This window comes from Hydra vulgaris, chromosome 06 (genome assembly GCF_038396675.1).
Source record: "Hydra vulgaris chromosome 06, alternate assembly HydraT2T_AEP".
In the NCBI taxonomy this organism is placed as follows: domain Eukaryota; kingdom Metazoa; phylum Cnidaria; class Hydrozoa; order Anthoathecata; family Hydridae; genus Hydra; species Hydra vulgaris.
Window position 1 is genome coordinate 31000071 of NC_088925.1, and position 72089 is coordinate 31072159.

General features: G+C 26.7%; 3 protein-coding genes across 3 annotated transcripts in view; 1 reads left to right on the top strand and 2 right to left on the bottom strand.

Moving 5' to 3' along the window:
• Positions 1–204: 204 nt before the first annotated feature.
• On the bottom strand, positions 205–44363 carry LOC100206669 (dnaJ homolog subfamily C member 10). The gene is made up of 21 exons (XM_065799850.1): positions 44058–44363; positions 35555–35615; positions 34488–34643; positions 34101–34186; positions 33875–34000; positions 29650–29740; positions 26573–26638; positions 26250–26293; positions 26007–26129; positions 22727–22816; positions 22284–22403; positions 22105–22213; positions 19695–19828; positions 19488–19607; positions 16381–16482; positions 11628–11783; positions 11423–11556; positions 6958–7153; positions 5193–5330; positions 4905–5060; positions 205–466 (listed from the first exon to the last, which is right to left on the bottom strand). Exons 1-21 carry the CDS (start codon positions 44220–44222, stop codon positions 443–445), a joined length of 2397 nt encoding a protein of 798 aa, XP_065655922.1. The 5' UTR covers positions 44223–44363; the 3' UTR covers positions 205–442.
• An 8667-nt stretch (positions 44364–53030) lies between these two features.
• LOC136081326 (uncharacterized) lies at positions 53031–54883 on the bottom strand. Its single transcript, XM_065798636.1, has 2 exons — positions 54709–54883; positions 53031–54589 (listed from the first exon to the last, which is right to left on the bottom strand). The coding sequence occupies exons 1-2, from the start codon at positions 54881–54883 to the stop codon at positions 53031–53033; spliced, it is 1734 nt and encodes a 577-aa protein (XP_065654708.1).
• Positions 54884–70827: 15944 nt separating this feature from the next.
• The window catches only part of LOC100205784 (segment polarity protein dishevelled homolog DVL-3-like), a gene marked incomplete at its 3' end in the record, with an annotated part of 44560 nt that continues 43298 nt past the window's right edge, over positions 70828–72089 (top strand). The window contains 1 exon segment of the mRNA NM_001287794.1: positions 70828–71045. Coding sequence (NP_001274723.1) covers positions 70876–71045 — 170 coding nt within the window. The 5' untranslated portion in view covers positions 70828–70875.

Consider the following 72089-nt stretch of genomic DNA (forward strand, 5'->3'; position numbering starts at 1 on the left):
TTGATAACAATATCCTTTGGTGAAGATGTTTAACATTTATTGACAATATGGTTTGGGGAAGATGATTAAAGCCAATATTTGTTAGTAGAGGTGTAATAGAAATGTTTTTTAATCCAGATATAAAATCAAAATGTCTAGATTAAAAAACTTATATTATTAGATAAAAAGGTATTAAGAGATAAAAAAAAGAAAAGAAAACAACCATTTATATATTTAGTTATTTGTTTAAATATACTTAGTATAACTATATACAAAATTCACTTTAATTTAATTTATTTTGTCGCATAACGTAACGATAAAACTATAAAGAAAATATCCTAATAAAATATTCCAAATAAAATAAATAAATAAAAGAATACATAAATAAATAAGTGAAAAAATCGGGCATTTAAATTTCCCAGTTGTTACAAATATCGTTAAAAATTGAAAATGCGAATAATAGCTAAAACTCATCGTGTACGAATAACTAAAAAAACAATAACTTCATATTAAACATATAAATATAGTTTCAAATTATTAAAAACTTTTTAAAAGTATTTATCAAGTAGTTATTGATAACGATAAAAATATAGTTCGACTAAATATACTCAGAAAAATGAAGCAAATGATAATTATACTTTACACATATTTAAAAAAAATTTAATGACTTAATTTTCTTATGATGTCTATTTCTAAACTTTGTATAAAATATTGCTTTCGCAGCCGTTCTTAAACATGTCACAGGGTTATTCAAAAAATACTACCAAGATGTATATTCTATAAAACTACATTCTTTTCATACTATCTATCTATATATATATATATATATATATATATATATATATATATATATATATATATATATATATATATATATATATATATATATATATATATATATATATATATATATATATATATATATATATATATATATATATATATATATATATATATATATATATATATATATATATATATATATACACACACACACCTAGTCAGCGTTTGCGAGGATGTTTTTTTTGTTCCCGTGTATTTTTTTTAACTCTTTCTATACTATTTTTATTATAAATATAATTATTAACTTTTATTACATTTTTATTTTTATTTATACATATTTAAATTTACTTTCTTATTATAAAAATATGTTTTTTATATTTATTTTTGTTATTTTTATTTATTTATCATATATTATATTTCATTTTTATGTCATCTATTTACAAAAACGAGTAATTACAATAGAATAACCATATTTAAACTTTGTCGTAATCCTAACCCTAAGCCTGACCTTAATACTGAGCCAAACTAAACCCTCAGCCGACGTAGCAGCACTCCGTTGCGAGTCAGGCTATTTGATAGTCGATGTATGTACTTTTCGTTCTCTATAAAAGTTGCTTACAAGGACATTTTTTTTACAAATAAACCATGCTTACAGGGACAAAAAATTAACGGGTACACTAAAATGTCTCCGATAATGCTAATGCCCCCGTAAGTGTTTGTTTTTTTGTAAAATCTTTAAAATAAAAATCCTTATATAAAAAAAAAATGTCAGCTATCATCCAGTTTAGAACCTTACAGTGATTGCTCCTACTTGCCCTGAATAAACATGGTATCTTATAAAAAATATTTGCATTATTAAAAAATTTTTTTTTGTTATTTATTAGTTTCTAAACCACTATCAGAGACTCGATTCAGCAGATCAGCAGGGTATTTATAATGTAAAAGTGTATTCCTAATATGCCTTGTAGGTGTATTTGAAAATACTTTGTTTTTGAAGTCTCTGAATAATTATTTGTTAAATTTTCAGCATCATTGGTTATTTTTATCAAATCCCTCGTTTATATTTTTTTCTATAACTGTATGAAAAAATCTTAAAAAAAGGTCATTTGTCAGATAATTCGTCATGTTGATTCTTTTGTCAGCACTGTTGTAAAAAAATGAAATATTGCTTGATGTCATGACCTAGAAAAATCCTTTGGGGGTATGATTGTACTATCATTGGTGGTTACTAGGTTATAAGTCCCAAAATCTGGTTACACCGTCCGTGGAAAAAAATCCATTCTCAAATTTGCATAAAATTGCATAAAAAATACAACAAAATATTCAACTCTAGAGCAATAAAACTTAATTTTTTATAACTTTTACTTTCATCCACTTTATAAATTTTGACAGATTGTGTTAACTAAGTTGTTTTGGGAAGAAAAAAAAATTGGAGCTTTTTTTAATTTAAAAAAGAATATACAAGTTATTTGTACCAAAATAATTTAAGAAAAAAATCGAACTTGCTTTTTTATAAATTATTATGATTAAATTCTCAGAAAAAGCTTGAGCATTAGTTATTCAATTCAATTTTATTCATAGATTTAGTATCTGAATTAACAAAAAAATGCCAAATCGAGCAAAAACCCACAAAGAGAACAAAAAGACTGTTTGCTTCTTGTGTCTTGGCAAGGCTAGTCGCTTTTTAACCAGCTTCATGACAGAAAAAATGCAACAAATTCTGAAGCAGCCAACTGACTTTAATGATCCAAAAGTCCCAACTGGCATTTGTGAGCATTGCCGTTCCAACCTTAGGAGACTTGAGGAAGGGAAGCTTCAAACCCAACTACACCTGTTTGACTTCTCCAATATCAAAGTCCGTCGAGTTACAAGAGATTCAGTTTGTGATTGTTTGATTTGCTCAGTTAGCAAAGCAAAGCACAATTCCCCACATCCAGTGATGGCAACCCAAAAACCTAAAGCAAACCAGAGCTCAGTTGAAAGAAGATGTTCTCAATGCTTTTCAATAGTTGACAAGGGTCTTCCACACAGTTGCTCAAAGTCCACTTTGCGAAAGAATTTAGTAGAAGTTGTGTCAAAGGACTCTGATGCAGCTGAAAGAGTTGCAGCATCAGTCATTGCCAAAAAGGAAGCTTCACCCCATGGAACAGTTCTTCTTAGCAGACCAGAGGGAATAGGAGGCCACTCTATTCCAGTTCATCCAGGTAACATTGTATTAGATATTTAAAGTTTTAGCTTCATATTTCAAGTCTATGTAATGCATAATAATGTAAAATCTTTCTTAACTATTTCAAAGGTTCATCTTTAAGAGCAAGAAGACTTTTCAATAAAGAACCAAAACTGACAGCAAAAGATCTTGTTTATATGCAACACAACACAGGGCTGTCCAATTCTGGTGTGAAAAAGCTGGTGTCAACACTAAATTAAGTTGTTTCAAGTCGGATTGTAGAAAAGAACTTCCTCTCTAAGTTTGACCAGTTGAGCAAAAAACTTGAAAATCATTTTACCAAAACTTGGATCAAAGTTGCAACTGACAAGGGCACAAATCAGGTAGATAAACTTGTCATTCACTGCAAAGACTTAAAAGCTCTTTGTCAGCAAGTTCTTAAAACTAGAAACCTCTCTGATGACTACATTATTAAGCTGGGAGTGGATGGTGGTGATGGTTTTCTAAAAGTAAACTTTGGAATCATGGAAAAAGTTTCAGTTTTAAAATCTCCGCCACCAAAACGACTTCTCACCAATTCTCTGGCCAAAGATTCTGGTGTTAAGCATCAGTTAACTGATTGCCATTTCTGAAGATCTCCAGGAAAACTATAACAATGTCAAGCAAGTTTTTGATCTGCTGAATATTGAAAAACTTCCCTTTATTTTGTCCTGTGATATGAAGCTGGCAAACATCATTTGTGGTCTACAAGCACATTCCAGTGCACACCCATGCTCTTGGTGTGACATTTCATCAAAAGATCTTGCTAAGTGTATATCTCTGAGAACTTTTGGATCAATCAGAAGAGATTATCAGGCATTCATTGCGACTGATGCTAACATCAAGAAAGCAAGTTTATTCAGAAACTCAGTTCATGAACCCATCATCAATGCCTCAGATACATCTTTTGTTATTGATGTTCTTCCACCCATGGAGCTTCATCTGTTGCTTGGTGTCGTAAATCATCTTCTACAGTCTCTCTAAAAAATTTGGACACATGCTCCTGAATGGCTGGCGTTACTTCATATTCAACAGCAACCATTTCATGGTGGACAACTGGCTGGAAATGAGTGCAGGAAGCTTTTGAAGAATGTGGATGTTTTAGAGAGATTAGCCCAGAAGCACTCTTTCTTTCCAGCTGTTCCCTTTATTGAAACACTAAGAAAATTCAATGGTGTTGTCCATGCTTGTTTTGGCAATACTCTTGATTACAGCTATGCTGAAAGAATTGAGCCATTCAGAGTCTCCTATTTACAACCTCAGGGCACCACCATCACTCCCAAGGTTCATGCTGTCATTCACCATGTTCCACAATTCATCCAACGCCACAATAGCTCTTTGGGAATTTATTCAGAGCAAGCAACTGAAGCACTACATCATCTTTTCAGAAACAATTGGCAAAGGTACAAGAGACCAAGCAACCACCCAGAATATGAAGACAGACTGCAAAGATGCATCACAGACTTCAACAGCAAAAAAATGGATTAGGAATATTACGAGTTTTGATGTTTTTCGAAAAAATAACTAGAATTGAAACTTTGCTTTGTAAGAATTGAAGAATTGTTATTTACCAGTGAATTTACTGCATAAATATTTTTGTTATGTTTTTGGGATGAATAAAAATTCTTAAAACTAACTTTGTTAGTTACTTACCAGCTATGTATTTAATGGGATTTTATGCAAAATTTGAAAATGGATTTTCTTCCACGGACGGTGTAACCAGATTTAGGGACTTATAACCTAGTAACTACCAATGATAGTACAATCATACCCCCAAAGGATTTTTCTGGGTCATGACATCAAGCAATATTTCATTTTTTTACAACAGTGTCAGATAATTCAATACGTTTGTCCTTTTGGACCAGCTTGACACAAAATAAAATCTTCAAAGAAAAGGTAAAAAAAACAAAAAAAACTTTAAAATATTCAGACATACCATTTCATCAGGGACTTCAGTTTTTTTATTAAAATCACCACCCTTGGAACTACTAGATCCTAGATTTAATGATGCAATGTGATATTCCAATAATTGGGAGCACATATCAAATAAATAATTTGTATCTTGAGATTCTAGTGCTGCTCCAGTGATAGGCTACCAAAAAGATTAAAGTAAAACAAGTTATTGAAAATTGAAAAGTTAAAGTATTTTAAGTATAAAAAAATATTCAAATCAAAATCTTTTGGACCAGAACGCATATTAGTGTCACTATAAGAATTGTCTTACCTGACTTGTTCCTTCTTGAGTTCGACCTTCATAGAAGCGAAGTGAAGGGTAGCTGCGAATTCCAACATCACGACACAAAGAGTAGTGTTCTTGACAATTAATTTTCGCAGTTTGAATAGCTTTTTCATTAAGAAGCCGCTAATTAAAGATTACACACAAATAATACAAATTACATTTTTATTGAATCAACTGACGTCACAATATTACAATAATTAATACTAATAGATTTACAATAAAATACATTTTTTCTAGAATAAAAAATAAATTAACTACTAGCCAATTACAATATGACATTCTTAAGATACAAACTCACCCTAAGAAATTTTAGTATTATATTCAAAACTATTGATTAACAATAACTTATTATGATATTTACTCAATAAAAATTTTTATAATAAACTTTAGCAGACTACTTGATAAATTTTGTTTAAAACTTTATTAATGTTTATAATTAGGGGTAAGCAGAAAAGCTCTATTACCCAGTCTTGCACTATTTCCTCATCTAATAAGTTGGCATAGATGTAAAATTTGTGTTACATGGTTTCTTGCCTATGATGATGTATTTTGGATCTTCTTGACTCTACTCATGGGTTGTTACTTGCATCTCCTTAGTAGTGGCTTTAAACTCTTTGTGTAATCACCGTATGAAGGGATGAGGGTACAGCTCTAAATTCAGTTTAATGCTTCTGAGGCCAGCTGGCAGTAAGGTTACCTAAACTCTGAGGTAGCTCTAAGAGAGATTGATTGCATTAACAGCTGTATAATATCAGAGTATTAACAGTGCCATGTTTTGCATTTGTGTTGATGCTTTAAATGTACATTGTCAAGGCTACAGGAATTAGCAGGAATGAGCCAAACGCACAACTTATCGCTTAGAGTGTTATGCACTATTTGTCAAGTTCTTATGTATAAAGTACCTCAAAATACTAATAGTTAAAAGAACACATCATTACCACTAAATTGTTTTAATCTATCCTTATTTTACCACCAAATTTTTAAATCTATACAAGAATTCGTGGTGTTTGAAGTAACTTTTTATTCATTGAATTATATTTTTTTCAGATAACAATCTTAGAAAAGCATTCTCTGGAACTTTTTTTTTTAAACAGTGAGACAAATGCTATTATTTTTTTTTAATTTACCTTCCAAGGCCGAGAAGAATACTACAGATGAGGAGGCTTATTTAATTGTGGTTATAACCCTCTCTCAACTCTATAACTCCTAAGTGCAAACCTTGACAAACAAGGCCACTGTGAAGAGAAACAAGTTGAGCGTGGTACTACCAGGGACGTGGTAGGGATCAACCTCAGAACCTCTTGCTTATGAAGCCAGTGCTTTACCACTACACCACTACCACCTTGATACTGATTGCTCTTGATATACCAAAGACTTTAGATAAAGTCTGGCATTCTGGTCTTTTTCATAAGCTTGCTTCATATGGTGCATTTGGGAAAGTTTAAACAAACAAAAAACTTTATTTACTATTGATATTTACTGTTAATAATTATCACAATAATGAATGCCAACTTGTTGGTATTTCTATATTGATAAACACCAACCTGTTGGGAGTGAATTTTTTAAATTCAATTTCATTTTATTCAGTATAATTTGTAAATATCTTGAAAAAATTTTTTTATTAATGATTTAAAAAAATTAAATTTGATTTAAAAAATTCAACTTGATTTAATCACAAGTTTTTTAATAAATCAAAAACTATAATCTTAAACTAAATGTACATTCCCAAGTTGTATTTTACACTACATACCTTCCCAAGTTGTTTGAAATGTGGTGCAAATGTTGTACAATGGGAGCACCAAGGGGTATAAAAATCTACCAACCAAGGTTCATCACTGTTTAATATTGTGTAAAAGTCTATTTCACTAAACTCTTTTACAACTGTAGGAAAGTACTCAACTGCCCAAATGTACAACGAGTTAAAATCTCTCCAACCATTGTAATGACTGAAAGAAAAGAAACTTTTTTACAAAAAATTACTAAAGAATTACCTTAGAATGTTTTTGAACACTAATTTTTTGTAATTGTTATTCAAATATTTAAATATAACACATGAAAAATATAATTTTCATAAATAACCCAAACATTCTAAACCAACACAAATTTTTTAATCCTAGTGTTTCAAATTTTATATTATTGGTTTGAAGTTTTTTAAAAAAATTTATTTTAGAAAAACTAATTATTATCTGAAAGTCCATGCAAAAAACCCTGATCACTTATTTATTAGAGGTGTATGGATATACTAAGGAGTTTAATTTTTAGCTTTAAATTCTTCTTTAACCCAATAAAACTATTTAGGCACATTACCCATCTAATTAATACCCAGACCCACATTATATTTAATTAGGAGCATGGAACAGTAAATGACTGAGGCCCTTATTAAATATGAATCTTGTTACAACCCTGATTCTAGCTAAAATATAATGTATAATACACAATGTGTTAAACCCTTGCTACTTATTTACATACTGTATAAGTATATAAATTTTAATTGAAACTCAAGTAAAATATTATTAATATAAACACATAGAGTGTGTATATAAATAATATACATAGATAAAATGAATAACATTTTCTACCAACAAAGAGAAAAATGACAAACCATTGTTTGTTCATTGGGATGGCAAACTACTAAATGACATTGTTGGAAATGAGGTTGTAGATTGGTTGTCAGTTCTAACCTCTGGCAGTGGAGACAATCATGTGTTTGGAATGTCAAAATTAGATCATGACACAGGAAAGAAGACTGTAAATGCATCAAACTTACATAAAACACAAGTCGTAAAAAATAAGTTTTTTATGACGTGTTTTATGCAAGAACCATTTTATACCAGAAGAAACCATTTTATACCAGAACAAAATATGGAGAAAGGTTTTTTATGGCGTCCTTATTTAAATCATATCCTTGAAATCATGTTGCAGTGGTATCCATGGCTTTGCCAGTTTGATCAGGCCCTGACATTCACTTATTCAAAAGATTTAAACAAAACTAGAACTATATTGATTAAATCTCATTGAATAAATTAGAAAATTATCCACAACAAGAAAAAGAAAAAAAAGTTTGCAAAAAAACTCGATCAAGATCAACCTCACAATGATTACAAAGAATTGAAACTAGTACTCATCTTGCATAGTGGTAGTCCAAAGACTACCACTAAGCAAGATGAGTTTGTTGAAGACAATCCAAGTTTTGAAAAGAATGTTGAAGACAATCCAAGTTTTTCACTTGGATTGTCTTCAACATTCTTGAGAAAACCAGTAAAAGGTCTCTCAATGAGATTTATTTGAAAGCATACGAATGTGAAATACATATGCTTATCATTAACTACAATATTTAGTAATATCATTAACAACAAAGTTGTTAATGTTATTGCTAAAAGAGGAGTGAATTTGATTGAAGTTTATAAAAATTAATTACCAATTACAACAGAAGCAATACCTATTACAAGTTGAATCAAACTATCAGAGGTAACTATATATATATATATATATATATATATATATATATATATATATATATATATATATATATATATATATATATATATGCATATCTTTTGAAAGTATCTATTGTATTTAATATACTTTGTTTTTCAGTAAATGGAAGACAGGAGAGTGGTTATGATAGACCTACTCAGAACTTTCACTAATTAAAAAAAAAATGAAAACGTGATGCTACTCTACCTCCTTAGTATTAAGGGAATTAGCCCAATCTCCCAAAACATATATATATTTAAATGAAGAAAAAATAAGTTTGTATACATAGTAGCAAACAAAGAACAAAAGATTAGCTAATCATAAAAGTGTTGTATGGATTGCTATGTTTCACAACTTTCCACTTAAGGGTGTAAACTTTTTGTTTTTTGGGTGATTAGTATACCAAGATTTATATGGAGTTTTACATAAGCCAAAATATACTTTTCTTTGTAATCCAGTTTATTTGACAACAATGTGACTTGACAGATGATGTTCTTCATCAAGCACTGATTGTTCATAGAGCAGATGGATTTATTAACAGCAGACTTTTTGAGGTTTTTTTTATTGTTGCAATATCCAACATTTAGATTAAAGACTATAAAGCTTATTGAAAACGAATGATAAAGTTGCTCACCATCAAAGGTGGATAAATAAATAATTAAAAAAAATCAATGTTTTGTAATTTTATAGAACGAATTTTTTTAGATCTCATTCATTTAGTTGATACCAAGTGATTAAGACTTTGGTATAACTCAAACAGAGGTAAACAAAATTTTACTCAGAGGTAAAAGAAGATTTACTTCTTCAAACAGAGGTAAAAGAAGATTTACTTCTTCAAACAGAGGTAAAAGAAGATTCACTTCTTCAAACAGAGGTAGAAGAAGATTTACTTCTTCAAACAGAGGTAGAAGAAGATTTACTTCTTCAAACAGAGGTAAAAGATGATTTACTTCTTCAAACAGAGGTAGAAGAAGATTTACTTCTTCAAACAGAGGTAAAAGAAGATTTACTTCTTCAAACAGAGGTAAAAGAAGATTTACTTCTTCAAACAGAGGTAGAAGAAGATTTACTTCTTCAAACAGAGGTAAAAGAAGATTTACTTCTTCAAACAGAGGTAGAAGAAGATTTACTTCTTCAAACAGAGGTAAAAGAAGTTGAACAAATAGTTAGTAAAGTATTTTTTTTTAGTATAAATAACAAATACAAATAATAATAACAAATATGAAATAAATAAGTTATCAAATAAAAAATTTAGAATACATTTTAAGCAACTTGAATCTTACAAAAAACTTAAAATATTGTTACATTTTAATTTTTGAGTTAGATTGTGCTAAATTGATTTTAAGTTATTTTAAGTTATTTTAAGGTAAAAGACAATTATTCAAGTTTTCTAAATATTGCAGAAAATAAGCTATTTCAGTAGCTATATTATTTAACTCGAGGAACAAAACTGGAGGGTTTCAGAATAAATTTTAAATAAGCAAAAAAAAAATTTGTTGAATCTTATGACTAACAACAAATGTTGTTTTACCTTATGATTTAGTCATCAAATTTTAGCTTAACCATGCTACCAGTTAAATCACACTCAGAAAATACTGAAGATCAATTATTATATTGCAATTTGATTTACCAATTAAAAAGTTACCAATTAACTTGCTAACTTGGCAAAAATTTATGTTCACCTCCAAGCTACAAGCTACAAAACTACAAAAGAACGAAAGTTTAAAGCTTGAAAATTAATACAAAAAGAACATATTCAACTTCTACAAAGAATGTGGAAACACTTCTTTTTTTTTTAAATTTAAGAGTTTTTTATACTACATCTTGATGAGGAGCTCATGAAGACTTTCACCAAACTCAAATTCAAACTATTATGATATCCTGAAGACTTTATACCACCTATATTTTATATGATATTCTCAAGACTTTATACCACCCAAATTAAACAATTATAATATCTGGGATTGACATTTTATTCACATAATCTTTTATCCCTTTTTTTCCTAAAATCTCAAAACAAGACAGGGTAGTCTAAAATCTCAAAACAGATAAGCAAATATATAATCAAATTTAAATAAATACTAATCAAATCTAAATTCAAGAATAACTTATTCTAAAAACTAAAAAAAGGAACAGAGTTCATTTTATTATAACTATATGTTTAATAAACTTAAATTAAACTTTCATTCAAATCAAATATTTATTTGCTTTGTTGTGTAAATATGTAGTAAAGCATTTAAGTGATCATAAGCCTCCTGTTCATTTTTCCTATTCATTTTTTATTATTTTACATTATTTTTTTTGTATTCTAATTTTTGTAATAGAATAAGCTATTGTATCAAAATTTTCTGTCAACAAATTCACAATTTAAAAAATTTTCTTAAGAAAACAAAAAAGTACAACAAAAGTAACAATAAGTTATAAACAAATATTTTGACATATTCAAGTGATTTTCTTGTTATTTGTGTCTTTTGAAAAGCTGCTTTTGTCGTTGGTATATCTTTTAGAAAACTCTTTATTCTAATTGTTTTATTTTTTATTTTGCAAGATTAAAGTTGTATATATAGAAAAAAAATGGTACAATTCCTAATCTACCTTTTAACAATTTTAATTTTTTTAAAAGATTTAAAGTAACAATAGTAATACAACATTTTTTTCAAAAATAAGCTCTGGCTTTATCTTCAATCTCATAACATGAAAGATATATAACTAAAACAACTTCCAATTTAAAAACTTACACAAAACTCTCATGACCTTCTGTATAATGTGGAAACAGCCTTATTGTTGGATAACTTGTGATTCCAACTGATTGACAAAAAAAGCGATGTTCATCACAGTTTATTTCTCCAACTAATGCTTCTCCTTTTAGTTTCTAAATGATTTATGCAGTGATTTGAATAAAGTTGAATCTATGTTTATTATTAAAAAACTAACAAATCTTACTTTTGCTAGTTTCGAATAGGCTGGTGCCATTTCATTACAAGGATGACACCATGGAGCATAAAATTTTAATATCCACGTTTTTCCAATTGGTTTGACTTTAATTTCTGCATTGAAAAATTCTGGTGTTATATGTATAACAGGTGGACTTTTTATGTCCTAAGAGTAAAAATGACAAACAATTAATAAAAAAAATTAACTAAAAACCGTCCAAAATGATTTTATATGTTTTTATAGTTTTTATACAAGAAAAAAAAGGTTTTTTTTGAAAAGGTTTTTTTATATAACTTGAATAACCTCTTTTTGTTTATTAATTTGTTATTATTAATTTGTTATTATTATTTTAATTATAAAATAATACTGAGAAACAGAAGCATTAAAAAGAGAAGACATGATGATAAGGTCTCTATGTAAAAATAATCAAGTTTTTATAAACTGATTCTGAAACCAAATATCTACCATAATAAAATTAAAACATTATGTATCCTTACTAGATGCAAGCTCTACCATCAGCTTAGTTAAATTTTTTTTAAGGAAAACCTACTGAATAATGGTGGTGCCATGAAAAGTGCCTTTTATGAGATTAAAAACCTGAGTTTCGATTATTAAGATAAAACAGACAGGACAGTTTTTTGTGTTTTGAGAAAGTTCCAGTAGTAACTTCAGAATAAAAGGCTTGTAATACTTTTAATTTCAAGTATTTTTTTTTTCTTCCTTCAACAGACAGTAACAATTTATAACCTAAATAAGTATATTTTTTTGCAATAACATTTGCAACAATGTAACTATAAAATGTATAAATATAATAATAACTATGATGTAAACATATTTTATAAAATATAGGGTGTGGCAAATTTTGATTGTCGCAAATTTGATTGTCAAAAATGTTAAAAAGGAATAGTGTCGCAAATTGTCGCATGATTGATTGTTGAATAACAGAATAAGGAATAATGTTGCAAATGAATTTAAGAAATAGTGTCAAAAACAAAAAAAACGGAATAGTGTCACAAATGAATCTAAGGAATAGTGTTGAAAACAAAAAAACAAATCAAAGTTACTTTTTTTGGAAACAATAGGTATAATAAAAATAAAATTAAAATAAATATATATTTGTTTTCAATAATATATATATATATATATATATATATATATATATATATATATATATATATATATATATATATATATATATATATATATATATATATATATCAAACAAAAATGTTAACAATATTTTGACAACATCATGACAAAACGTTTATTGCAGCAAACACGTCGAATGGAACTTTTACACTTTTAAAAGTGATTTTTCAATTAATTGCTTATAAGTCATAGTTCTTATATAAATATTGATCAAGATAAAGTTTTTTATCCGACCGTATAAAGTTTGTAAGATTTTAGAGGTGTCAAAATGGACCCTTTTTTTGCCCCTAAAATTGCCCCAAAAGGGATACTGTAGCGCAAATCAATTGGGTTTTTTTTTACACCCACCCAAAGACTGTGCACTTTCTCTCTGCCAAATTTCTGCATTATACTATTTTTGTCTGGGTTTGACCCTATTTTTCGCTAATTTTCTTCGACTGCAGTTCCATTTTTACTATTTACGACACTATTCTGTTTTTACTATTTGCGACACTATTCTGTTTTTACTATTTGCAACACTATTCCGTTTTTACTATTTGCCACACTATTCTGTTTTCAGTATTTGCGACACAATTTCTTTTTTATGTTGCTTCCTCCTTGATCTGGTGGATAGGATGCACAAATACATGGGGAAGTAACTTTTAGAGACCTTCATTATTGTTTAAATGTGATACTTTAAACATAATTTACACAATTAAGAATTATATCTCAAAGTTAAAAACAATTTATATCTTCCAAAATAATGCTGAACTAAGTCCAAGTTCTGACTGCTAGTTAGCAGTATTGATTCACAAGTTCTGTCTTAAAGAGAGGATGATGTGTCTTGTTTTTGCTGACTAACAAAGAAAGAAAAAAAATTCTCATTTAATGACATTTCCTAACTGTTGTCTTAAAGTTCAAACTTGCTGACTGCAGGTCCAAATTTGGCAGCTAATTTTTGAATAACGTTTTGGGGTCTCTACACCACCCTACACCACTCCTCTAAAGACGGCCCTGTTAATACTAAATTTTTCAATAATTTCAGACAAATTTAAAATCTCTATTCAAACTTAGTAAGGTTTTTTAAGCAAATTTTTTAAATTTTAGAATATCAACTTAACAAAAACCTGAAAAATCAAACTTATAAAAAATAAAAATAGAGCAGTAGAGAGGTTTATTTTTTCTTTCTACTGTAGCTTAGATGAAGAGGACGCTGTAATGGTAAAAAAAAAATGGTCTTAAATTGTTAAAAGCAAAATTTGATGCAGATTTTAACCTTATGGTCAACGAGTTAGTAGGCATAGATTACAATTTTTGGATTGCCAACAAATTATCAGATGAGGACATCATTACATATGTTTCTGAACATGGTACTATTGAAACAGAAGAACTATTTCTGACAATGCTACAAAGTCAAATTTGAACAAAGCAATGCATGCTATCACTGTATGCGAAAATTACAGTCTTTATTCTAACTGTGATAGTGAGATAACTTGACAAATGCTCTTAAAGACAACTGTGTCATTGACATGAACTTACAAGCTCAAAAAAGACATTCTATAATTACTGACGTTTTTTTAAAAATGCAAAAGTTTAAAACAAATAATATGTATTGCATTTAGGCATAAGAAACACTATTTGTTTTTTTGTTTCATTTTTATTTTTTATTTTGACAAGAATATTTAAAAAAAAGTCAACTTACTATAATTGAAAATCACTTTAATTTGAACTTTTATTTTTCCCCATAAAATTAGAATTAGAGATATTGTACTGAAGTTCATTATCCTACCTTATTATAATAAGATCAGACTTTGAATTTGAGAGAGGGAATGTTAAACTTATCTTTGTAGATCACAAACAATGAGTGATTTGATATATAAATATTTCCACATATGGTTATTAATCGATTTGCCTATTTCTTGTTGATGACAATTATCTACTGATAAATTTTTTTTGAATCAGAATATAATCAATGCTAAGATTTAAAAATGAAACAGTCATATTTAAATTAGTCTTAAATATAAAATAAGATTCAATTTATGAGATTCAATGAATAAAAAATAAGATTCAATGGATAAAAACTTTGAAAACCATTAATATTTGTAAAATTAAACCAGATTAAAACAACTTGGTTATTTTTTTATGCTTATCATAAGCATGATAAGTATAAGCTTGTTTGGATACAAGCAATGACTCTGCTAAATTAAATAAGAGCTTTAAAATAAGAACACTTATTTTAAAGCACTTATTTACAAAATCGTTCACAGTATGAGTATGCTATTTTATTTACAAAATTGTTCACAGTATGAGTATGCTATTTTATTTACAAAATTGTTCACAGTATGAGTATACTATTTTATTTACAAAATTGTTCACAGTATGAGTATGTTAATTTATTTACAAAATTTATAGTTTAATAATAAGTAGAATAAATATTAAAAAAAATTTAACATAAATTTACCCATGTCACTGATTCCCTGATAGTGTAATGCTAATGTAACGCTTACATATTAATCATGCATATTATTACATATTAATCATGCATATTATTACATATTAATCACGCATATTATTACATATTAATCACATATTTTATTTTAAAGCGCATTAATTACTTAAAAATTATCATGCTTCAAAACAAATTCATTTTATTATTAACTTTGTAACTTATTAAGTTACAATATTGTGCGGTGCAGTGATTAATCAAATTCTTTGGATTCCTTTTTCTTTTTTATATTCTTTATTAACTAATTGTTGTTAATATATTAATAATAATAAATATTAATATAATAAAAGACACTGCGCTTAATAAATAGTTAAGTAATTCAGTTAATAAATAAAATTAAATGCGCGTAATACTTTTTAAGTGCATTTAATTTTATTAACTGAATTATTTAGGAATAAGCAAAGTAAGTGACTTATTCAAAAAGTCATAAGTAAACACATACCGACTTATTCGATAGGCGCAGTAGAGTGAACATATACTGACTAAGATGTTTAGCCATAGAGGCAGCACATACATCAATTGATTTATTTAGCCATTGGCGCAGTGAACATTCATCACCTTCGGGTTTTGGTTAGAGAGTTAGGGTACTCGTTTAATGAGTTTTTAACTACTTTTTTTACAAGTTTAGTCAACTTTATTATATTTTTTAGCAATATTTTATTACTTTATGTTCCTAACAGTGTTGGCTATGGCTTTAATTAAATAAAATTATTTAATTAACAAAAATAAATTATTTTCTGCGCTTAAATTAGTTAATCAATTAGTTTCATCATACGGTGAAACATTTTAATATCAATCTAATAATGTTTTGCTTTAAAAGAAAGGTGTTATTGTTATGCTCTTAATATAGTTTATAAAGTAATTCTTTTATGAAATTTTTTAACTTAAAATTTTTTTTTTAACATTTGTTTTCAGTCATTTAAATTGTTAATTTTAATTCTTTTTCACTTATAAACACTCATTAAGTATGCATAATAATATATAAGATTTATTTGCTTTCACCGGCTTCACTTCACTTCTAAAAATAAATATCATTTACAAGTGTAAAAGGTTGCTAAAAACGGGCGCCCATGAACTTTTTAGTATTAAAAAAATAAAACATTAATTAATTAAAATATTAAAAACTACCTCTGCATATTCAATTATTTCCTCTGCTGTATGATAACCACTGAAAATATGAGCTTTACTCAAGTTATAGAATATTGATGTTGGATAAGAGTGAATGCTTAACTAAGAATAAACAAAAATAATAATTTTTTAATTTCATTTTTACAGAACTATAGAAAAATTTTTATTTTATTTAATGTGGGAATGACACAATGGATATTTGCTAAACTGAAAAAGTAAAAAAGTTAAACAAATACATATATAAGTTATTATTATTAAGAAGTAATTTAAATATTTTAATCATGTGATGCAAACTTTTTAAAAAAATATGACTACTTTAAACCAGTTCCATTTGATCTGGTTTTAAAACAAAAAAAGCATGACTAAACCTTTTACTAGTATGTAGAATAAAGTTCTTTCGTTTGTTGCTTTTTGATCCAGCTCACAATTAATAATATAAGTATAATCATTTTTTCATTTAAAGGGTTTTTAAGTTAATTCAATTTTTCATTTAAATTGTTTTGCAAAAAAAAATAAAAAAAATAAAAATAAAGTGACAGAAAAAAACTTTAATAAGTTGAATGATTTTTTGATAAGTCTTTGTACATTCTCAAATTTATTTTTTGAAAAAAAAAATATATTTTGTATATTCTTAAATTTATTTTTTGAAAAAAAAATATTTTGAACAGAATTAGAATAATTTTTTTTTTAATTTAAATTTTTTATAATTCAGTTTTTATTTCACTTGATTAACATTTACAAAAAAATGTTTCTTCTTTTTAACATTTACAATAAAATGTTTCTACTTTTTAAACTATTTTCAAGAAAAGAAAAAAAATAACACCTTCATAAAAATATACAACTATTAAAAATTTTTTTAGCTTAAATAAAATTTTCTCCCTCACTTGCACTATCTTCTAAATCTGATGTTACTGCAGTTAGATCTAAGTTTATTTTGATTTAAATTTATTAATTTACAATTATTGTAACCAAGCATTAAAAACTCACTATCTTTTTTCAAAATTTCAAATTCAAGATTATTTAAGAAAATTTTAGGGAAATAAAATTCTCTTAAATAAATAGATTTTTAAAAAACAACTTGCGTATTTATACAAAGAAAACAACTTGTGTATTTATACAAAGAAAACAGTGTGCATATTTATACAATGAAAACAACTTGTGTATTTATACAAAGAAAACAACTTGTGTATTTATACAAAAAAACAACTTGTGTATTTATACAAAGAAAACAACTTGCGTATTTAGGATTTAAGGTGAAATTAGACACAAAAACATTCTGTATTTTTTAGAAAGGCCAAAAAAAGGAGGTAAATTATGAAAGATGAAAAAAAAAAAGTAAAAATAAAAAAATCGTTTAAAAATTGCAAAGGTGTAAAAAATTGCAAAGGTGTAAAAAGCAATTGCGATTTGCTCAATTTGAATGCTACAAATTGCAAAATTTTAAAATTATCATGCTAATGTAAATTTCCAATTTTTATGCAACTATTTTGTACTACTGTTGTCATGGTAATAATAAATTTTATTATACTTATCATGGTAGTAATATAAACATAAGAGAATTTTTATCAGATGTTAGTTATTTTTAACATTTAAAAAAATAAGACAAGAAAAATGAGAAATTAAAATAAAAATGAGAAAGTTAAACTATTTTTATGACACAAAAATCAACAACTATATATAGTGCTAACAGTGTTAATTGTAGTATATCAATAATGGAAACCTTAGCATTTTGACTAAAGCTGTTAAGCATTTATTATAGTATTAGGATTTTATAGAAACCATGGTACTGTTTCATTTTCAAAAACTCATTTTCATATTTTTTGATTGGTCATTTTAATTTTGTACCTTTAAAGCTATATCATTAAAGGTTGCTTTGCTTTTCACCATAGCTCCTTTTTATCCCTGAATCTATGCTTTTTCTGTTATGTTTTCTTGTTCTGTTTTTTTCTGTTGCTTATTTTGGCTTCATCTTTTTTCTTACATTTCTAGATTTTTTCATATTGATTTGACTGTTTTATTTTTCAACTGATATTTTAGGTGCCAAATATACTTTCCATAATAATAAATGTCATTTTCTTTACTAGATAACAACTATTTGTGATGATACTAGATTTTTTTAATTTTAGAGAACTTGTTACTTGTACTGAAATTATAGTTGGCTTAAATGTTATTTAGTTTTTATTAAATAAAACTGCTGAACAATTTTTTAATTTTCAACTATTATTTAAAATAACAAAAACAATTTTATACCAGACTTTTTTTCATCAATGTATATAGTTACCAATATAACATTATGGATTGATACAACTTAAAGTAATGTAACCAATTTTTTTAAATTTTATTTCTAATCAATAATGTATGGTTGTAGAACAAATTAAAGGTGGTTGGCACCATTTCTTGTAATTTGTCATTTTGTTAACCACCATTCTGTTACTAAAGTGATTCCAATAAATCATTGCTTTAATAAAATTTGATCAAAATAAAATTTTATTATTTTAATTTTTAAATTTTTAAATGAGTAGCTAATCATCTATTATTAAATCATAATGTGCATTATTTATCTCTCACAACAATGTGCATTACTCATCTCTAACTATAATGTGAATTACTCACTTCTCACAATAATGTGCATTATTCACTTCTCACAATAATGTGCATTATTCATCTCTAACAATAATGTGCATTACTCATCTCTCACTATAATGTGCATTATTATTTCTCACAACAATGTGCATTATTCATCTCCCACAACAATGTGCATTATTCATCTCTCAACTCAGTGCATATATTCAATTATAAATGATTAAACATATGCGATTTAACAATTAGCGATTTACAAGCAGATTTAATATTTTCAAGCAATAAAATAAAACATTTTAATATATATTAAGTATTATTTAATAGCAATAAAATAAAGAATATTTAATAAAAATAAAAAAGCTTTCGGTAGTTTAATACATAAAAAATACATGACATTTGATATGCAACTACACATTTGATAAACATTGGTATAATAAACAAATAAACTTATCTTTTTAAATGTTATATTTAAGAGTAAAAATAAAGTAAAAATAAAATCTTTTTTTTGCTTCTATATTGATAATAACCTTAACACAGAGCTGATGATGAATTGTACAGTCAACAGTACCAAAATGTGCAAGTTTACCACCAATAAGTTTGCCAGCTTTACGCCATTCTGGAAGTAATTTCATGCAAGGTGGACACCACTGTGTAAAATAAATTTAATCAAACATGAAATTTAAAGCAACTTACAACTTTATAACTAATTTTTACTTGAATAAAATAGTGCTTACCGGGGCAAAAAAATCTATAAAATAACTGTCTGAGCTCTGTGATATTTTCAAGAAATCATCAGGACCCATTACTCTTACATTTGATGCAAGACTTTCACGGGCAAAGTTTGCAAGATCATGTGCAAACATACGACCTAAAAATAGTTAAAAAAATAACAGCTAATAAAACCCATTGAATAGTTAAAAAATAATAATAAATATTTAACACTAAATTTATTGAAATAACTAACTTTGCTAATAAGAAAATAGTTAATTATAAGCTTAAAATATACTAGCAAATACTTCAACATAGTGCAAAGCATCTTCTGTATACATTGTTGCACCATGTACATTGTTGCACCATGTACAAGAGCAATGAGTTACAAACATATCAACTTTAAAACTTTTGTTAAAAAACTTTTGAGTCAAAATTTGCTGGTAAGGTTGTTATATTTATCATAAAAAAGCTTTACGACTTGTAGCTACAATATGATATGTATATGTAATATGTGGTATTTTTTTAAAAAAACATTGGAGAGTAGGGTGTAATTTTTTGATTAATATTATTTTATAACTTTATTCATTGTTATTATATTATAAAATATTTGATATGCAAGGCTTTTTAAAAAATTGCTGTATATCATCTGTTACTTTAAAAAATTATTGTATATCATTTGTTACTGCTGTTAATACTGTTAAAAGCAATTTATCTAAACAACATGAGTGATTAATTAACAGAATTTTATTACATAAATTAAATTAATAATGTATAAATAAATTTTATCACATTTAATTACAATTTTAAAATTTTAAAACTGCTTTTATTTTTCAAATTGATTTTGAAATTAATTTCATGTGGATTTCAATCAGAATAAGATTAATAAAAAAAATTTAACAGATTTTAAATGTTTTTGTTTTATAAGAAAAATTGTTCATAAAGTACAAAAAAAAATTTTTCATTTTCACTAAAAAATACTTTTTAGTTTAAAAAGAAAAAAAAAAAAATTTTGTATAAAGTAAAGTTACACCACATAAGCTAAAACTACAGAAATCAGAAAATAAATTTTTAAAAATCTGTTATTAATTAAATAACCAAATATATTACAAACCACATGAGCTGTGTTATTTATTTTAAACATTTAAATTATAGTTATTTTAAAAATTCAAGATCTTAAAATCTTAAATCAGAAATTTAAGATTTTAAATCTTAATTTAATTTAATTTAAATTTAAGATCTTAAATCTTAAATCAGAAATTTAAGATTTTAAGAATACAGAAATTTTTCTTGTAGTTCAATTATTTACAACTTGGAATACAGTTTTCTTTTAGCTATACTCTAATTACAGTTTATTAAAAATACTCCACAGTTTTAAAAAAACTGTTTTAAAAATCTAAATGCATATGCTTTAGTTTTTTGTTTTTTTTTTACATTATTTACCTCCCCAAGGCCCGAGGGGGCCACTACAGTCGAGGAGGCTACTAATTTTTTTGATTTTTCTAATTTTTTTGCTCTTATTTGCGGTACAACTCCGAAACACAAACCCTGATAAGCAAGGCTGCTGCATGGAGAAACCAAGCTGGCCTCTAATAAAAGTTTTAAAGTATTAAAAAATACTGCACAGCCAATTACTCAAATTCATTGCTGATACTGCTTTTTCCCAATGTTTATATTAACTCCTCATCTCTGTTTGTTTGTCTGTGAAAATCAATTTTTAAGTCTCTTCCTGATGATAGATTTTCTTCAAACTTTGCATACATACTCTTGCTTAATAAGTCAATTAATTTAGTTAATTTTAATTAAGTTTATTTTTTATATGGAAAAAAGAATTTTTAAAATAAGTATATTATTTGTTTCCTACTTATACGCGCATTTAGCTTATTTGGATAAGTTGACGACTTCTTTAACGGAATGTCTGTGGTTCAAGACCTGCCTTTCCATGAGTTTTTTTTGTTTTTTTTACACACGCATACAGCCGAATGTTAATAAAGTAAAAAAAGTAATATCAGAAAAAATTGATTGCAAAATTTGTGTTTTAATAACATATAAAAGCGTTGAGTTTTAAAAATTCATTTTTAATTTTACTTGATCTCACTTCAATTGTTTTTCTGTTCAAACAAATACCATTGAATAAACTTTTTTAGCCAGAAATTGAACCAAAATTTTGCAATAAATTTTGACCATTTATAACCTGTTTTATAACTGTCAATGATTAATTAACATAAACTTATTTTATCCATTGTATATCAACTGCACAACCCTATTGATTAGTTAAACAGATTACCTAATAATAATAATAATAATAATAAATAATCGTTAATCTGTTTATTTCTTTAAAAAAAACAATTTAATGAACTATAGCAAAAAAACTAATCAAAATATTTTATGAAAAAAATTTAATAAAAGTATTATGTTCATGTAATTGACAATTACCATGATGAATTTCATAACCAATTTTTTTATACAATAAAACTGTAGGATATTTATTTATAAGAAACCTCTGACAAAGATCTGCAGCTTGTAAACAGTTAACATGGCCAATCTAAAATTAAAAAATAACATCTAACATCCAAAAAAATGTATTCAAATATTTAACAAAACTAAAAAACTACATTAATAGTTTGAAGTAAAGCTTCTGTCTTTCGTAACTCATGATTTTTGTGATCATCACGATCAGTAAACATGAAAAGCCATTCATTGCTTTTGTTTTCTGATATATTTCGCCGAATTTGCTATAAATGTTTTGAAAAAAAAAACATGTTAATGATAAAACATAATAAAACTGATGAAAGATAAAAAAAATATGCTAACAATAAAACATGATAAAACTGATAAATTATAAAAATTATAAAAAATGTTAATGTTAAGAAAAAAAATTATTTGGATTTTACAAATTCATTGTCGATATTCTTAACATATAAATGATGCTACTTGTTAGATACAGTACAATTTGTTTCAACCAAAGAACAAAAAGAAAAACTAGAAGTATGAGCCATCATTATATAATCATATTATTAAAATAAATCTGATTGTACTTAAATTTTTTTAAAAATACCTGAAATATGTTATCATTAACTTGGAGTGGTATAGGAAGCAAATCCAATACTTCACTTACTAATTCTTTTGCATTTATGTTAACAATTACCTACATAAAAATATTTTCATTTATTCTAAAAAGTATGTAAAAGAAAGAGAAATTTTTTTCCAGTTAATAGTAATTATTAAAATAAAAAACATTTACTAACAAGAGGTCATCCATAAATGATGTCAGTGTTTTTTCTCAATTTTTCGACTCCCCCTCCCCCCTTTGTTAAACTGTAAATTTTTGGCTAACCCCCCCCCCCCCCCGTTATATAAGATGTCAGTTTTTGTGTACTCCCCCCTCTAAAAAACAAGAAAAATGCTTAAAAACCATTGATTTTTTTTCTTACTTAATTATACATTTATATAATAGTAGATCTCATCAAATTATATTATATAATAGTCGATATTTCATTAAATAATCTTCCCATGGGTTGTTGAAGTGATCATCGATTGAAATAATAGGTAGTGAATGCTCTCCGCGCTGTAAAAAGATATCGTATTCTTGAAGTACAATCAAATTCATTGCGTCAACTTCATTTTCATCTAACGATACAGCAGTTTCCGAACTCTTCTGCAAGGTAATGACTGCCAAAAATTCTGTCTGACGCTTGGCAGCAATAGGAACAAGTTGGACCCTTTTGAATAGAGGGAGTGTTATAGCAGAAGAATGGATAGAAGTGTGCTTTTTCAACATAGCTTGAGAGGCAAAGTAGATATTGCACTTTTTAAAGATATTCTATTATCAAAGCACTGATATAAAATATAAAAAGCACTACGTCCTTCTCTTTTGCACGAATGTAAAGAATGAGCAGTTTGAAGTCATTAATGGTCACTAATTTCAATAATGGAATGTGCACGTGGAAACACAATGTGAATACAAAAACGCGCAAATAAAATAAGAATAGAAAATTAGAAAACCGTTGTAAGAAAATTGAAACTGCAGAGTATTTTTAATCTTGTGAAAATATCAAGTAAGATTTATTTGATTTATTGTTTGTAATATTCCACACATTGTTTGTAATAAAAATAAATATTAATAATAGAGTAATTTTTAATATTAGTTTTAGTTCATAGTTTAGGTTTTTTATTAACTATTATTTATTTTAAACTCAAATTTAAAACGATTCTGTTGTTTAGAATGTTCGCAATCAAGGACATTCGAAAAGGAAACAATGTAATGATGTCAATATTTATTAAATGGAAAGTTATTATTCTTATTTATTATTATTTCAAATTATTCTTGTGTTATTTTTTTAAGATAAAAAAACGTAATTTAAAAAAAAAATTTTAGAAAAAAATTAAATAATTAATTTGAATAAAAAATATCAAGAAATATAAAAACCATTAACCGTTAATTAAGTTTACAACGTAACATTTTAAAATACATATATCAAAACAACGAAGCAAAACTACATCACTAAATTATACTTCAATACTAAATCAATAAGAAGTTTTTGTTTGATATTATTTTTTTATAACATAAATAGTTAAAAATAAAATTGCGATCTGACAATATACAAGAAGTTTGGAAGTATAAAAATCTACTTCGTTGAAGTTGTTTCATGAGTGTGATACTAATTCAAACATTTTATGACAAAAGAATTATGTAAAAAATAAAAAAAGATATAAAAAATAAAAAGCTTTTTATGAGCATCGCCTTCAGCAATTTTCATGATCGCGCTCGCCGACATTATCTCGAGCGCACATGATCACGCTCGATGAAAACTTATTCTAATTTTACGAGCGCGATATAATACGCTTGACGATTTTCTTCATCACAAGCCCTGAGCTTGTGTTTAGCAGCCACGACACAGTCGTGGTCCAGGAGAGTTACTCTGTACTCCAAATGCATCAACAAAGGCGCCTGTTTTTTGGCTGCTGTGATTCCAATTGGCACTCTGGCCTTGTCGTCTTGGTTAATGAAACACACTTCATCTGGCCCTAAAATAGAACAAACTTCTTCCACATATTTTATTGTTGAACTGCAAAAGAGTCCGTCAAAATGTTTTAAATAAGATTCATTTTGAGGACTGATCAATCTAACAGGGACTGTTTTGACGTGCCTTTTGCCTTCTAATGTTCTATAACTTCTCGGAAGTAGACGAGTATAGAGGGGGCTCTTGCTGATTGCAAATCCAATTTTGTTCATCTTGGATGTCAATTCGTCGAGAGTTTTAATGCTCTAAATAATAAAGAAATATATTTGGATATAATAAACTTTTTTACAGAAAAAGGGATTTATTTTGCAAATTATATTAAAATCAAATCTTGAAATTAGTTGTTAACATTTCAAGGATATTTACAATAGTGCAAGTACTAATTAAGAGTAAAATTCTAACAAATACAATTATTAACAAACATAGCTAAGCTATCATTATGCAAAGAACCTCTGACCGATGTCTTTCATCAGCGGACAAACCATGAAGAACAATATCCATAATTGCCTTCAAAAGAAGAGGTTGATCCACTTCTAATGACGGTCAAATCTTTCTGATTTTTAGTTTTTCTTTGACTTCTGGATGCTCCAAGCAGATTTCCTCCATTTTAGCTTTTTTCAGTTCTCTAGTTTTCTTCTGTTGAGCTTGATCATACTTTTTTTTGGCCAGTTCTTTACATAGATGAGCTAGTTTCTTCTTTTTCTTTTTCAAATCAACTTTTTACAATCAACTAGAGAGCAATTAGAGTTTCGTATTTGAAATAACGACAATTTAATTTCAAAAAATGACAAATTTATGAGTTTACTTTTATGAGTTTACTTTGAACCACATTTTATAATCTGCTAGGGAGCAAATAACGATTGTGAATTTCATATACAAAGAGTTAATATTTCTAACATAATTTGATTCGCAGTCAAATGGTAAAATATTAATAAAACGATAGTAATTTTTATTTTACGTTAGTAGTTCTTATTTATTTAATGTCTCTGGGAAACTTATTATATTAATTTAAAATATTATATTATAAATAATTTGATAAAATATAATATCAAATTCCCCACATTTAATATTAATTTCCCCACAAACAAAACATCATTTCTATACCATTTAGTAGATGTAAATACCGTTAAAATATGCTCATTAAAACTAAAAAAAAACTTAAATTGACATCATTTTGGCTTCAACACTGCCCTCCCCACTGTCAATTAGTGTCAAACTTTCCAGCACTCTCCCCCCCCCCCCCCTATATTTACTGACATCATTTATGGATGACCCCCAAATAAATAAAATAATAATAAAATAATATAAACTAACAGATCCTTGAGTATTTTTTACTGATTCAGCAGAGTAAAAATAAACCCCACTTGAATGAGATAACTGTTTGCAAATAGATATTTCATTCTCACAATTAACTGATCCAACATTGACTAGATCTTCCTATTTAGAAAGCAACAAAGAAATTCTATAAAAAAATATACTTTTCTAAAGTTAACACAGTAATAGCAAAACATAAAGCTAGTGTTTGCAATTTTAAAAGAAAAATTAATGACAACATACCAACATGGCTGAGACTTTCAATAATGTTGTATCAGATAAACAATCTATTGAAATATAAGATTTAAATAATTTCAAAACGAATTAAGAAAAAGAATTTAAATTTCTACTTGAAGATTTTTCCACATTTATGTGGTAAACTTTTTTTTTCATATTTGATACATTTATTTGGTATGGTTGGTACATTCATGTGGTAAATTTTGAACAGTTGTGGTATATTTGTACATTTGGTTAATTTATGCAGTACATAATATACAATTCTTTGGTGCATTTGATACAATAATGTGGTATTTAAATTACATTTATTTACTAATCTACCAGCTTACCGTGATCTTCTTCACAAAATGAAATAATCCAAGGCATTGAACTTTCATACACAACATTTATATTTTCTAAAAAAAAAAATCTTTAAATAAAGATAATCAAATTCTAAATAATTTTATTATCTCATTCAAGTGGGGTTTTGCCACTTTGATCAACAATGAAACACTATATTAGTTAAAATACATACATACATACATATATATATATATATATATATATATATATATATATATATATATATATATATATATATATATATTAGTTAAAATACATACACACATATATATATATATATATATATATATATATATATATATATATATATATATATATATATATATATATATATTAGTTAAAATACATACACACACACATATATATATATATATATATATTAGTTAAAATACATATATATATATATATATATATATATATATATATACATATATGTGTGAGTGTGTGTGTGTGTGTGTGTGTGTGTGTGTGTGTGTGTGTGTGTGTATACATTGTGTACAAAAACTGAACAACACAAACCAAGCCAAAAGAGCAATTAAAGAATAGAAAAAAAGATAAGTAAATAAATGATAAGATGGTAAAATTACAACAAACAGAGAAGAAATTGCCTCATGATAAATTGATGAATATTGATTTCCAATCAATATTCATCACCAATATTCATATTCACAGATTAACTATGAAACAGTATTTCCCATGCAGATGTGCAGAAGTGATGGAGAGTTGAACACAATATCATTATGAAGCATTGCATAAAAATAACTTAATTATCAAAGATCATCATTTTCTTCCAAAGCGAGGTTGTGCCACTAATTTATTAGAAACAAAACATATTTTTAAAATGAGATATTCCTAGGTATATCAAAGATGTCATTTAGATAAACTTTGAAACACAAAAAGCACCTATATAAGCTTAAAGGATATGACACATATGGAGTTCTAATGAAGTGGATAGGTAATTGGGTAGCTAATGACAGTAGAGGGTAACGATTGGTAATTAAGTCACAAGCAGTGTTCTACAAGGTTTAGTGATTAAACCACAACTATACTTTACATAAATGATCTAACAGACAGCATAACACATCGAATAAGTATATATGCTGACAACAAATGAATCGTTAAATGTTAAAAGGATAGAAGTCCAAAAATGTAAACTTTCGGAAAATTAAAAAAAACTGCATTTCCCCCCGTAGTAAATTTTTGTTAATGGTTTAATAATTTTTTTTGAAGGTGAAAAGCATTATCCTCTTCAAAAAAAATTATTAAACCATTAACAAAAATTTACTACTCGTGGAAAATGCAGTTTTTTTTAGTTTTCCGAAAGTTTACATTTTTGGACTTCCGCCCTTTTAACGTTTAATGATTTAAATTAGATTTAAATCTATTTTGAATCAAAAAACAACATAGATGATGTAACATTAGAAAATGACAAAACAGTATGTTTATCCATAAAATAAAAAGTGATGCATGTTGGACACCCGAACAATAAATTGACTCAAGACTACATAATGCTTAATCAAGCAGGAAACAGCCAAATACTTGAAAGCACCACGAATGAACTAGGAATACTTGTTTCTTATGACTAGAGAGTAAAATTTCAAGAAGAAATGGCAGCACCAAGAACCAATTATATATTACACTCTCTCTAAAATCTTTTTAGAAATAGAGGCCTTTTTTTGTAGAAAGTCTTGTACACCGTGTAAGTCTGATCATATCTATACTAAAAAGTATTCAGCAAAGAGCAAAAAAAAAATCACTAAAATAAGTTATATGAGACTCCATATTTTTGAAATCACAACTCTTAAAAAAAGAAGAAATTAAAACAATATGATCCAGCAATTTAAGATCACTTATAGAAATAATGAACACAGTGTCTCTTTAATCTATAAGCATAGTAGTGCCTGATGTCGTAATTCTTTAATGTGATAGTAAACATAGGAGTTCTTTTTGTGTGACAATGATTTGAAGAAAAAAGTTTTGAAGTTGCCAAATGAAACATTGTTGACAAGTTTAAGAAGTAATTGGGATGTGATGCCACATGACTTCTCTTAAATACTTTTATTTCACCTAGCTAATCATAGGCTAATCACCTAGCCTAATCATAGCCCACAAACACAAGAACAACTTGTTGTTATTTCACCTAGCTAACCATAGCCCACAAGCGCAAGAGCTGCTTGTTGTTATGAAACAAGAAGTAATAACTTAAAATGGTAATTTAACATAAACATAGTATAATATTAGTAAGCAACAATTATTTAGAATAAATACTTTTATTCTAAACAATTGTTGCATTGTTTTACCTAAAAATACCATACATTTTGCAAAGCAAAATTGAGCAACCCATGAGTGAACAATTTATTTATGGGTACCTATAAATTAACTCTGATTTTAACAATATTTCACAAATTATTATTAATTACTTTGGAAATAGACAGCTCAAAAACAAACAACTAATTCTTATCTTACTGTGGTGATGCACTCTAATATATATACGCACATATACACATGTTTCATAAAACAACGATTTCTAAGAACGACATAGCACACTCCTTAATTGTGTTTTATATAAAAATATTGGATTTAAAAACATTTTAATAAAGAAATTATCTTGTAAATATTTAAATAAATAATATTTTTACTGGTCAATCAAGACTCTTGAACATTTAACGATCCTCTAATATTATCAAGACTATACAAAAATTTTAAAAGTAATTGCTTTATAAGATCTATCTTATCTTAAAAATTATCAAAAACATTTGTTCAAATACACTTGTTTAATTCTATTTTAAAGTATAATTTTTTAAATGTATTTTATGTACAAAATGACTTTTTTTATCAATTATTATTTTTGAAACTTTTACATTATTTGGCTTTCTTTGAAACTCTAATTGACCAATTTTTGATATTAAGAACTCATTAAATGTTCAATGTTCTTGAGAGACATGTAAAAATAATTTTTATTCAAAAATCTTTCAAATTCAGTGTTATTTCATTATACAGAAAATATTTAGGGGGTGTGATATAGCATTTTTAAATATATAAACATTTAAGCATATATATATACCTGTATTTAAATGAGTTACATCGATTTGAACCCTATCAAATACATATGCCATCATGTTTTCTACACTGTGTTCTCCGTAGTAATCTTCAGCCTACAAGAAAAATAATTTCATAGTTAAAAATAGTACGTGAACCAGGCCCCGGCAAAATTATAAGATTTAGCAGGAGGTTGATAGTCGGGGCTAAAAAAAAATTTATAATACTTTATATATTATAATTTTATGCTTACATTTACTATTTATTAAATACTAGCATATATTTTTATATTTTAAAACTTTAATTGACTTCCATTGAGGTTGCAAGCAACCACTATTAAGCTTTGAGCTACTTTAAAATAGAGGATAGAGTTAAAAAGCTAGGAAATGGTTGACTGAAAACTTAAAAAGCTGCAGGTTGCATAAAAAAGTAAAACATGAAGACAAGTTATAAATTTTTTTTGATGTGCAAGGAAAAAACTGGATTAATAAAAGTTTTTATATCATAAAGGTACAGATACAGTAAAAGGATGCTTTTTGTCAATAAAATGTAATTAGACATGTTTTATCTGCCAAGCTTGGCAGATAAAGCATGTCTAATTACATTTACAATATGCTTTTAGACTTAGTCTGAGAGTAAAAGCGTTGTTATTCGTCGATATAGGAATGCCAAAAACATTGCAATTTTTTTTTACAGTAAATAAATGAGTTTTGTTGTCTAACAAAAATTATGGATTTTAAATCCAGACTTAAAATCCACAAGCTACTGCAAGCTATAAGCTGTTACAGAAGAGAGATCAGATTTAAAATAGGCTGCTTGTTTTAAGCAATCAAAAAGTAAAGACTTTTTGTCAAAACAAGAGTATAAAGTTGAGTCATCAACAAATAGAGCCACTTTAGATGTAAAACTTTTGTAAAGATCGTTATTGTAGATACAGGAAAATACCAAATACAAAAAGTAACTCAAAGTTACTCGAAATGAAGAGTATAGGCAAAAATAACTTTAATACTGCAGTTAAAAAGAAATGATTTGATAATCTCAAAAACTTTATATACTAATAGAACTTATGAATAGTTTAGCAAAAATTGAAGTTCTTTCACTTTTTTAAGACTATGATGGAAATCTTTTCTGAACCAAAAACTGTAGAAGTGTTTAATTGAGAACCAACTTTAGCATTGGAAGCCTGAGTGATTTGGATGTTTTATAAAAATTCTGTTCAACTGGTATGACAGAAAAAATATGGCCTTAGATTTAAGAGTCAAGCTAGAGGAAAAGTTCTTTCCAAATAACTCTGCCCTATTCTAGAAGTAAAAAGATCAGACCCATGAATGAAAGAGTAAATGTTAAACTAACTTAAGTTAACAACAATTTTGAAGAATTTCAAAATGTCTCTAAAACCAAATATCTGAGATAAGGTACAAGATTTAGTAAACTGAGAATAACAGAGCTTAACATCAGACAGGACCTTTTTACATTGGCTTCTTGCAATAATAAAAGGGGATTTGTTGCTTAAGAGAGATGTTCTTGTTAAAAAGATGAAAAAAATAGTTATGGCTTAATAAAGCAACTGCTCAAAATGGTGAAAAATGTGGAGTAAAATGAAGCTTGACTTAGAATTGATGTGAAGGAATAAAAGCTTCCAAACTTTCCTATTCCTGAAGGAACAAAAGCTTCCTAGATACGCATTTATGCATACATAATATGGATATAACATACGTTTACTATTTATTCAGATGCTGGCATACAATATCCTTACATATTTACATAAACTTTATTATTAATATGTTGTAGTATTTGCTGAAAGAGAAGATCATCAAATGTATGCATGGTGTGACTCTAACAATACAAGAAAAAGAGGCATAATCTTAGACAGATTAGAAAAAAATGTTGTATCAAACAACGTTTGTTAGAGAAGATTTAAGTGATTTAGATATCAGAATGTAGAGAGGTAGCAGCTTCAGGAGAAAATGGTAGTGGTAAAAGTAAGAAAATTAAAAGAGTGTGCCTTGCATATTGTATGAATTAGCTTTAGTTAATGAAAGAAAATGCTCTAGATTGTTTATATTAGAAAAACAACATAAAAGAGGAAAGTTAAAGCTTGATGATGACATTAATGATAATGATGGTAATGATGATGAAGACGATGATGATGATGATGATGATGATGATGATGATGATGATGATGATGATGATGATGATGATGATGATGATGATGATGATGATGATGATGATGATGATGATAATGATGGTGATGAAGATGATCATGTTGATTATGATCATGTTGATCATAATGATGTTTATGTATGCACATATATATAAAACATAATATAAATTTTGAATAAAAAAATATACTTTAAGATGTATAAATGTTTATGCAGCCCCGGTCACAAACCTGGCCCTGGCCTACGTTAAATTTCAACCCCAGTTGTTTACTAGTTAAAAACAGTTGAAATAAAATAGTTAGAAAAAACATTTTATTTATAAATAATTAATGATACCTCTTTAAAATAATTTTAGGTATTTTAAAAAAAACTATTTGAATACTAGAATTTTAAAAATTTCAATTTAATTATTTTATTTCAATTAGTAACATAACAGCAATATATTGAGTTATGGGAGACATAAATATATGAAAAATGAGATTAAGTGATTTATTTATGTTTAAATATAAAAATATTATGTCAAGAATTTTAGACAGATCATTGTGTAAATTCATAGAGAAAGAGTTCAAGTAAAAATTTTTTAGAAACATTTAAAGATTTTATTTCTTGAAAAATTTTCCTTTTTTTTTTTTAATGTAATAACTTGATTAAAACAAATGTGAAACGTACATTATAAAAAGTTTGGCATAATGAAAAATGTTATTAATAGTTCATAAAAACACGCATTAATTCTAAAATCAACCAATAAAAAGTTTTTATTGACTAATTTTAAAATTAATGTGTGTTTTTACAGACTATTAGTAACATTTTTCATAATGCTAAACTTTTTATACAGTATGTTTTTATAAAGTTGTTTAAGTTCCTAAATAAGTTTTAAATATTATTTGAATATCCACTCTATTTTTCTAGATGCTTTTTCGACTTCAATTAAAATACAGTTTTTTTAATAAACACACTCTTATAAGTAACAAACTGTCTGGTCATTTTGCCGGGCTACTGACTGACATTTTTTTTAAATTTCAGTTGCCCTTGGACAAAACAAGTTGTCCCGTGCCACCGGACGATTACGAGAGTAAACTACTGAATACAGACGGGCATTTTGCACCACTATTTGTGATATACTAAGTCAAAAGAAATTTTCATCCTCACTGGGCAAGGTGGTCCAGTTGGCACCAAATATTTAATTTCAAATCAGGTTGGATGGAGCATAATGTGGCTGTATTTATACCCGAAATGAAGTATTTATACCCGAAACTGAGCAAATTAATGGTATTTATATTTTAGTACTAGATGAGCATACGACTCACATGACTTTGGAAATGGTATTGCTGTCAAAAAAGACTATATAATCTTGATTTGTCTACCAGAACATTCTTCACATATTCTACAATCATTGGATAGCGGTGTTTATTGTCATGTTAATCAAGCGTGGAAAGAAATTCTTACCAAGATTACAGACTCAAAATGTAAGAATTTACATAAACAAAATGTTGTATCATTGCTCAAACTACTGTACGAGAGTGGTATATGTTTTACATACTTGCATGCAATCACTGGTTTTAGTAAAAATGTAAAAATTTAATATAGTTTCTTAAATATAAGTTGTGTTAAAAATAATAATAAAAAATTAAAAATTTTAAAAAATAAATGTTTTCTCAAGTGTGCGGTTTTATCAGAATGTCGCCTAAAACTGCATCGTTTTTTCTTAATTTTACATTTAATGTTTTTGATAACTTAATTATTTTTCTTAATTTTATTTATATGATTATTACTTATATAATCTTATGTAGTTTTTTTATAACCGATCTAATAAAAAATAATTGGTTAAAATACCCATTGAAAAGTATGTAGCTTGTATTTTTGCCTGATTCTTACAGTAAGTCACTTTTAAACTGTAACCTTTCCATAAATTTCAATAAAGTGAAAACATGGAAACATCAATAAATCAGAGATTTTCAATAAAATATTTAAATTTTTATTAGTTTCTTTATTTATTTGTATTAACATTATTATATTGTTTTCATTGATATACTGTAGTAAATAATTATTTTGTTTTTTATTTATCCAAATATTAAAAAACAAACTTACAGAAGGATAAATACGCAATGAAGGATATCCTCTAATTCCTTCAGCATTACATAACATCCAGTCATCATGACAGTTGACGGCTCCAATTCGAACTACACCACTTAATTCTTCAGAAAGCTTTCGCCACTAATAATGCCAACAGTTTTTATTATTTACATTAATAAAAACTATTCAATGTTACTATTATAATATTTAAGCAAATATTTATAAAACAGTTCAGACTTACTATAGGTGCAACAGTATGACAATGTGAACAATGAGGTGAATAAAAGTTGATAAACCAAATATCTTCTGAGTTTGAAACTGATTGTTCTTAAAAAAAAACTCTTGGTTTGAAAATTACACCTTATTTCAATATTTTATTACAATAGAAATGTTTTATTTATTACAATTGAAATACATTTTATTTATTACTATCAAAAACTTGGCTGAAAAAATGGTACTAATATTTATCTAATGAATTCAAGGTTATTTCTTATGTAAATAGTGTAATCATAGAAATAACAGTTTATAGAAATAACAATTCATAAGAAACAATGAATTCATAGAAATAACAGTTCATAAGAAATAATGATTTCATAGAAATAATAGTTCAAAAGAAATAAACTTATACCAAAATCTGCTTTGCTTAGCGTAATAACTTCAGGATCATCGTCATAAATACCAAACTGTTCATTATAGTATGTCCAGCTTTGATAATTGTTACTAAAATGATTATCTTTAAGGCCATCTTCACCATATCGATCATATTTCTTGCGCAGTTCTTCATCTGGAAAAAAATAAAAATGATTTGAAGTTGCATATTATTTAAACTCAATCACAACTAACTTAAATTTTTTTTAAATTTTTAAATTTAATTAGTAATACATAACAGGACAAGATCTTTAAAAGTAAGATTAATGGGTATAACAAAAAAAAAAATTTTTTTGACAATTTATATTTTAAAAATTTGAATAAAAAATTCTTGCATGAATCAATGACTAAAAAGTGCTTTTAACTTTGACATGCTGGACCATTTATAAACATGTATTATGGATGTCAATTATAGATGTTAAATACTTCTAAATAATATTTGAATATGCATTAAACAGTAACTATGCATTAATGTTTATTTCTAATATAGAATAAACAAGACAAAAAAAGAATAAAAAGTGCCTAAACTGTGTGAAGTTAAAAAAACTAATAGATAAATAGAAATACTGTATCAAATATTTATTAAAAAAAAGAAGTGAAAAATACAATCATAATTTATTGCTAAACAATGATAATGATGATGATGATTATGATGATGATGATGATGATGATGATGATGATGATGATGATGATGATGATGATGCTGATGATGATGGTGATGGTGATGATGATGATGATGATGATGATGATGATGATGATGATGATGATGATGATGATGATGATGATGATGATGATGATGATGATGATGATGATGATGATGATGTGGTGATAATGATGATTATGATGTATAAGCATTAAGCATAAAATACAAACAGCAGTCTCAAAGACTAATAATTAAAAAAGTACTCTCAAATTAATAACTGTTCGGCTTATAAATAGTAATTTGCAAACTGTATACTAATACCCATGTCCACTAATAAAGTATTGTAAAATATTAAAGTAACTTTAAATTTGAGTTTACTAATAAATAACTATAAAACTATATACCTTTTAAAACTTCATACGCCTTGTTTATTTTAAGAAAAGTGTCATGAGCAGCAGCATCTCCCTAAAATATATGACATAACAGGTTATTTACAATCAAGAAAATATAAAAAGGAGAACCAAAAATATTTTATAATCTTTATTACTTGAGTTAGCCCAAATAGTAATAATAAAAACAGCCTTGTAATAACATTCAGAATTATATCTGAAACACTCTTGTAATAGCATTAAACTATTGTTACTACCATTGTAATAACATTATACTATTATTACTACCATTGTAATAACATTAATAATTTTTTTACTACCATTGTAATAACATTAATACCAAAATAGTCATAGGCATCATTTTCATCGCATACAATTTTTTTTTTTATTTTTTTTTTTTATTTGAAATAAATTTTACAATAAAAATATGAACAAAATACATAAACAAATATAATAAGAATTACAAACTTTGTTAACTTCACAATAAGAATGCAGATATTCGAAGAAGATCATAAGATCTTGTTATCAAGAACCGCCAAAACAGATTTTAAATAAACAATAGTAAATAATAATTGTTTAATAATACATATATAAATATTCACCCATAAACACATATATATTTATTTACACACACATAAATATACAAACATTTAAAACTAGCTAGTTTATTTTTCGTATCACTTAATTCAGTATTTTTCAGTTTTTCTTTCATTATACAAAACCTTGCTAAGTTATTTTTTAATGTATAAGTACATTTTCTATAATATAATGTTTAAAATCATAAAGAATATTTCAGTATTTAAATCTTTTTAGGTAGAGATGTATAAAATAAGCAATGATATTATAAACAAAAACAAGAAAACTTGGCAAAGCATTTTAGCACATTCTGAGAAAGCAAAGAAAAAAAAACAGAAATCAATAAAATTGAAGAACCATTTGATAAGCTAATTAGAATTCCAAATGCACTAATTGTTTTAGGGAGGTTCACTTACTTGGCTTCTTTAGAGAAACCTATTTTTGGAAGATGCAAAGTTATCGCCTGTGAATTAACTTCATTATGAACCAAACTGGATTTTCCAGCGATAACAGAAAAATCAGTTTTAAGAAAAGTTGAAAATTTAGTGAATAAATACCACAGAGATCAGAAGGCACAGATAATCAGTATCAGCTATTAAAATGAAATACCATTTGATATTACAAATAAAAAAGTTGCATGGCTTAGTATTGAAGAAAAAATTACTTGCACTTTGTTTTACAAAGTACAAGTTGAAAGTAATGGAAAACTAGGAAATGTTACTTCAAAAATTGTTTTAAGTCATCCATCTAAATGTATCAAAAATAAAGTAACTGTTGTCAGCAAAACCATGCATCAAATAAAAATCACTGACTCCGACTCTAGTAACAGTGAAAGATAGACTGACAATGATTTTGCCCCATCTACTAGCAATTTAAGTAGACCTAAAAGAAAAAGAAAAGCTTTAACTGCTTCAGCTCTTTCTTTAGTAAAGAATGTAAAGCTAAGTACACACCAGAGCAAAAAAGTGTCATTAAATGTCAGAAGAAGGTATTAATATTGCAAATCCATCACAGGCAGGTATTTAGGCAGGTATTTAAGAAAGAAGCTGATAGAATCAAAGACAAATTAAAGAAAATTAAAAAAAAAATCTTTATGGGCACTACATTTTGATGGCATTAAACAGAAAGAGATGTAAGTTGTAGTTTTAAAAAACAATGATCAGGAAATAAAGTTGGCAGCCTTGCTTTTAGAGGATGGCAAAGCCAAAACAATTGTTTCAGCATTGATTAACTTGTTAAATGAATTTGATATATGGGAAGTAATAAAATAAGGTAAATTATTTTTTGTTGATCAACTGATACAAAATTATGTCTTAGTTGAAAATTTCAAACAGTCAATGTCAATCATCAGCATACCAGCAGTGGTATGACGAGATAGCATGAAGTTTCTGTGTGAGCTAGGGCATCATTACAGATACTGTGTGGAAAAAAAAGATTTTGCCAAAATTAATTTTAAGCCTCTTCCAAATAATAGTAATGCTAGATGGAATTTAAGAGGAATTATAGCATTACTGGCATTTATTTTATTGCCAGAACATCAGAAGCAACTGCAATCAGCATGCAATTTTATTACTGGTGAACGGATGAACATCTGGTTTTCCAATCACTATTATAAAAGAACAAACTATGAAGTTTTATTAGCTGCAGTTAACCAGTATGCGAAAGAAAAAAATCTTTTTTAACACACTGGTGTAATCAAGAAACTATTATAAGCACTGCAAGATCCATTACTTGTGCAGAACGTGCAGTAAAAACAGTGCAAGAAACTTTGGTTTACGCAAAATCTGAAAAAAAAATCAACAAAAAACTAATTTTTTGTAATAAACTTTAAAAGTTATACTGGTACTCATTTTTTAAGCACCTAGAATTTATTAGAAATACATGACTTTATATTAAAAAGACCTAAAATTATTAAAAACTTTTTTTATGAGAGAAGATTTTTTTTTTTTTTTTTATTATAATTAAGATAACTTTTATTTTTAGTCTAAAACTTATTGTGTGGCACCATGGTCATAAAAGATTTAATTTATATATATATATATATATATATATATATATATATATATATATATATATATATATATATATATATATATATATATATATATATATATATATATATATAGGCCTCGGCAGGAAGCGAGAGCTCTAGCTTTTGTTCTCGCCCTCACTCCCCTAACGGTTTACGGGAGCAATTTATGGTTCTCTCAAAATTATTATTTTCTCTCAAAAGTATAATTATCATTGGGACTAAAATAAAAAATGCAGTTATTTTAATAACTATTTTTAACAATTTTAATATTAAAAATTCTATTACAATAAGAAAATATAAAACTTTTTTCTATAAGCAGTAAAAATAACGCTCGTCTAAAGAATTTTTTTATGCTGCAATAAATGACACTTGTTACATATATATTCTTGTAATATTAACGTAATTAACATATGCTTGACATGGTGCGACAAATCTACGAAAGTGCAATCTTTTGTTAAAAAAATAGACAGAAAAATGAACATCACGTTTCTATATTTTTGCATACTCGGTGTAGTTAAGGCAATTTTAAAATATTATAGCGTCGGTATGATATTTTGCTGACTACAATGTATTTCCATTAAATGAAATATCATAAAATATAAATGTTTATAGCAAAAAAACCCAGACCAAAGAATCTTTTTTCTTAAAAAAAAATCTTCCTAAAATCACAATCACTTGTTCTTTAGATTCACTATTACGAGTAGTAAAAAGGTTTTGAAAATTATATTTAAAAAAAAAAAGTTTCTTTAAAGGTTAAAAAAACCTGAAGCAAAAAAATTATACCATCTAAGCTCTTGTTTGGACAGGATACGCTGATAAAACAATGCTAATTCCAAATAAAAGAATTTGAATAATTTGTAAATTGCCTTAACTACACTGAGTATACAAGCATTGGTGTTTGCTTAAAATTTTTTAAAATACACGCATTACTTCAGTAATTTTTTTTCCTAATAATTATGTGATTGATAGTTGTTTGTTTATCATAAGAAACATATAAATGTGTTTTGTTTTTATTTACTATAATTTTATTTATTTACTATAAATATGATATTTATAATAAAAAAAACAATTAGTAACTAAAATTTAAAACACATTTGAAAGACTTTTAAAGAAACCATGATAAAACATGATTATTTCTTTCAATAGCTTTACTATTAAGTAAAAAAAGGAAGTACGCTATCAAAGATAGCTAATATGTTTTGGCATGGTTTTTACATGCATTAACAAAAGCATGTAAATTTTATTTAAAATAAAAGCATTTACAACCACATTAAAAGAAACCATCCTCAAAATTACAATTGTTATTTTCTATAGCATGCTTGTTATTTTCTATAACATGCTTTTTATTTTTTATTTTTTTATTTTTCTTAATGTGAAATAATATGTAATGCATATTAAAAACACTTTTAAAATCTTTGAAAAGAATATTTAAGTTTTGCAGAAATATATGCAATCTAATAGAATATATATAATTATTATGTTTATTATAGTTTTTATTTTTTATTTTGCGTTTAACAATGCCAATAATATGATATTTTTATTAACTTATTATTAAATACTTAAAATGATTTTTAAAAGTTTTCAAAAAAAATGTCAAAACAACTTTCATTTTAATTTTAACTCCTTTCATTTTAATTTCTTTAAGTTTGTACATGTTTTTATTTGTAAATAAATTTAGCGAACGAAATTGAGAAAAATTCTTTATTTAGTATTAACATATAACAAATTACTATCGTTTGGTCATTGCATATTTTCATTAATTTGTACACACAAATTGAAAATGCGTAACAAAATTTTGAAGAAATAAAAATTAAATTCAATAACCATCATCCTTATATCTAATAACTTAATTAATTAACTAGAATAAAAATAATTTGAAAATACAACTTCCTAATATGACATATATCTCTTAAATCAAATGTTCATCATTAAATAAAGATACAAAAGTCAACATTCATTAAAAAAACAAAAACAATTTGTCGTGTTCTAGGCTTGTAACAAGTATAAAACCAAAATTTTGTAATAATAAGCAATTTTTTTAATGAATAAACAGATAGTTCTCACAAAAATCAAAAGCTCTCCTAAGAAGCTGTTTAGAGGAGCAGCTCACATAGCTCGCCATGTTCGTTTTAGGAGAGCTTTTTGCCGCTCTCGCACTCATTTCTTCCTACCGAGGCCTGAATATATATATATATATATATATATATATATATATATATATATATATATATATAATATATATATATAATATATATATATAATATATATATATATATATATATATATATATATATATATAATATATATATATATAATATATATATATATATATATAATATATATATATAATATATATATATATATATAATATATATATATATATATATATATATATATATATATAATATATATATATATAATATATATATATATATATATAATATATATATATAATATATATATATAATATATATATATATATATTACACACATACATACATACATACACACATACATACATACATAAATACATACATACATACATACATACATACATACATACATACATACATACATACATACATACATACATACATACATACATACATACATACATACATACATACATATATGTGTGTGTGTACATACAAATACACATAAATAGTATGAGTCAAATTATTAAATTTCAACCAATATCTAAATTACTTTTAAATTGAAAGCATTATTTTTTTATATTTTATCTTATTATAGGTGATCAGTGGTTATAACAAGTGTCAAACTTTGGTGCCAATCCTCCCCCATCTTCCTAAAGGGAGGGTGGCACTAATCTAAGGGTGGATGGAGAGGGTGGAACCACCTTTTAGTAATTATAACTAACATTTGCTAGTGCCATAACATTGTATAATTGCTGGAAAATCTGGCACACAAAGTCTTTGTTAGTCACTATCAAAATTCGAATCTTATTGTAAAAGCATGAAAAAATGCAATAAAGTCAAAAGATCTAATGGCCTTAACTGTATATTCATTAGAAAAAGAATCATGTATGTTTCATGTTAGAATATGAAAAAATGTATTGTTCCAGGACACATCTCACAAGTGTGAGAAGTGTCTTGAATAAAAGAAATTGAAGAAGAATTAAATGCCCTTGTGCTAATGAAATAACTTATAAACAATGGTTGAAAACTGATAGGTGCTTCTTAGAAAGTTTAAAGCCCTCGTGAGTTTCAAGAAGAGTTAGTCAAAAACTTATATGAACTCACAAAACATTTTTATGTAAGCAAATCCAAGACAAAAAAAATATGTTATGCAAATGAATTTTGTAGAAAATTTTTAATTTGTAACTAGATGGAATTTCAGGATGAAACTAATCTTATTTTTCCAAATATTAGACAACTCTTCATCCATTTTTAAGGATAAGTTTTCTATTAAAGAATTCAGATCATAGGTCTTTAAAAAGAATCTGAGATCTTTAAAAAGAAACCTATCCCTAGAAAGTAAATTGTAATTTGTTACATATGACAATCTGTTTCAGAATACTGAGGTGGTCTTTTATTGTTTCGAAAATCAAACCAATTCTGAAAGAAGAATATCCTCAAGTTCAAATGACACATTATTTCATGGTGCAGGAAGCCAGTAGAAAAATAAGTTAACTTTTTAATCTACAATATTTAAAAAATTCTGATTAAGCATTTTTAACATAATCATATTTGGCTCTCGTAATGATGTTTTTCAAATTTAATAAATTAATCATCACTATCTAAATAGTTATCTTTTTTTATATTTAATTTAAAAAAAAACTTATTTTCATAAAAAAGACTAGGATAGATATAAGATTTAGAGACTTCTTATAAGATATAGAGACTTCTAGTAAGATAACAGTTTTTATATGTGATTCTGTTTGTGTTAGCTGCTTAAAAAAAGCTGGCGATTATTTCAAGTATCCGATAACAACAGGTATTTATTGGTATCCAGTGAATGACAATGCCAAGATGCACTAGGCCGAGCTCGAAAACACAATAACGTTTTACTTTTATCTTACTAAAAAAAAGGAATAAATAAATGATCATATATTAATTGTTTTAAATTATCAATTAAAAAGTAAAAAACAAACCTAAAAACTGTTTGTAACATCTTTTAACTTTTTTTTTTGTAAGAACCTCTATCACATTTAAACAACAATGAAGGTCTCTAAAAAGTTACTGCCCCTTTATTTGCGCTCCTATCTACTATCAGGACAGATCAAGAAGAGGGCAACCAATAATATCTTTCTTTTTTATTAAGAAATGACTTATAATTAGTTGCACCTTTCACATAGGTCAGTTGGCAGATTAGAGGAGCACTGGTTTCTAGTAACACATTCAACTGTTAATAATTGAAAAATAGGGTTATTTAAAAATGCTGGCATTTTTGGTGTGAATTTGAACAAGTTTATAATGTTTGCTTTTTCAGATAGTTGGGTTTATGGTCTTATATGCTGTTAATCTTAGATCAAAACAAATTGTTAAAAAAATTTACAAGCATTTCAAAATGGCTAAAAATTGGACTTTTTAGGCCAATGGATATTTTGCATTTAGATATATTTGAGTTCTAAGCTGCAACATGTTGCCTATATTTTGCCCATTTATTGCAGACAGTGATAGCTAATCAGAAAACTTACCTATAAAGACTTGTGGATGAATAGAAAAATGTTACAAAATTTTATTTTGGCATTTTTTAGCAATTATTGGATTTTTTCCAAAGTTGAGTAAGTCATAATTTTGTTCTAATGTAAAATAAGTTAATAAAAACCACTTTTTTAAAGAGAGAACTATTCAGAAAATAGCTCTAGAAAAAATGAGACACTTATTGAAGGTGAGAAAAAAGTTATAAGACTCTAAAGTAGTCAATTTTGACCATTTGTAAATCAAGGAAGGGGGGGGGGCGCTTTATCATGTTTATATGGCTATAATTTCTGAACCATTGAACTTGGAAGGATGAATTTTCAAATTTAACCTATCTACATAATGCACATAATAATATGTAAAAATCAGGTAAATCAGAGACAGTATTCTACAAAGCTTTCTTCAAATTGGTTGAAATATAATGATTTGATCAATATATAAAAATAAACTTTGTATAAATCTTTGTATAAATCTTTTAACAAATCTTTGTTATACATATAAATCATGTGAATATAACAGAAAGATGTATAATATTTGTTGCACATACAAAAAAATACACAAACAAGTCAAACTAAAATTTGCATAAAAAAGTGTCTGTACAAAGTAATATTTATATATATCATATAATATTATATATATATATATATATTATATAATTATATATATTATATAATTGTATAATATTATATATGTAAATATTTATATAGGGTGTCTACCAAAATTTTATGGTAGATTTTCCTAAATTTTTTCTGATCCACTACTTGTTTTTTTTTTTAAACTAATATTTTCTTTTAAATAAGAAAAGGTTCAATTTTTTAGAAAAATCAAAAAGTTTTAAAACTATTTTTTTCAATAAAAATGTTTTACATTTAAACATAAAACACAATACATCAAAAATATTAAGTTGATATATTAAGAATATTCATTTCATTTAAAAGAGGCTTAGCATGTTAAAAACGGTGTTTAAAATTAAAAAGTCATTCAACATTTATTGTATTCAACATTATTGTTTGAATAAATAAAAAATACAATATATATATATATATATATATATATATATATATATATATATATATATATATATATATATATATATATATATATATATATATATATATATATATATATATATATATATATATATATATATATATATATATATATATACACAACACACATACACAAATAACGCACATTTGTGTTAACTCAATGAGATACACAATTAGAGCTACTTATCATTTTCATTCACCTTGTTTTTATCTGGGTGTTTTTCCAGGGCAATTTTTTTGAAAGCTTTTCTTATCTCTGATTTAGAAGCATCGGTTTTAACACCAAGTAAAACGTAATAATCATTTTTCATAGATAAACAAATGTTCCAATTAATAATTAATATAATTAAAATAAGTAATTTCATTTTATTTTATTGCGTTAAATTAAAAATATAAATAAATGTTTCGTGCGATTTTTATTTTTGTTCAAGACTTTAGCGCATAGATATTTTTTTTCGGCTAATAAAGACACGTGTACATTTTGTAAGTTCGCCAAATGACACAATATATACTAAATGTCCGGATCAGTAAAATACGGATATTGGTAAGGCTATCCACACTAGGGTGTCCCAAAAAAAAAAAAAAAGCTCTCTACTGATTCCCATTCTATGTGACCTAAATAAGTCTTAAAATAAGTTTGACGGTTTTATTTTGAGAAAAAGTGCTAGATGTAAAATTTGAGTTTTACAATTTTAATGTTAAGCTGGCTTAACGTTAATAGAAAACTCATTTTTTTTTACATTTTAGAAAATTAAAACAAAAAAATTAGATGCGTATAAATCATTTCCAATTGTTTTCGCTACTATTTAACTTGATAGCTTATATTTATAAATATGAAAATACAAAAAAAATACATAAAAACTAATATTTCTTAGTAAATTTAAGATTTTATTGCGGTGAAACATTTCTCAAAAATAACTTTTTGAACAGTTCCAAAGATCCTTTTTGGTCGTACTCTTAGTCAAGTTTTTTCTAGACTTTTAAACGACAAAAATTACATTTTGAAGGTGTATAAAATCTTTAATGAGCTTAATGTTTCTTTCTGCAGCATCATTTACATCAGATATGTTTTTGATCCATAAAATAAAATCTTGCAACTGAGGATGTTTAAAAACATCTATAGTATTAAGACTATTATTGAGTCATTCTTTTATACTTGCTCTTGATATTTTAAAATGTTTAAAGAGAAAGTAGCTTTGCTCAGAAATTAGCGTAGGTAGCTCTGTGGTCTCTCCAATTTGTATATTTGATGGTTTACAACGCTGAAATTCATTTGGCTCTTCAAACTCAATCAGAGTTTACAGAAACTATGGAACATATTAAATTGCAATGAACAATCTTGCACCCATCAGCTGCAGCACTTCTTTTTCTGTCCAGATGATATTGATATCTTTGGTCATATAAAAAGTCAGGATGTAAATCGCATCTCCTAAAAACCTTGCCTCATAGCAGGCGCCAGGTTGATGGAACGTAAAATCTTGTACTTACGCTCCAAGGAAAAAGGAGGCAAGCTTACAAACTATACCATAATTATTCCTTGAAAACACCATATCAGTAGTTGCATTAGTCAAAAATGTCTTAGCTTTCTCTGCAACAGTGCGAAGAACAGAGTCAATCTTTAGATCATCTCTTTGCCAGTCCAATTTACATAAATTTTTCACTTCACTAACTTTCTCACAGATTTCAGGCCACTTGTTCTTTAGCTTGACATAAAGAGATTTTCTTGGGCCTTTAGTTTTCTCATCAGTAATTCCAGCCATATCGTGAGATACATGTACTTCATAGTAGTCTCCATCAACTTTTGTTCCCATATATCCTTTTTTATCCAACTTCTGATCTTCATAAATTTAAATCGGTTAAGACAATTATAAATAAATTAATAATTGTTCTAGTTTTCCTTGGAAGATGACCAAACCATGGAAAGAGTTAAACGTAAATATATGAAAGGAAATAATATGCTATTACTTAAGTTACTTTAAATTGGAAAGAACATCTCACTGCTCAAAAAAGTTTTATTTAATGAACTTACTTTATATCTTCCAAATTGGCATCATCTGTTCTCAATTTATCAGTAAGAATATCCTTTTCAAAATTCTTAGTCAATATGTCAAAAAGCTGATAGGATTCTGTGAGACCATCTTTCTCCAACTTTGATTGTTTATCAAGACTGCTGTCCCAGTTTAGAGAAGACAATTTAATCAATTTCTTTTATTTTTAACTAAGTTTAATGATTTTGATCTTTATATTGTACCCAGAAATCAAAAATTTCTTGCCAAAACCAGAATTATTTCAAATTTTTTTAATCCTAGTTACCAAGCAAGAATTATCAGGATTATCTATTACAGAATTATCTGTACAAACACCATTTTCACAACAAGATCGTTGGATTTCGATTTCAATTTGCAACCAACATTAGTAGATATGGATTTGTATTTAACCTGTGAATTGCGAAGGATAAATTGATAGTATCTTAGAATATCACCATTAGATGGAAGCTGTCTATGAGGTAATTCTCTCAGTGGATACTTCTATAGGTAAATATACCTCAACCTTTCTGTATTTTTCCATTTTTTCTTATTCTGCCCCATCCTTTTTTTAGCTGTTCTACCCATTTTTTATATGAACTTCAAAATAATCAGTTTTTTTAACTAGATTTATACCATTTTTTAAACTTGCATCAAAAATCTATGAAGTTGTTATTTCCTCTCGTATCATATTTTATATCTAAGTTTACTGTTACGGCTTTTATAACCGTTTACACGAGAATTCCTTCGTGCACAAATTAGAATTCCTTCGTGAACAAGTAATTCCATTTAGAAATTTTTTCCTTCAAAAAAAATTTCCTAATGGAATTATTTGTGAACCAGTCCATGGGGAATTATACCAAACAATAATATTTTCCACAGCAGGGTTGTTCGCCGATAAACAAAACTTACGAAAATTTCACATTTTTATCTTCCGTAATTAAAATTGCTATTACGGAAGTTGTACATGCGCAAATTCACCTTCCGTAACGCATTATACAAAATAAATAATTATAATTCCGTAATAACGCTTTATGAAAAGAAACTTGCGAAAAAAATCATTTCGAAAGATTACTTGCAAAGCAGTTCCTTACGGAATTAGCATTTTGGAATGTGCGCTTACGGAAAAAACTCGAAAGCATTCATTAACTGTTGTAAAAAAAAATGTTATTATTTAAATAAGAATAATGTTGATAAATGATTCCTCTATATACTGTTACAAAAAAAAATGTTGTTATTTAAATAAGAATAATGTTGATAAATGATTCCTCAATAATTTACAAATATATATCTGGTATACATATATACATACATACATACATACATACATACATACATACATACATACATACATACATACATACATACATACATACATACATACATACATACATACATACATACATATATATATATATATACATATATATATATACATATATATATATACATACATATATATATATATATGTATATATATATATATATATGTATATATATATATATATATATATATATATATATATATATATATATATATATATATATAAATTATGTTAGTGTATTCTACAAATAGAGTCCCAGTGGGCACAGAACGTAAAAAAGACGTCTTTTAAACGTCTTTTGAACGTTTTGGACGTCTTTTGAACGTTCAAAATAAGTCTTATTTAGGTCGTGTGCCCACTGGGGTGCTCAATGTTCTTAAAGAAAAGAGCAATAATAAATTAGTAAAAACACTTTTATATTTTTTTGTTGTATAAAACAGCCTGTTTCTCCATCAGTTGGTTTATCAGTAAGCTACCTGATAAACCTACTGTTGGAGAAACAAGCTGTTGAAGACAACTAAAAATTAGATAAGTGTTTTTACTAATTTATGTACATATATATATATATATATATATATATATATATATATATATATATATATATATATATATATATATATATATATATATATATATATTAGTGATGTACCGATTAACCGGCTCAATCGGCTACTTTTTGCACAATCGGAATCGGTATCGGCCATTTTTTATTAATTTACCAATTTTCCAACCGATGCCGTTTTAATATTTTTATCCTGCATTATGATAATAACTAAATAATAAATAAACTAAACTTTATGCATTACTTGGAAGTTTTTTTATAAACTTTTATTTTGACTTGGTTTACAGACGATATTGTTTATTCTTAAGATGATGTTCATAAGCTTTAATTTAACAGCTAAATGCACTTAAAATTTTATTACCATAATGTTGTTTTTAAAATAATTTCATTATTATAAAAAAAAAAAAAAGCTCCTTTGAACAGCGGCTATGATAGTATTTGTAGAAAAGAGAAAGAGATGCAACTTTACAACGATCGGAAAGAAGCTCAAATTTAGCAGTTAGACCAGGTCCAACTACGTTTACAATTCATTTTTGGAACTTGTCTAGAGGAGAAATAGCATCATTAAAAGAACCAGTCCAATTATGACAACAGTATTCCATACAGGGACGAGTAAGATATTTATAGAAGTAGTAAACGGAGTCAGGAGAGAGAAAATGGCGAGCAAGATAAAGAGAATTATATATGTGTTAAAGTATAGCCTACTATGTTTCTATATTGTTATTTTTTATTTATTTTTAATTTCAATTCACCTCCCCAAGGCCATGAAGGCCACTCACTAACTTTATAACTCCGAAACACAAACATTGATAAACAAGGCCGCTGCGTGGAGAAACAAGTTGAGCGGGTTACTACCAGGGACGTGGTGGGGATCAAACATCACACAATAAAATTATTCTAAAAACAACTTAATTTTCTAAAAATAATTTAAATATCTAAACAACATTTGATTGTTGTTTAGATATCTAAATTACTAACAAATTAATAAAGAATTCTAAGTAAACCGCTTATGATAGTACCATTTTCTTTTAAAAATTGAAATAAAAAGCGTTCCGCTAAAGTTGTTTTTATTTTTTTGAAAGTTTGCTTTTCATAGTAAAAAAAACTGAGAAATGTTTATTTTGTTAATTAAGCTTTCCTAATATCTTTTAAAATAATGGTTTGGCTCTGATTTGGTTCCAAGTATTTGTTTAACAGTACTGATTCCATAAAAAAGATTACACAATTTAAAGTTGTATGGTTTTATATTTTCAAAATTTTAATACTTTTTTAATTTATCGGTATTCCCATTTCCATTGCCTTTTCCCATCCATTGGCCAAAAAAGTGCTATCCGTACATCACTAATATATATAATATATACTAGCAGTAAGCAACCCATAATACGGGTTAGTAATAAATAACAATTTGACTTGATATATATTACCTAAAAAGTATAAAATACAAATTCATCTATTTGGGCTGCCATTGTCCCAGTTTTTTTTTGCTGAAAAACGCTATAAAAGTTTTAATTAGTTTAGCATTGCGCTCTCCTCCGTAAAAATTGGGACAATTGCAAACTTGAGCTTTTATTGGTCTTGGCATTTAGTAAAGACCGCGTAACTTTAAATATTAGGTTATTTTTAAAAACAGCAAGCACCAGAGAAGGAAAGCCAAGTACAACTTACCAATACCAAAAGAAAAAAAAAGATCATCTCAAACTACAAAAGCAATATTTTACAGATTTATTACTGTATTTTAGAATAAGTAAGTTTATCAATAAAGGGGAGCATTATTTTTTATATTTATTATTGTGTTCATGAATTAGCGACCCGTAAAACATTTCTTAAACATGGTCAAAATCAATTATGGTAACAAAAAATACATTAGAGCTTAGTAATAACAGAGTGTTCAAATAGTGATCTCCTTTATCAATAAACTTTCGTTAAACAGAGGAGACAGACTGTGTTTCAAAGACACTGTGTTAAAAAAAAGTTACAATAAGTTATTATATTAATAAATTAGTTATTGTTTTTAATGGCATCGGCAAAAAATATATATTATCACAAAATAGCTATAGCACAATTAACCATTAAAAAAAAGGCTTCTTAATGCTATCACTAAACAAAATTATTTTTACCTCAATAGTTTAGAATTCCAATTTCTTCTTAACTGTGAATAATGATTAACACAGTAAATTTCATATCATATGAATTTACTAAATTAAAACCATGTTTCAACAGTACGTAAACTAATAAAGCAACGACAACTAAAAAGAAAAACAAATTATGTTTGAACTTCAATTACCAAACAGTTATGTTTCTTACAGTTTCTTACATTTCTTACAGTTTGATGACCATTAATTTCAGCTTGCCTAATCATTTCATTAAATTATAAATTATTTTTAAGTTGATAGTATTTCTTCTAATAACTTATTTAAGCCTAACATCATCCATTTAAATTTCACTATTATTATTTAACATATTAACAGTGGTATTATTACTGTAGTAACAAATAAACATAAAAGAGTTTCAAGAGTTATGATCTTTTCTATAAAATTATTTACTACTATACTAATAAAATAAACAACTTTGATAAATCGCTATTATTTTAAAAAGAAAAAGAAAAAAAAGAAATTAAAATAACAAAATATTAATAGTCTAAAGTTGTAAACATATCTAGAGTGGTAAAAATATCTATCAAGAGATAAATAATAATGTTCAAGTAAAAATCAACAAAACCCTGCTTCTAATTACGAAGCTATTACTTAATAATAAAAACAAATTTATTTAACTATTTAAAAGAAAAAAAAGAAAAAAAATCATAATGCCTTATGTAATGTAAAGCAATTTATTAAAAAAAACTCAAATGTACAATACTTTAGAATATATGATATATAAACCTCTACAAATTAACTCATTAGTTTAACCACTGGTTTACCATTGAGGTTGAAAATTGATAAACAAAAATCAAAATAATTTATTATTATTATTTAAAATAACAATTTTTAAAATAAAAACCTATAACAATTTAATTTAGGGTTTATCTATATTTTTTTGGCAATGTCAGTATATTTTTATCTAAAGTAATAAAAAAGATGAAACCATTTAAGAAAAACTTAAAAATATAAATATATATTCAGATACCTTAAAAAGAAGCATAACACAACATTCCTTTGACAACTTCCAACAGAGTTTTTTTTTACTTTTTTCTATACCTTATTTATTTTATCTAAGAAAAAGTATATATTTAGATTCAGAGAAATATAAAATATACTGAAATATATGCAAATTTACGTAAATACACTTACATGTCCACAAATAACAGTCTTAATTTATTTATAGAAAAAGAAACAGGCTATAAAAATTAGAAAAATACAAATAACCAGCAAACAAACATTTATTTAAATTTTATTTGTAAAATTAAACAATGAACAACATCAATTTCACTTGAAACTAAAAATTTAAAGGAAAGCATTAAGAAAAGCCTAGAAACATCTTTATTAAAAACGAAAGTGAAACGTCACTACCATTAAATTAGCGTACTCATATTAAGATTAAATATAGAAAAACAAACATATAATAACACAATTATATCCTAAACCACAAATCATTCATGCAAGAGAAATTATTATACATTTATTGAAAAGCCAGAAACATTTTTTTCGAAGAGCAAAGGTTTTAACAATACCATAGATAAATTTTATTTATACCAAAATGTTGTCATGGCTTTTATCCCAATTATTAAAAGCATGTGAAAGTATGAAACTACCCATAAATATCGTTAGACCCCGTCTAAGAATTATAGTAATCAATATTTTCAATATTAACATATTTACATTATCAATATTAACATATTAACAATATTAACACATAGCTTTAAATTTAAAAGTACAATTTAAAAAAAGATTACAATAAATTAATTACTTAATAAAATTTTTAAAAGATTTTATATTACCTATCATTTCAAACTACTAAACATTATCTACCTAATGTCTACTTAAACATTTTGAACTCGTACCATGAAATGTCGTGACTTCTTAAAGAAAACACTTGGTTAAGAAGTCTGGAAACTACTTAAAAACTAAGAAATAGTGTATTTTATAGAATACAGAACCGTAACTAATATTGAACAATAGGCGTAACTATGCGCACTAATAATAATATTCACTGTGCTAGTTATATTAAGAAACAAAAGCAGTGAGTTCTAGTAATGAAACTACCTATTAATCATTTTTAACAACAGACACTAACATAAAGATTAGCCAAAGGTAACAACATTACACAAAAAATTATTAAAGATAATGTTATGTATTTTCAGAATAGTTATATTGAAGGCTAGACAACACTTAGACCTAAAGCAGTAACACCTCTTTACTGGTAAGGTTGACGAATCTTGCTCTAGATCTATATCTCAAATATATTGTGTTTTATAGTTATACTAACTATAAAACACAATATTTTTTTAAATGTTATATAACATATAAAAACACCTCATTTAACAATCATGTACACATTAGATAAAATACATTTCATACAATAGTATTATAAAAAAAAAATTTATAAAAACACATTAATATAAACACATTTATAAAACAACTATATAACATATATCATCACATACACGTATTTATCAAAAACTTTTAAACTTTGAGCATAATATAAACATATATGCAAACCTTTAATAACTATAAAACAACATTTATTAGCATCAATTATTTTTAATGTAACAAAGAATGCAGACTACAATTCACAACATTGTAATGAAAAAGATGAAACCATTTAAGAACAAAATTAAAAATTTATAATAAATACATATTCAAATACCTTAAAATTAAGCATAACACAACATTCTTTTGACAAATTCCAAAAAAAAATTTTAATTTTTCTATTTTGTATTCCTTATTATTTTTCCTCAGAATATAAAATATACATATGAATATAGAGAAATTGTTGCATTCTTCTATTCGTTTATATACATATATTAAAAACAACTATCTAAGCGTTTTTCAAGCTTCCGTTTTATTACAAAAATCGTATATAAATACAAAGTTATAATTCCCATGACAATTATAAAACAACAATAGTCATTAAAAACATAAATGAATGTGTGACTTTCATCACGTTTATCTACGTGACTTTTACCACGTATACGTAATAATTTTAATTCACCAACTTTAATAGAACATGCCCTCTTGGTGAATTAACTCATAAGTCTAATCGTTGTGGGGCACTTATTATTCGTCCGGAGCGCGTTATCGTTTGTTAGTTGCAATCATTTCGAACTTAAACGGCATTCTCGTTATATTTTCCTTTACCGTTACCAACTTCATCTTTTGGTATATCAAGACCATCGTTAAATGAGTCTTTTTTATTATGAGAGTCCGGAATACGGCGACGCAAGTGTGAGATATGTCGTGGGAATACCCTATTTGCGGTTTCGACGTCAAACAACCAGGCATTTTGCTTCCATACGATACCAGGTATCCAAGACCGATCACATTTTGTCTCTTGAGCTGGTTTTACCCAAACATTGTCACCTTCCTTGAATATGTTGTCTGCTTCATATTTTTCGACTTTCTTACGTGTATCGACACCTGGAATAAACGACGTTGGTTTTTGCTTAAATTGCTGCGATGGACTTTTACTACAATTTGATGAGATCGTCTCATTGTACAGTAATACTGCCAGAGCGATTGAGCAACGTGAGCGGGCGACTGTTCTTTTGATTGTTCTATGTATGCGTTCAACGATACCATTGCCTTGAGCTCGATGAGCTGCTCGATATTCTAAATCAACGTCCCATTCGTCAGCAAACCTTGTTAGCGTGTGTGAACGAAATTCATTATCCATTAGAAGGCAAACTGGCGGTCCAAATAAGGAAAATATTTCTTCCAGCTTTCCAATAATTTCAGCCGCTGTTTTGGTTACCAGTTTGCGCCACACTGTATACCGTGATGGGCCGCAGTCAATCATTGGTAAGTATAGTTCTGCACCTACATGCGTCACATCGAGAGCAACCCAATTCCAATTCTGCTTTACACTCAGCTGACCATGCTTCCATTTTACGGAATAAGGATCGATGGAGTTGCACTGGTTACAACTTGCAATTACTGCTGAAACCTCCTTACGTGATACATTCTGGTTGTTTCGTAAACAAAGTTGCAATGTTCGATCGACACCAAAATGACCAATTGAGTGAACTTTCCATATGTCTTTCTGTTGGATTATTCCGGTTGCACAAACTGTTCTGCACCATTTTTGAGGGATTCGTGAAAGTCGATCGGCCAGATTTAGTTCAGATGGAATCCATTGTACAATAATCTTAATATCTGTTGCTATTTCCTTTATCGTATTCAGCCGTCGTTGTACTAGAAGCTGAGAAATTCCCCGAGTCTTTACGCGATATTCTTCTTTTAAAACTGCGTTTAACCATCCCACGGTGCTCTTGCTATCGCTGTATACTGTGAGTTCTTTTATATCCCATTTACTGGCTAAATTTAACCCTCGAAGTATCGAATCTAGTTCACTTATATTAATATGGTGCGTATCACTCGTTGGTCGTAGCCATGCTGCATCTTCAATAACGATTCCTCCAATTAGAAGAACTACACCCAGTCCTATGGACGATGCATCACAGTAAAGCTCAGCTTTTCCATTCACTGGTACCAGCCATTTCCCACCAACCGAGTCCTCTTTTTCCAAACGGTGAAGCAACTCATTCATTTTTTCTTTGCAATCTTCAGAAACATACTCATTCCATGGAATATTTCCAGCTAATCGTTTGATGTATGAAGCTTGTAAACGCAAACTTCCTGCCACCGGGTAATGTCCAATAAGTTTACCTAAATTGCTAAAAAGCTGTGATCGTGTGACTGCATTTGAAGATTCGAATTGTACTACATTGTCCCGCTTCCATATCAATTCCCCGTTTTTATTCCTTCGACTCTCAATCCTAAAACACGTCCTTTTTCTAGCTCTTCTGGAGGTTTACACTGCAACCCAAATTTCTCAAGATGCTTCGCTACATTTTCAGCTGTTTCTACACTTTCATCGACAAATATATTATCAATGTAATTATCACATGCTTTCTTCACAGTAGAACTCATATTGAGCACGTGACGTAGAATTGTAGTCATTATTGTTGGAGCCACGTTGATGCCAAAACACATTCTGGTGAAACAATACCGTTCCCCATTTATAATCACAGTTTGATATGGCCACAGTTTTTTGTCAATGTGAATTTGAAGGTAGGCTTTCTTGAGATCGAGGATTTTTGCACTTTTAATTTTCCTCCAACGACGCAGTTTCTCTTGACAAATGTCGGCATTTGCTGTGTGACAATTTACAAATTCGTTGAGAGCTCGGAAGTCTCCCACTGGGCGTATCTTTCTACCTTTATTTTCTTGCACTTTGCCTCGCAGTCCCGTGCATAATGTCCAAATTTCCCACAATTAAAACATGTTATTTTATTTGTTCCGGCAAAACCAGTTGTTTGGGGAAGTAGCGATGTTGCTGCAACCATCACATTATCGGAACCATCCAACTGTCAGGCTTCTTGAGTCACTTGTTCCAAAGTAACAGCAACCTCAAAAGCCTTTGCAAATGTAAGTTCTTCAGATTCCAGTAATAGCCGTTTGATCATAGCTCCATCATTAAAGCCAGTGATAAATTGGTCGCGCATCCTGTCATCTCTATCCGTAAATTTGCATCCTTCAGCAGCTCTTGCAATCCGTCGTGAAAATTCCGTCACACTCTCGTTACTTGCTTTTTTAATTGTTGCAAATTCAAAGCGTAGTATTAACGATGACTTTGGTTTAAAAAGCTTCATAATATTTTCCTCGATCTCTTCCTAAGTCACTGAATCGTCTTCTGGGTATGCCGGCAAGCATAGATCTTCTAATGCAGAATAAATCTGTGGTGGCAAACATGTTAGTGTTATCGTTTTTCTCTTTGCTTCGTCAATGTCCATTGCTGCAATATATGTTCGCAGTTGACAAATAAACCGTTGATGGTTGCCATCAAATACTGGTGGCATAATAGCCGAAATAGCTTGTTGCATTCTTCTATTCGTTTACATACATATATTAAAAACAACTATCTAAGCGTTTTTCAACCTTCCGTTTTATTACAAAAATCGTATATAAATACAAAGTTATAATTCCCATGACAATTATAAAACAACAATAGTCATTAAAAACATAAATGAATGCGTGACTTTCATCACGTTTATCTACGTGACTTTTACCACGTATACGTAATAATTTTAATTCACCAACTTTAATAGAACAGAAATATAAAATAGATTAAAATAAACGCAAACTTACTCGAAAGACCGCATGGAATATAAAACCGCGTTTAAAAAAGTCTAGAAACTAAATAGAATAGTGTATTTTACAGAATACAGAACCGTAAATAACAATACGAACAATAGGCGTAACTATGCGCACTAATAATATTCATTAGCGTATTAATATTTATATATATATATATATATATATATATATATATATATATATATATATATATATATATATATATATATATATATATTCATATATGTATATATATATATATATATATGTGTGTGTGTGTATGTATGTGTATATATATATATATATATATATATATATATATATATATATATATATATATATATATATATATATGTATATATATATATATATATATATATATATATATATACATATATATATATATATACATATATATATATATATATATATATATATATATATATACATATATATATATATATATATATATATATATATATATATATATATATATATATATATATATATATGTATATATATATATATATATATATATATGTATATATATATGTATTTATTTTTATTATTTACCATATTTACCCTAAATATAATGACCTAAATATATATATATATATATATATATATATATATATATATATATATATATATATATATATATATATATATATATATATATATATATACATATAGGGTAAAGTAGGGTAATTTTGGTGTATTAAGCCTTTTTGTTGTTTATAGACAATGGTTGCTATAATAACGTTAAAAAATGATGCTTCGATCATATCGATCACATTGATGCCCTGCAGATATATCTATTAAATAATAGTTGAAAAATTGTTTCAAACTTACAAAGTTTTATGTGAAATTTGTTTTACAAAATACTCAACAATGACGAAATTAGCAACCTAGTATGGCATTTTCGGCACAATGATGCAGTAAATTCGGCATGCTTAAGAAAATTAAGACGTTCATTGAAAACGCATTAATATAATTAAAATATTATAAACAGCTATAAATCTGAATTGTATAAAGTAATTGTCTCCTAAATGGAATTTGTTACACCTAATTGGCATTTAATTAAGGGCGTTGCAATTGCAAAGAATAATAATTTTTGAACCACCTATTTTTGTAAAGTATGAATATTTCACCCAAAACAGAGAAATGTCTTAATAGAAAAATGTGCTTCCAAATTAATATTGGGTAAGCGAAAGATACTATGACTCAAAATGAGGTTTTGATTTTTCAAAAAAACGAAGACTAGATATATTACTTATTTGGGGAGAAATGTAGGAGAGTGCTGCTACATCGATTGATCTATACCTGCCCCAACCCAAACCCTCAGTCAATGTAGCAGCATTCTCTTGCATGTTATCTATAAATTAGCCAATGTAGCAGCACTCTCCTACATTTCTCTCCAAATCAGTAATATATCTGGTCTTCGTTTTTTGAAAAATCAAAACCTTACTTTGAGTTATAGTATCTTTCGCTTATCGAAAAATTGTAAATAAAATGATTACTAATTTCTATGATTTCGATGATTATTTCTAAATTCTGTTTAAATAAGAATTCATGTTTATAAGCTCAACCTTTATAAAAAGAGATTTATTTAAGAAAATTGAAAAACAGTTTATCAATATATGACATAACTTTTTTTTAAAGAACCAGTGTTTCATACAGTCATCACAAGTAAATACTTTTTTAGCATAAACACCACATATAGCAGATTATGTTTCATGCAACCGTCTATAGCATTTATGACATTTATCTCAGTTATCCTTTAAATACGGATCGACAGGATCACCATAACTGTATTGACACATCGCGCAAAGTTGTTTATTAATCGCATTAAGGTTTTTCAAACACGTCTTTTGATGTGTAGATATATTTTTTTAATGCACTTTTTACGTGGCGGCCTGTTTTTATATTTCAAATTTAAAGATTCCTCTAGCTGAGATTTATATGATGATCCAGTATTTTTTTTAGCATGATTTACTCTTCTTTTTATACCTGTTCGTTTTGTATTTTTAACGTCAAGTCCAGCTTGTGATCCAATTGTAACACCATGAGGTTGTGAGGTTTCATCAGAGGTGGCTAACTTTAATGACTTCCAAAGTGTAAATGATGAGTTTTGAAGTGTGAGTGATCAGTAGCCTTAGCTGCAGCAAAGTCTTTTTTAGTAAACACATTTCTATCAAATGGATATAATCCACACTTTTTAAACCCTGACTGACAATTTTGAACAGTTGCAGTTTTCCCATAAGCTATTCCAAATAATTCACTAACCTCTAATTCAGTTACAAGACGACCCGGATGGTGAAAAAATAAATAGAACCAATTCGGACATTATCTAAAAATTCAGGTCTAACTCAAATACGTGGATGAACTAACATTGGAGGGACAAAAAATCCGCTTGCTGATTGACAACAAACTATTATGTGTGTTTCTCCTCTTTTGGAGCTTATTAAGCTACCAACACTATATTTTCCCTTCAGGGCAACATCTTTTCCTGGTTTATGGCATGTAGACAATCCAGATTCATCTACGTTGAATAAGTTTGATGGTGGAATAATCTGCATTCCATTAGCATTAAACATTATTTTTTCTAGTTCATCATAAAATCGAATAACTTTTATTCTATTAAAACCAATGGTTCCATGCAATGACGTTGATTCAGCAACTCTTACGGAGAGTTTATTATGACGTTTCAAAAAACCCCTAAACCATTTGTTTCCTGCTGACTTAGTTGCACAATAAAACTTGTGAATAATCTTATTTTCTTCAAAAGACTGAAATACCGTTTGTTTCACATCTTTTGGAGACAGACCAAAAAATCTCTGTGACATGGTCAAAAGAACTTCTACAAGCTCTTTTTCTTGAAAAGCTGAGAGTGTTGTTGGGTGTCCTGCACTAACTTTTTAACACAATTATCAACAGACGCTCGTTTTATATAGTCATGTAGTGCTTGCCTTAGAATTTTATACTGTTTACCAGCAGAATATTTTAAGCAACCACCAACTAAAACTGCATTTACTGCTAGTTTTAATGATTCATTTGACCAATTACCATATTTTACACGTTTTGAACCCATTATATATATATATATATATATATATATATATATATATATATATATATATATATATATATATATATATATATATATATATATATATATATATATATAATTTTAATATGATGTTAAGTTTACTTTATTAATCATTAGTCAACAGTCAGAGAGAGGCCGGAACTTAATTAAGAAATGCTGGGAGTTTATCTTTTAATCAAGGTAAAAATAATTTTGTTTACTGGTAACATAATAAACCAGTTACTATTATATATTGTGTGTTTTTTAACTTTTTTTAACATTCTGTTTTGAAAACACTTTCTTTCTCTCCCTCTTTCTCTTAGATGAGAGGGAGAATTAATAAAACTTGTTACATATTTTTTAATATCACAGTTGATAATAACCATTTATAAGAAATATCTTACAAGTTGCTTGCTATTATCTGATATAATTTTTCAAAATAATAACTATGATTGTCCCTCGATTGTTCAAATATTGTAAGAAATGAAATCTTTTTAATTCAAGTATTTTAGTTAATAAAATATCTTATTAAGTTGTGGTGCTATTACGTTGTAATGTCTATCCTTTTTATAATATTTTCTTTTTTAATTATTCTGGAGACACATAGTAATGCGTGCTTACAAATATCTTATGCTATGCGCTATTGTTACTGTGTTTTGTGTTGATAGAACTAGGCTGTTATAGCTATTTTTTTGTTCTTTATATTTTCTGTAATATCCTAATTCTACTAACAATAAAATACAAATAATACTTTTGTAATTAAAAATTGTAATTTTTTTTTCATTTCCTTTTTTAGATATTTGCAGGCGTTACTTGACTTTCCTTTACTGGTACCTGCTGTGTTGTGACATATTTTAAAAAGAACTTAACTGATGCTAATGCAGTTTTTATGTTGTTAACTGTAAGCAATGACATTGCTGATCGGGAGTCAAACTTAAAATGTTATTTATAGATAAATTTGTATTTAATTTTTTATATCAAGTTATTAATGTGTTTTTATTGTTATAAATGATCTAATTACCGTATTACGGGTTGCTTACTGCTAGTTATTAATAATAATATTATTACTATTATTAACTTAATACTAAATAATAAACAATAATAATAATAAATTATAATTATCATTTATTATTATTATTTATTATTTTCTCTCCTTCGAAATTCTTTACTTGGTTGAATGTTAAAAGAGTTTTATTAAATTCATTTTTCTTCATTAAAAAACCTCCGCCATCAATGAAGACGCAAGATCAACAATAAATAATTAATAAAAAGAAACCAAAACATAAGGAACTAAATAAAAAATTCTATCTACAATTTAAATTACTGATAACATTATACTATTATAGCAGTCGTGGCGCAGTGGTTAGAGTTGTTCGGGCTCAGAACCAAGAGGTCCTAGGTTTGATGCCAGCTCCAGTGAGATGAGCGACATTGCTAAGAAAGGAGGCGTAAACCTTTCTAATTAAATGTTCTTTTGCGATGTTCTATTATAAGACCATAAGGAGTTCTTGGTGCACCTTAATAACTACTAACACACACAAATACAGCATAAATAGAGTATTTTTTTAAAGAGAAAAAATACTTATAACACGCAATCATATTATTAATATCTTAAGTAGTTATCGTCATAAAAACAATTTAACTTTTTTTTTTTCCAACCAATTAAATTATAAAGGTATTATTAAATTATGAATTTTGATACCAAATTTAAAGTCCTAGGTCAACTAGGAGTAAAGATATGCAATTATTAAGGTGAAAAAAAGGTGGACAATTTAACAAAGATACAGTGGAAATTGATTTCAAAAAGTGAACTTTAAACGGTGTAAATTTTTGCCTCCTGCCTCAAATGAGAGAGCACCAAGTTGATAAAATATTTTATCTACTATTCTCAACTAAACTATTGATTGATAAATTTTAAATTAATACTATAATATTGATTGATAAATTTTAAATTAATACTGATTGATAAATTTTAAATTTTATTTGTAAAATCTCTTACTCAATGCAACTAAAGCATTGAGTAAGAGATTTAAACCAATCCGATTGGCTGTTAGTGGCAAGCCGAACAACTTTTTATTTATTGGTATTTAATTTGTGCAAACAAAGAATTCGTAAATAATGGCAAAATATGAAGCGTCTGTTAGTTTTGCAGGAGATATATCCATATAGTAATAAAGATATCTAGAAGTATTATTTTTGACATAATTTATAAACCTAATTACAAATTAATGCATTTGTGTTGGTATATTTATAAAAAATATGCTACTTTTAAAAGCAGTTGGAATGAATTATGTAATATATATTTCATTTTGCGCTGTGCTTACAACAAAAAGTATTTATTATACATTACTGAAGCCATAATAGCTATTTGTGTTCAAAGATAAAATTGTTTTTATAACAATAAGTTAAAAGTAACTTATGTTACTTTTAAATTATTGTTATAAAAATAAAAGAAATCAGATCTAAATTAAAGTTTACTACTAATATAAAAACGAAAGAGTTTGAAAATGAAAGTAACTTTATGCGCGTAAGTAAAATTTATGCGCGCGCAGAAATGGAAGTAAAAATGTAAACAAACATTTCTGCAGCGATTTCATTGCAGATTTACCAAGTGATGCTAAGATCTACCAAGCAATAGTACAGAACCAATGCCATAAATAATTTGTTTAATGTTTGTTTAAAGTGAAAAAAGCGAATTATATAGTTATCTTTCGAATCATTTTACAAAATGTTTGTATAAATGTGTGTGTGTATATATATATATATATATATATATATATATATATATATATATATATATATATATATATATATATATATATATATATATATATATATATATATATATATATATATATATATATATATATATATATATATATATATATATATATATATATATATATATATATATATATATATATATATATATATATATATATATATATATATATATATATATATATATATATATATATATATATATATATATATATATATATATATATATATATATATATATATATATATATATATATATATATATATATATATATATATATATATATATATATATATATATATATATAAACACACTTTCATTTTCAAACTCTTTCGTTTTTATATCAGTAGTAAACTTTAATTTAGATCTGATTTCTTTTATTTTTATAACAATAATTTAAAAGTAACATAAGTTACTTTTAACTTATTGTTATAAAAACAATTTTATCTTTGAACACAAATAGCTATTATATATATATATATATATATATATATATATATATATATATATATATATATATATATATATATATATATATATATATATATATATATATATATAATATATATATATATATATATATATATATATATATATATACTATTATAGGGTGTTTGCTAGTATTGCTTGATTTAAATCTTACCTTTTGTAAAATTATATTGTTTAGGATTTTCTCAGCAAATGAAGAAAAGATTCCAGTCTGTAAAGAATCTGAACTTCAAAATCAACTTTAAATGACAGAATATATAGAAAAACTGAATATAGCTAGTAACGTTTTACCCAAACTTTTTACTTTAAAACAAGGTTGATTATCTGAACATAAAGGGATGATTTTGAAACATTGGCCAACAGTTTATTTCAATGACATTGAAAGATTCCTTTCTAAAAATAATGCATCATCAGACCTTATAAATAGACTTTATTCTGAGTATAAAGAAGGCAAGGCTTATAAATATTTTAAATGTGAATGGGTGAAAGAGATTTATTTTCATGAAATCAATCAATTTTTAAAAGTATGTTTTATCAAATTAAGAGTCACACTATCACAAAGAACAAATAATACAGCATATCATGTATGGGTTGCAATCAAAAAAGATTCTGATAAGCCTGGTGGACATGTGTATTCTGCATACTGTGCATGCACTGCAGGAATGTTAGGTTGTTGCAATCATCTATTGGTTTACTTTTCAGAGTAGAGGCAGCAGTTCGGACTGGAGCTACAAAATTATTGTCAACCAGTGTTTTGGCTAAATGGAATGTTCCTACAGGTTGCAAAACAAAATTGATCCACAAACCTATAGCTGAAATGACTTTTAATAGTTTTCACTATAAAAAAATAATAACGAATTAAGATTAGCAGCAGGAAATGCTGGTTATTGCTCTTACAAATTTGCGACCCCATTATCCAAAATTCAAAACTTTTGGATAATGGAATTAAAGTACGTAGTCTTCTATATGAAAAACTAAAATCAGTTGCAAGTCAAAGCTGGTTTGTTGAATTGATGGAAGGACAACGGAAGTCTGAACCACTAACTAAGCATACAACTGTTTTACCAGAAGGTGTAAAAGAAAAAGAAAAAAAATTTGAAATCAATAACAATTTATCTCAATCAGGAAACATTAATAATTTTACAAACACATTAACATTAAATGATCTTGAAATAAAAAATATAGAACGGGAAACAAAAGACCAATCAAAGTCAAATGATTGGTTCATACAAAGAGCAGGTAGCATAACTGTTTCAAAATTTAGCCAGATTTATACCAAAATGGAAACTCTAAAACAAAATCCAAATAAATGTTGTTTAAAACTTGTTGAAGCAATATTAAGTGAAGAGAAAATAGACACATTTTTAACACGTCTTGGAATTGGTATGGAGTCCCATGCAAAAGTGGCTGTTTTAACAACTTTAAAAAACATGGGCCATAAAAAGGTTTATTCATTTGAGAGTGGAACAATAATAGATAAAGAGCATCCATACATATCGGCTTCTCTTGATTTATTTATAGAATGTTAATGAACTTATAGAATGTGTTGTGGAAAAGCTTTAGTCGAAATAAAATGCCCTTATTTAATTCGTGACAGTGCATCAAGTAAATTCAACCTCAAAAGCTTGAAAGTGTAAACAATGGGGAAGTAAAATTAAAGTTAAATCATCCCCTTTATTTTCAAATACAAGGTCAATTTGGTATCACTTCACTAAAAAATTGCTGGTATTTTGTATATACAGATTATGGACACTATATAGAAAGTATATTATTTAGCAATGAATTTTATCAAAATGTCTTAAAGAACTTAAAAGAATTTTGGTACAAGCATCCTGCTAAATATCTATTATTTGGTAAGCAAAATATAATGGTCTCATCCATACAAACAGAAGAAATTTAAAAAAACCCTATAATAAGTACTTCACCACTCAAAAAAAAAAAAAGGTATAGAGCCTGTCTAATCCAGTTTAATTATTACATGTGAAAAGAAGTACCTCAAAACATTGACTCATGGATATTATTTAGATGACTTTTGACAATTCTTTTTTAAATAACCGTACAGAAAGAAACTTTCAAAAATGAATATATATATATATATATATATATATATATATATATATATATATATATATATATATACATACATATATATATATACATACATACATATATATATATATATATATATATATATCCTATCAATACATATATATCATCTATCAAAGTAAAAACAGTTTTGTCATGATGCTATCAAATTAAAGTCAGTCTAAACATATTGGTTTTCTAAGTTACTCAAAGCTAAGCAAACGATAATAATATCATCAAATAGTTTCAACAATGTAATTGGAAACTCTGTTGCCAAAATTCAAAATGTCTTCAGTTTTCTAATAACTTGTTCAACCAAGATCCTTAAGTTAGCGATTTCCTTTGTTTTCTTTACTTTATTAGGGGTCATTTGAGCTGCACCTTTCCGACCAGGCGGAACAGTGTAGTAGATCAAATGTTCAGAACATTCAGTATTAATATTGAAACCTTTACCGCACATTATACAAGAATATTTTGGTACATAATTTAAAAGTTGCTACGGTTTGTAATTTCTTTATCTGAAATTGAACCTCCGTAAGCTTTAGAAACAAGAACTATTGATGAATTTGGAGCTAAATATACTAATGTTTTTATAGTATTGTGATGTTTATATTCACTCCATGTTAGTTTCTGTAAGTCTAAATTTTTTGGTGTTTCAATAAAAAACTCTGTTCCATCTAAAATTGAGTGCAAGTCTGAATAGTTGAATTTTTTAAATCTGTTTGGCATTGTCTGTTCTATAACATCTTAAAAGCAAACTAGAAGCTTTCACCCATGTAGAAAATATTGTACTTGCTAATCCTAAAGATATATTAAATTTGTTAGCAAGATCAGTTGTTAGTAATCCAAGTCTTAGCTTCATTAGCAACATTAAAAATTCATCTTTGCTGCATAACTTTCGTTTTAGTCCAAATACTTTAGGTTTTTTTGTGAAATTTCAAGAAACATCAGTAGATGTTTTTTTGACACCCCACTATCTCCTTTTAATTAATGATGATATTGCACTATGTAATTTATGAAACACACTGACAGACATAAGGCCAGTATAAAAGTCATAAGATCTATCATTTTTTAATAAAAGTTTGTATACTGGTAACTTGCAATAACCTGATTTGTTTATATTATATTTATATAAAATTCTATCTGGTTTTATAGTAATTACTGATGTGTCTGTGATTAATTTTTCATATAAATTTTTGTTTTTATCAATTTCATGCTGAAGTTCTAATTTTAAGTTGTCAATTTCATTTTTTAATTTTTGATGTTCTAAAACAGAACAACATTTACATTGAATTCAACATAATCTGATGGATCATTATGTGAAATGGTTGTAATACTTGAATACTGAATAAAGTTAAAATTGATATCATCAGCAACATCAGAAACTGTTTTAGTATTATTTTTTGTTAGTGGAATTGGTGATTTTAGTGGTAAGTTTGTTATTTGTGACTGATAGTTTAATTTTCAACGAGAAGTATTTACATTTAATAATTTAAATCTTTGAGTTGCATCATAACCCAGATTTAATGAAGGATATTGATTTATAAATGATGGTGCCCTACCAGGAAAATGATCAGAACATACTCTCATTTTCGATTTTATTATTCCAGGATCGTAATGATGTAGGAGTTAGACGATTAATTAATTTTCTTTATTTTTCTCTGAGCTCTGGTTGTTATTTTGCTGTTGGAAATGCATGCAATCTAAAATTAAAAAATCTACACATGTATAAATTAAATATTTTATCTTATAATTGATAATAAAATATTATTCAAATTGTTATATGTATGTATGTATGTATGTATGTATGTATGTATGTATGTATGTATGTATGTATGTATGTATGTATGTATGTATGTATGTATGTATGTATGTATGTATGTATGTATGTATGTATGTATGTATGTGTGTGTGTATGTAATGTATGTATGTATGTACCTGTATATATACACACACACACACACACACACATATACACATACATAATGAAAAATAAAGACTTACTCATATGGTAATTTGCAGTTGCATAAGTTAGAGCTTCGTTAAGCATTGTGTATCTCACATTTTATTATCTTTCCTCATATCCAGATTATATTCGTTATTTTTGCAATTAATAACAGCGCATGTTTTTGATCTCTTAAACTTTGTATATGGCATAGGTTCAGTATTTTCATTGTTTTCCATGATAAACTTTAACTGTTAAAATAATTTTTGCTTTGATTTTTACTTTGCTTTAAATAGACATTTAACAAAGTATATAAATCATTGGTTCAGTACTATTACTTGGTAAATCTATAAGATTTAAATCAAAAAATACCAGAAAACACCATATAATAATCTTTATATATATATATATATATATATATATATATATATATATATATATATATATATATATATATATATATATATATATATATATATATATATATATATATATATATATATTGTAAAATGATTCAAAAGATAACTATATAATTCGCATTTTTCACTTTAAATAGACATTAAACAAAATATTTATGGCATTGGTTCATTAGTATTGCTTGGTAGATCTTAGCATCACTTGGTAAATCTGCAATGAAATCGCTGCAGAAATGTTTGTTTACATTTTTACTTGGTAGATCTTAGCATCACTTGGTAAATCTGCAATGAAATCGCTGCAGAAATGTTTGTTTACATTTTTACTTCCATTTCTGCGCGCGCATAAATTTTATATTGGAACTGTGAAAAGGTGTTTTGTTAGGCATTCTGAATGGAATAAATTATTTTTTCAAGATGGCCGAGTAAGTCCCAAGTATTTCAAAAAATAATACTAAATACCGATAACAGTTTTTTGAATGGGGCTAAAAGTTATGATTATTTATGCAAAGTCGACTTTAGTAGAAAAATCGACACTACCATAGTTTATCTGAAACTAACGTGACATTATTGTTTAACATGCTCATTTAGGTGTGGTATAGAAAAGAATAACTTCAATCTTCATAAAAAAATGGTTTTTCATGGATAATTTTCTCAAATAATGTCTAATTATAAATGTCAAGTTACATTCATTGAAAAAAAACACTAATGCATGCTTTTATGAAAAAATCAAATCCATAGACTTATCTATAGCCAAACCCCAAGGTGTTGAAAACTATATCTTTTCTAAATAAAACTACGCTTGACGATTTGATATAGTCGCATAACTTTTACCAGATCATAATAGTGGTTAAAATAATATTTCCATACATATCAAATATGTCATACTTTTTGATGGAAAAACTTACATATAATGTAATTGAAAAAACTTATATTTTTGTTCGGAAAAACGTGTACCATGCTTTAGTTGCATTGAGTAGGGCTTGTCCATTAATTACGTCAACAATATTTTGGCAACTTTTATCCTCTCCCTCCCCCTTGTTAACAACTTATCAAACTTCCAAATACCCCCATCCCTCCTATAAAATTATGTTTACCCCCCCCCCCTTCCCTAAAAATCAAATTAAAATTAACAAATATATATTATTTTGTATTGATTACTTTACAAGCAAAGCAAAAAATGTGAAAAGCGAATAAAAGTTAAAGGTATGAAAAGAAATTAATAAACTTTTAACCTATAAACATATTTCCAGTTTATAACTACAAAAAATTACTCTGAACAACAACAAAAAATTAAAGGGTCTACAAAAATGTATACACCATACACGTTTAAATTATAAACATATTTCATATTAATAAAATTCTCCTCCCTTAAACATTATTCCTAATCCAAATTCACAGTGAAAGCCGATTATTTTTAATAGAGTCTTAAATAATAACAAATTTGTTTAACAAATTGTATAAACTAGAGGTCAGCAACCTTTTGAGACGGAAGAGCTAAAAGTTACAATTTACAAAGTTTTTCAGTTTTTAAAGAGTTATCAACATCTCTTTTTCATTATTATATTAATATTTGTGCATGGAGCTTCAAAAGAATCACAGGTTGTACAACTGGTATGAATGCGAGTCACAGGTTGTACCTCTGGTATGAATGTTTAAATAACATAATGTAGAATATGTTATTTAAACGTTTATACCAGGGGCACAACTTTTTAATACTAGCTAACAACAAAGCTTTAAAAAAATAGGGTCACGATTAAACATTTCGTGTGCGGTTATTTAATTCTGTTTGTGTCGAGTCTTTTAAAAGCACAACACGGTTTTTAAAAAGTAAAAATATAAAAAGCTTTATTAAAATACTAAAGGTTGAGCGAGTATGTAACACAGGACTGCAAACGCTGCCTAATTTTCCTTTTTTTAATTGTTAAATTTATAAAAAAAAAAGTAACATTGTTGACGTTAACTTTTGTTCACCTCTCTCCCTTTTCAATAATTGTCAAAAGAATTCAGACCTCCTCCCCCTATTTTGTTGACGTAATTAATAAACAGCTCCTTACGATCAAATATTATGACAAAATAAAGATTGAACCCTCCTCAATTTGAGAGGTTACATATGTATGCATAATTTGGAGCAATATATCTAAACATGAGGAAGATGTTAAATAATAATGTTAAATGCTAATAATGTTAGCATTTATGTTGGTATAATGAATTCTTCAGGTGAAAATTACCTATTTTTACCATGTTCGTTTACTTTGAAAATAATTTGATTTTTTTACAATAATAATACTCTTACCATTAAACACAAAAATGTAAAAAGAGTTTACTGTACGTTGTTTTGATATCTTATTAAACTATTTCCTTCACGTCTTTGCATATATAGAAAAAAAAAAGAAAAAAAAAAGAAATATTTTTGAAACGGATGTCAAAATTTAAAATGCATCAAAAACGGACGCTTATAAAGGTACTTAATCTTAAAGAAGAAATTTATACATAATTATGACTACCTGAAAACGATTCAACGTATTGTCTTGCATATATTGATAGTTTAATAGAAAATTGTAGTTCTCATAAAAGATTTGCAACTTTTCATAACTAAAAAAAATTACTAAATAATAATTTAAATAAATTTAAATAATTATTAAATTCAATAATTATTGCGTTTATATATATAAACTAAACTTAAAGTTGTACCAATAGTACCAAATAGTACATTGTACCAAATTGTACCAATAGTACCAAATAGTACATTGTACCAAATTGTATTAAAACTAAAATAATAGTAGGGTAAACTGACCTATTTCTGGCCACGTCCTAATTCTGGCCGATTTCCAAAAGCACTAAAATTTTTAATGAAAAGTGGGATTGTTCTGTTATAAAATAAAAAAATAATATAATAGCTTTGTAATTTTTAAAATATTCAGTTTAACATATACGAAGACTTCCCGATGCTTCCAAAACATATTAAAATATTTAATAAACTTTTTGTCTCCATAATAAACTCAGTTTTAGTATTTTCAAAGCTTTCATGATTACATTCAAATTCTTAAATGTTTGTAAATCACTTAAATTGCAAGTAATGATATAAAATAATATTGTTAAAACTGTATAATATCAATAATTCTTTTAATTTGTAAATTTCTTTATACAACCAGAATCAACTTGTTTCTTCGCGCAGCAGCCTTGTTCGTCGGGGTTCGTGTTTCAGAGTTATAGAGTTGAGAGAGGGTTGTAATCACAAAAAAGTAGCCTCCTCAACTGTAGTGGAGGAGGTGAATAATTAAAAAAAAATAAAATTCAAATGCCCAGAAATAGATCTTTTAGCTAGCATCTAAAAAATTGATACCCAAATACAAGTTAACTTTAATTTTTTTAAAAACTTTATATAACTGTATTCATTGTTAAGTAACCTATTTAAATCCAAATTTTTTTGTTTTAGGGTTCGTCCATAAAGTACGTAAACTTTTTTTTCTATTAGTAATTAGTTATTAGTAACTTGAAATTTTTAAAAAATAATTTATTAACAAATATAAAAAATTTGTCAATAAATGTTCATTTCTTCTGATATAATCGGAAAAAAAAAAAGAAAAATAAACAAAAAGATATTTTGTTTAAACTTTTTTTTGCTATTATAATTAAAGTTTATTTGAATTACAGTTGGAACTTATCAGTTAATTTATTAAGATTACGCCTCTGGTTTTTGGTGGTCAGTTTACAAACCGCACATGTTTATTAGGATAATGTATAAATACTTGAGTTGTTTTTTTTTTCAAATATGATACCATGCTTATTGGAAGCCATTTGTTTCAAAGCACGTTAGCTCCGCTCACTCAGAGACCTCTTTAAAATTTTTTATCTTTCGCCTAAGATTAATGCCAATTTTTATATAAAACCCTCATATAAAAATTTAGTGTTAAACCGGAACCCCTTATCATCATGTTTTCCGTGTCGTCCATTATGGGTTTAAAATAAAAACATCGGGTCATAGTCTAGGTAGTTTGAACAAAAGAAAAAATGAGTGTTCCTGATGAGACTAAAATTATTTACCATGTAGATGACGAAGAGACACCTTATTTAGTAAAGATACCAAAATCGCCAAATTTAGTAACATTAGGGGATTTTAAAAATGTCATTAATAGACCAAATTATAGATTTTTTTTTAAATCAATGGATGATGATTTTGGGTAAGCTTTTAATTTAATATTAACTTGAACAGGATTAACTTCTAAATTTAGTGTGTTTATTTCAAAGGAATAAATAATTTCCTAAATGAGTTATTTTTTTAAAAAATATTATGATATTCAAAATATATTCTTCTAAACTACTGCCTCATTAGATGGTAGTTTAGAAGAGTATATTCTTACACATTGTGAGGCAAGAGTTCAACTGTACAGAGTCACTTTTTTTTTAAAAAAGTATCTTTGAAAAAAATATTTCCATTGTTGATGATGCACTTATCATAAGAACTTTAGAAAAAAATTTCCCACTTTTTTCATGTAATAATACCTTCAAAAAATTGGCATAGTTTTTGTTTGTGATTTTGAATCACCTGATTTAAAATTTAAAATAAGGGGTGCTTACACATAGAATAATTGAATGAGAAAAGCAATATTAGTTAAACCTAAGAAAATATATATTAGTTTAATAAAACAACTGACAAAATCTTAATTCATATTTTATTAATATATTTAGTTACTCCTCTTTTCGCTTCAATTACATTTAGCAAACGCTTTGGTATTGATTCTACTTGACATTCAATATGATTATTGTTAATGTTAGACCATAATGGTTTAAAATTGTTATAAAAATTAGACCATCATGTTCATCAAAAAACAGGTCTTTTTTTTTTAACAGCGTGTTTTGAATCATTGTTTTCTTGAAGCAATTTTTGTTTTTAATTTCATTTTTTTAGCAGAAGATTTTAAATTCGAATATAACATATTGTTATAGCATTCATACTTTAACCGATATTAAATTTAATTTACCAAAATTATTCCATGCCATACAACTCTAAGCATTCCATTTTTCTCACCATATATTTTCAAGCAACTAAAATATAAAGCTTTGCACTTCTTTTGTCAAAGTTATTGTGTACCAATAGATTTTTGGATTGAACTTGGATTTATCAAACCAAAATTTTTTCTTCCAAAATATTACTTGAATAAATAATACTTTTTTCAAAATTCGTTTTTTTAATCATATAATATTTTGTTAAAAACTAAAACTTT

Bases quoted from the DNA above. Each gene is read 5' to 3' on its own strand.
- LOC100206669 (XM_065799850.1), bottom strand. From the start codon at position 44,222: ATGAAATTACTTATTTTAATTATATTAATTATTAATTGGAACATTTGT. The intron at 19,829-22,104 runs GTAATTGTCAAT...AACTATTTTTAG, and splicing joins TGGTTATGAAATTCATCATG to GTCGTATGTTTGCACATGAT. The intron at 5,061-5,192 runs GTAAGACAATTC...TCTTTTTGGTAG, and splicing joins CTCAAGAAGGAACAAGTCAG to CCTATCACTGGAGCAGCACT.
- LOC136081326 (XM_065798636.1), bottom strand. From the start codon at position 54,883: ATGACTACAATTCTACGTCACGTGCTCAATATGAGTTCTACTGTGAAG. The intron at 54,590-54,708 runs GTGTTTTAGGAT...TTAGCAATTTAG, and splicing joins AGAAGAGCTAGAAAAAGGAC to GTAAACTTATTGGACATTAC.